We start from the raw sequence: 72,089 nt of genomic DNA, 5'->3' as shown, positions 1-72,089 counted from the left end.
TACAGCAAGTGATTCTACTGAAATTTGGGTTCCAAAAATAGCAGATAGGAGTTAGTTAAGGCAAAAGGCAAACGTTTCTTAAAAGTCAATTGGGTATCATTGCAAAGCGTCCAGCCACTTCCACACTTCAAATAAGCTGTATAATGTCCTGATGATGTGGAAGGCCCTTCATGAAAAATAATGGCTACAGTTACAAATGTTCGTCTAGAAATAGATACTTGAGTAGCCACAAAATTTTTAATTAAAGTTGACAATTTACTCCCATGAGCTCTGCATCGTTGAAACATTAATATTACATATTGTCCATATCTATGGATAAATAAAGTTGATAACATTTCAGACTTACATTGAGAACAGACCATGTTCTGATGCACATCTTTAACTAGTTTATTAAAAGAAACTTCTTTACAGTCTGGTAATGTTAAATATATAAATCTTTCACTGTGTATATCAGTACTACTTGAAAATGAGCAATTATCACAGTTATGTTCCCATTTATAAGAAAGGTCAAAAAGATTATCAATATCTACACCTTCATCTTCCAAAACTGTAAACATATACATAATAAATTCCTGACAATCTTGCTGAATATTCTGTGAAAATTGATTTACTCCTGCACATATGTCTAAAACATTCCTTAGTTCTGAAACACTTCCTACTTCACTTTCACCACTACTACATTTTTCAAATATAGAATTTAAGGAATAGCAAAATGTTTGCTCCTGATTTTCTACAATCTGTTCCCTAACATTTTTTAGAAAAAAAACAACATTAACTACTACATTTGCATAACAGTTGACACCAGACCTGTTTTCAAACTTAAATCCAACAATCTCTTCAATACTAACTGTTTTCTTATGCCTACCAACAACAGCTACATCTTTTTTTCGTCGTTTCTCAACTACTTCAGCACATTTCTCCTCATTTTTCCTTTTCTGACCAACCATACGCCTTTCAATTAAAGGATATTGAGGTAAACTTGGAGCATATTCTCTTCTTAACCTATTATACTCCTTCACACAATTTAAATCTGCACTAATCTTTGTCTCATCATAATCAATTAAATAAAGTCCACATAAAGTTCTAACTCGCGATAAAGCAACATATGCCATACCCTCTTTGAATACAGTGCTTCCAATATTTACCAATGCACAATCTACACTTAAACCTTGAGATTTGTGAATAGTCACTGCATATGCCAAACAAATTGGAAATTGCTTCCGACGGACATATAAGTCTTTCACAAGCAAAAAACGATTTGAACAGCGACTAATTTGCTGAACTTCCTCAATTCCATCAAATTTTATTCTTAAAAATTCAATCTCATCTCTATTTGTATAATTAACAAAACCAACAACATTACCCATTGCTCCATTTACCAATCCTCTTTCTACATGTAAATTTCTCCTTAAAATTATCCGACAATTTAAACATACATACAGATTTTTCTCTAAACCAGCAGTTTTAGATATACTTTTTTGAAGAGAATCCAATTTTAACTTCAACTTTTCAGACAAAACAATAGTACTACCTTCATGCTCTATTCTATCTTTAGCTTCCAGTTTCCTAATTTGTTGATTTTCTAAATTCAACATTTTCTCATTAAAAACTGAACATTCTTTCACAGTTGGCATCAAGCATATCACTGATTTATCTGCTACCTCTTTACTATATATTTTCTCATGTACATTATCTTCATTAGGAAACAGCTTGGAAAGTAATCGTGTTCGTAGAGTGTGTTTCGCATCTTCAGTTAGTTTTCCAATCCTGATATCTTGAAGAATATTTCCATATTTAGTATCCTTTGCCTGTCGCATATTTTGAATCAGTTCAGTATATTTGAAATGTGACCATATATTAACATTTCCAATACTGCCCAGGCACTTTCTAGTCTCCTCATGCGTAACAGTTTCAAATACAGGTTGTCCTTTCACTGGAGTTAGTTGGAGTAGATCTCCAAAAACTATGACATGTTTACCTCCAAATAACACATCATACTCTGTCTTAAGTATCTGTTGCATTCTTAAATGCACAAAAGCAAGCATTAAATTAGATACCATGCTTACTTCATCAATAATAAGAAGTTTCATTTTTTTAAGCACTCTAGAAACTTCAAAACAAGCTTCTCCAGATAGCTTGTGATATTGTAATTTATTTTCATGTTCAACTGGCAGCATCAGTAAACGATGTAAAGTAATACCTTTAATATTATGTGCTGCCAATCCAGTTGGAGCAGTAACAACACACGACAGTGTTGACTGAGTTCTTTGCTGTAAATATGTAGTAATTCCTTTAATTAGGAAACTTTTACCAGTTCCAGCTTCTCCACTTACATATAATCGAATAGGTTCAAATGACATACATGAGCAATCTTATCTCTCATGACGAAAGCCATGCTCAATGTGCTCTGTCACTTCATCATATATCTGTCTTTGCTCAATATTAAATTGCTTCTTTAATTCTTCTAAGTTGATTACTTCCTCTTGACCTTGCTGCATTGCTCTTTCCACCTCATCCATGGCAGTGGCTGCTTCATTTTGGATAATTGGTTGTCCCAGTGGATCTTGACTTAATGAAGCCGAACTTTGACTATCTTGTGAACTATCTCTAGCAATCTCCGCTGCAATTGTCACTTCTTGCTCTATTTCATCATTCAACATTTGCAGATAATTACTAAAAACAGTACATTCAATACTACTTTTAGATGCGTTGAATGAATCTTCATAACTATCAAAGTCCCCAAGTAGTTCCTCTTCTCTACGCCATGGTTTAAAGAGTTGCAAAAGAGCAAAATAGTAAAATTCTCTTTTGTCAGCTGTTTCGCAACTCAGTTTCCGATGATTAATCAAGTGTCCTTTTCTTTGCTTCACCAGACATCCTTCTTGTCCAATTACAGCATATACACCTTTATCAATGTTCTCTGTAACATTCCTTTTAAAAGTGTAGTTTTGAAGTATTTCATACAGACAAATGTTTTCTAGAAGAGTACTTCTATTTGGATAGTATGTATCCAACATATTTGTTTTCAGAATGTCTGTACTGTTTGGTTCTTTCTGGGCTAAATATTCAATTTCTTGCACAGGTTTTAGAACACGGTTTCGTGTTTCTGCAAGACCCAAACTCACCCAGAGAATAGTCCTTGATTTAGCATAAAGACTTGCTGATGATAATCGGTCACAACATTCATATGCTCCAATTTCTCGATAAGACAACATCTTCAAACTGTACGTATACAATTTCTTGCTTAGGCTCTTTTCATGAGAAATGTCCTCCCACATCTCCTTCAGTTCCGTCTTTTCAGATTTTGTGATGTAAGACGTTACATATCGAGCCTCAGCAATAGAGTTGTCTGCAACATATTGTATGTCCATGTTAGCATTCCACATGGACAAAATGACTGGGTTATAGTCATTTATATATTTGGATTCTTCACCTCTTCTTAAATTGTACGTATTTTTAGGTGACCTTCTTCTGATGGTATGTCGCAAAGATGACATCAAATTGTTGACTCTTCCTTTTGAAAGTACCGGTCGTGCAAATCCAAAACGACATTTGGTGTAGAATTTACTCTTTGATTTGAATTTTCGCCGACAATATTTTCCACAACGATGACTTTGAAAGCGTAACACTTTTCCTCTTAAGTCCTTATCAGTTGTACTATTAGGTATGTCACAAGTGGCATACTGTTCAATAAAAGACAGTACAGTCTCATCCGAGTCTCTTCCAAATTTAGGAGCATCCTTGATCCATAACAGCATATGAATATGAGGAGCACCTCTTGCTTGGTATTCTTTTCTCCAAAAGAAATCCAGCACTTCACCAAGAGGCGGATTTTTCTTGTTTGTAAGAAAAGACATCATAGCTTCAAATCTATGATTAAAATATCTGCAAACATTAACCGGATCTAACGAACACAGTTCTCCAGGTGTCTTGTAGTTTATATTTTCTATGTTTGCATTCGCCTCCTGAAGAAATTCAAGTAAATCTTCCCAAGCATACTCTGCACAGCTTAGAGTTAAAAACCATGTTGGTGCTCCTAAGTTTCTAAGCATGCACTTCAAATCTCCATGACGACGGTACCAATACTCATTAGTACCACGCTGACAAGCCATTAAATTAATTAGGTGTGAATCCAAAACACTATCTTTCTGTTGCACTTTATCCATAAATTCCTTTGCTGAAATATTATGCAGATGAACTCCACTTTTTAAGATATGATTTACTGCATAAGAGAGACCAGATAAGTCACTCTCAAACAGAAGATGAAACAAATATGGAATGCATTGGCGAAACCTCGGATCTTCTGCATATAATCTTGTTGTCCGGTATTCAGATGCAGGAATCTGCATAGGTCGATCATCATATCGTGTACCTTCACCTGTAGGGAATAACTGTGGGAAACAACGACCTTCCAAACTTTCTTCCCACACACTAATAGGATTTCCTTTCACCTTTTTCATCTGAAATAATTCAATAGCTTCTTTGGAATGCAGTGGATGAACACTGTAATGTTCATAAATTTCTTCACTTCTGGATAGGTCAACTTTTTCAATTTGTCCAATAGACAAATCACTCTCCTCTTCTTCACTTACATCTTCTTCTTCTACGTATACATCTTTATAGTACTTATTGTTTTGAACTAAATACAACGTTGCCTTTTTGACTTTTCTAACATCCACTAAATCTTGCCAGATTTTCTTACTCTTTGTAGGTACACCATTAACTAGAATAACTAGAGGTTCCTCTTCTACATTTTCAACACCAATTGTTTCCATATTTTTTTTAAAATCAAGTGGCAAATATACAACTCTACCCTTTAATCCTCTTTGTAAATCTGAAGGATTTAATTTACCAGTCTTAGGCTCCATATGAACAATAGCCTCAAAAGGATGTACACATTGGATCAGAATAGTCTCATAAGTATTTAAATCCATCAATTCTGATGGAATATTTATCAACTCTAGATTATTATGAACAGCTCTAGCAGGCATTTTATTTTCATTTAATTTATTATAACAATATTTACAAATACGTTGCTCAAAACCCAAATCAAAATAGTTTTCCACCAACAAATAAGTTGCAAAATCTTTCCATTGACCATTACTTTCATCTTCACTTTTGAAATATAAATCAACTAACCTAGTTTGACTTTTGTAATGAATGCGTCGACAACAGACACAAGAAAAATTTGGTTTCTCACCTGCAATTACCTTAAACTTTATTATTTCCTGTTCAAAATTTTCAATATTAACATGTCCAACATTTTATAACACATTTCCTTCTATAATTATATCAGTTTCTGCATTACCTTCCTCTGGACCAAAATAACTTACCTCAATTTCTGCACAAATCTTCTTAACATCTAATTCACATCCATACAAAAGAGCACTATTTAACTGTTTAAGTTTAAGTGCTGGACTTTTTGCATAATACAACTTTCTCACCAATTTTCTCATTTTAGTATGATGCACTGCTAACATCCTGAAGTGATGAAACACACTCTGGCATATTTTTTTAGAAAGACAAGCCAGAGAATGACCTTGCAGACCTATTTTTTCTCGCACTCTGAAATGATCTAATTCTTGCAACATAACAATTTTTTTTCTAAGACTTTCTTTAGTGTACTTACGTAAGAAATTGCGAAAGAAATCAATTGAATCCTGTCGTACACTACAAATGCTACTACAATTCCAACTGTAAACAGGAACATTAGCACGTCCCCCTGAAGCTTCTCCAGCCATCACCTCTTCTGCATTTCTAACCACAATTTTCTCTTTCTCAATTACACATCCCTCCTTCACCTCGTATCCTCGACCACTAGTGTCAACTGCATGCAACAAATCGTTACTTTGAAAGTAACTCTCTTCATTAAAAAATGGTTCAGACGTTGAAGTATGCATCCACTTCCCAGAAAACACTTTACAAAAATTACTCCTATTTATGTGTCTCTTCCATTTACTTTTAGCTTTTAAAACTCGTATTGCCTTATTAAGCGTATTTATTCTATTAAGTACTAAAATAAATAATTTTCTTTTTGTCTCAAACGCGCGCTCAACAATACCCTCTATATATTGTTTCTTCTTAAGAAAAGCAGATCTTCTTTTAGAAACTTTCTCCTTTTGTAATAAATTCGAAACTACTCTGTTGTAAAACATACGCTTCCTGATTTGGCTAAATTGATTCATCCGAGTTTTACTGTTCAGATTTTCCTGTCTCCTGATTCCAGAAACATTTTTATCTTTGGTTCCATGTCTCCTTCTCGATACTGGTATACTTTTTTCCTTGTGCACTTCAATACTAACATTTTTCCTTCCACATATTGCTCTCAAAAACTTTTTGGTTTGCTTACCAGGAGCACTCTTCTTTTTATCCGTCCTATGTTCTTTTGATACTTCTTCAATTCCTTTCTTCTTCAAATTGTAAGTCCGTTTATAGAGCTTTCTTTTTTCAGTTCTGGTCGGCATCTTAATTTAAGATTTTGATGAAATTCTCAATCTGTAAAACACAAACATAACAAATATTATAGTTGACTACTAGCATATAACGTACAAATTTAAACCACAGATTCATTTTCTAAGTAGAATAAAGAAAATAACAGAAAGTCTCTGAACAGAGTAGGAAATCCTGTAGTGAATGTTGGTTCTTAATTTTATCACACTCCATATCTGTTTTAACATTATAGACAGTTTTTAATTCTAATTTTTAAAGCATACAAACAGTACACTTTTTTCAAGAACTATGGGTCATCGTAGATGTTTTAATGTTTTTTACTACAATCTCTTTTACACTTCATGAGAACATGTCTTATCACTCTCCTAAAGCACATCAACGACGAATAGGACAAGAAAACTGTCTTCAAGAATGCTTTACTATCAAAACATTTTTTATTTATTTAAATCTTCATAATTTTGTAGAACTTCCACCATTATATCATCAGGGACTTCTTCAAGTCCAAAGTCCTCATCTCCTTCTACCATCTCTAAGTAAGCGGAGTCTAAAGACATGTCCATAAAATAATTTTTTTCATCTATTTCCTCTTCAAAGACTGCGTCTAAAATTTCCTCCATCACTTCGTTAATGATTTCAAAATGAATTTATTTCTCTTCTGAGGAATTCTCCATAACTAGACTCAGTTTATTCTTCTGTATCCTTTTAAAAAAATATAGAGACTAAATTATATCTTTTTTCATAAATGTATAACTTAAAAGTACCTTTACTAATTTTTAAACTACATATATTTTTATAATTTCTAACTTATTAACTCTATATATTTTAAGATACCACGTTCCTCTTGTTTTGAAAAGAAATTGGCAATATAACCCTAAACATTAACAGTGATCTGTTTTTTCCATTAAATAATTACTGTTGTTAAAAGACATTTTACTGTAAAATTTCTTTTTAGATTTTCTAGATATCACAAATATTGATAATCTATAGAATTAATTTTTAGAGACCCATTTTTTCAGTTCACCAGTACAAAGAGCTATGTAAACTATATGCACTCTGAAGAGAAGGCTCACACTATACAAACCATAGCATTCACTTAACAGATTACTACTTCCCACAGAGACAGTTCCTTTTATGTTTCAACAGCATACTCACCATGTAAAAGTCATAGCATATACAAAATGCCATACTAAGCATGAAGAACAACCTCATAATAAACCTCTGCATGAATATGTAAAACAATGCCTATACATAGTATAATCACAGATATGCAGGAAAGATACCCATCACACCTAGAACCATATCATAATACCTCTTTGTAAATAAAGGAGAAAAACTGCCAAACATAATGCAACAAGATTTCAAAAATCATGAGCACTTCACAAGATTTAAGTAATGGAAACATGAAAGAATTATACTCCAATGATCCGTAAATCTGAACTCCATCAAAAAGAACACATGCACCAAGCCCATTAAAAGATAATTTCAACTCTCAGTGGAGAATATCTCAAAATACATATCTAGTATAAGCAGATACAACCCATGTGAATAATTCAAGATAAAATCATATTCCAAAATGAAATATTACAAACATTTAAAAAAATCTTCTTCATTATTTTCATGTGCACCCAAAAAAATTGCCTATGCAAAAATACCAACTCACCTGAAAAAAAGAATATAATTCCTCAAATTCTGTAATTCAGAAGGCAGGTTGTTGCTTTTCAGCACCAAACACTGTAAAAAAGAAAATAATAAAATTTAATTAACTTCAATCAATCAATCAATCAGTGACACTTATAGAGCGCGCTACATACCCGTAGGGTCTCAAGGCGCTGGGGGGGGGGGTGCCGCTACTGCTCGAACAGCCAGGTCTTCAGCTTCTTCCTGAAGGAGAGGTGGTCTTGGGTCAGGCGCAGGTCGGGAGGGAGGGAGTTCCAGGTTTTGGCGGCCAGGTAGGAGAAGGACCTTCCTCCTGTTGTCGTCCTTCGGATGCGGGGAACGGCGGCGAGGGCGTGGTTGGCTGATCGGAGGTGGCGTTTGGGAGCGTAGAAGTTGACTCGGCTGTTGAGGTAGCTCGGGCCTTGGTCGTGTAGGGCTTTGTGTGCGTGGGTGAGGAGGCGGAAGGTGATTCTTTTGTTGACGGGGAGCCAGTGAAGGTCTCTCAGATGTCCGGAGATGTGGCTGGTTCGTGGGATGTCGAGGATGAGTCTGGCTGAGGCGTTCTGGATCTGCTGGAGTCTCTTCTGGAGCTTGGCGGTGGTACCGGCGTAGAGGGCGTTGCCGTAGTCCAGTCGGCTGGTGACGAGGGCCTGGGTGACGGTCTTCCTGGTCTCGGTGGGGATCCACCAGAAGATCTTCCGTAGCATGCGTAGGATGTTGAAGCACGCCGAGGAGAAGTTGTTGACTTGCCTGGTCATGGAGAGGGAGGAGTCCAGGATGACGCCCAGGTTGCGTGCATGGTACAGACTTATTTCTTACACAACATAGAGCCATTATAGCAAAGAACAAGCATAACAGATACATTCCCCAAGATTCTCTATCATTACAATAAGATACAAAATGTCTCATTTATGAAACCATTGCGCCACAGATATATCACTTTTTCCCATGTTAAAACTCATACACCAGCGACACAAGGCCTTCATAACTAAAAGCCCATGTGACGGAGAACAAGTGCAGAGACAGAAAATACAGGGCCAACCATGGGCATATGCAAGCAGTACACCTGCACAGGACCACCAAACCCCAGGAGCCACCATATTAATATATATCCTTAATATAATAATCCTCTAAGGATGCATACATATTTGCGTAGCGGACCATGGCAGGAATTTGGCGTGCTCTGCCTCTGTTCCACTTCCAAACACCTTGATCCACCCCCCCTCTTCAGTGGGCTGCACGCTCCGCCCCGCCCAAACCCCCTGTTACAGAGCCCCCTTCCAACGCTCCATGCCCAGGGCTGCCATGACCCTATACCTGCCCCTGGAAAATGTATAAGACACAGCAACAGTAAAAATCAAAGAATTGGCAACATGCAGAAAAACTGCACAGTAGATAAAGAAACGAGGGGCATATTATCAAGAGGGTTTATCTCCGCTTGTTTGGCTTTAAAAGCCAAGAAAGCGGAGATAAAATGATCTCCCTATTACCTAGCTGTCGCTAACACCAGTTAGCGACAGCTAGTAGGAGATAGCGACCATCTTGGGCCCCACTTTGCATGTCAGTGATATTTATCACTAATGACATGCAAAGTGGGCGTGCCAAGATGTTAGCGACTGGAAACAGTCGCTAACATCGCTATCTCCTATTACCAACTTTTGGAGATATTCCTGCTAGGCGCGAATATCTCCAAAAGCTAACACCTGCCCTGAGCAGTTCTTAGCCATGTTATCCAATGGGAGGTGGATAACATGGCTAAGAGCATTAGCTCGGTAATGCATAAATATCGCTGACTTTTCAGCGATATTCATGCATTGCGGCCGTTTTTTATCGCATTTGCGATAAACCTTGGTAATACCAAGGTTTATCTGCGATAAAAATTGCCGCAGCGCAGCTGTACATTTTTGTCTCTAACCAAGCAATAGCGATAATTATCGCTATTGCTTGGTAATATGCCCCAGATAACCCCATTGAAAAACATGTAGTAATTTTTTTAATCTGCCATGCATCTAGCCCTCCACGACCGCTTTGGAAACTCCTGCTCTAAACCTTTACATTTCATTTTTAAAACAAACGCACGTTTTTTTTCAAAGCTGCATATTAAACGCCTAAACATGTATTTAGTCGTCCACATGCAGGCACTTTCAATTACATGACTTATTTAAGTGGAATCCCTGTAATGTTGCATATCTTTCCAAAAATACACCAGTGCCTATTATTATAACAATTTTTTTTCATTCTTCATCAGTGATATTATTTTTTACATATAATGAAAATCACTATGACTTTTTAAACGACAAAGCTTACGCGGTAAAAATCACTCTGCATTTGCTTCCCTTTAAGAATGTAGTTTATCTACCCCACGCATGTGAACCTTGATATTTCCATCTGGCAGCAAATTCCGGCCTTGAATCACAAGACATGAACAACAGCCTTATTGTCACAAAAAGAAGTTAGCGTAGCATCTGTTCGCGAACATATGTTTCACTTAGCTAATATTCACAGACAACACCATTCCTTATAAAAGAGTGGCCTTCCTTTACAATGTACTGAGGCGACTCCCTTAATTTTAAACGCATCCTCCACTTCAAGACAGGCTATTTTTTTTATAACTACTAAGCAATGGTTTAGTGACCGGACTGCCAAACATTATATCAAGTCATTCTGCTACTCTTCACTCCATGCTCTACGACCTATTTCTGTGGACTTCCTGTTGAACTGCCAGTGCTGCGACGTTTGTGTTCCCATCTCGTTTATTTCAAAATGGATGTCCCTCCTGTCTTCGCAAACAAGCCGGAACACTTAGAACTATTTCGCCAAAAGATGCTTGACTACAACGGCATCTTAGCACTCTCGACTCTGAATACTTCATATCGATTATCATTTCGATATTCCTATTTCACCTGTGTGCAGCCTGTATTTCATTGCCTGAGCTGTGATTTCATGTGGGCCCTGGACATATGTCTCTGCAACTTGGTACCTCCTGAAGTGAATTACAATCATCTCATGAATCCTTTAATTGATCATGAACAGTTTTGTTGCAACGGAGTGATTATGGCCTTTGCAGCGATACAAGGAGTTCTGGGTCATTGGGATATATTCGCAGCGGCGCAAGATTTCCTGACAGACAGCTACATTGAAAACCCACCGAGCTGTCCTCTGATGGTACTAGAGGCTCCGGTAATAACAGATCATGAATGCTGCTTTCCTCTTTTCAATTGGATGGCTGACATATTTTCGGATCATAACAGTGACTTCTTGTTAGAAGCAGTTGCTGCCTACTTTGCCTATACAATCCTGGGTTGACTGTTATGCAAGCCATTGACGTCCACATTTCGTTTTGCCTCCCTATATTTTTCACGTTTTCTTGGATATTTTCTTAACATGAACAGACCTATTGGCTTTACTAACAGTGGACATTATGATTTCCTACTGGTTACATTTTGATCTTTTATGTGGACAAAATTTTTTTTCTTCACCTACTCGATTTTGAACTTTATTTTTTATTAAAGTCTAATCTCAACAATTCTATTGTATATCTTATCTTATGTTATTTCAAACGTACTCGAACCAAAACTCGCTAATATATGCTACATGTGCCCTAATTAATGTGTAAATATAGAATACGTTTTTTATAACTGTAAACGCAATTTTGCATTTGAACTGCTTAATTCCGCCTCAGACACCTCTGATCATTTAATTTTCCATAAACTGAAATATTTTGATTACATACATGCACCTCTCGCCATTTTGTCCGTTTTGGCGCGTTTTTTTCCCCTTACACAATAGCATAACAGAAACGTGATAGTGCTTCGCATGCAGAGAGCTGATTGATAAAGACATACAGCCAGATTCATGAAGCTAAATTGCACTCGCAAAGGGCAAGATTCTCAGAATCTTGCCTTTTGCGAGTGCAATTTGGGCATTTGGGATTCACAATCCCAAATGCAAAAATCGCTAATGAAGAATTAGCTAATATGCGAGGATTAGCATTTAAGGAATCTCTATTAGAGATTCCTTAAATGCTATTCATGACACTTTCAAAAATGGCGATTTTGCAAATTTGGGCCGCTATTTACCGAGAGGTCAGACCTCTCGGTAAATAGCAAAAACTTAGAAAAATGCTTTTAAAAACATTTTTCTAAGTTGCATGTTGCACACACTCATGTCCTTTGGACATGTGTGTGCGCAACACCTGTTCAAATGTGCATTTTAGGGGTGCTACAGGGTGTCCTTTGGACACCCCTGGCACCCTTAAAATCGCTATCTTATTTGCGAGTAGTAAATTGCTACTCGCAAATAAGGGATACTCCCCATTCATTCCTATGGGCCTTTTGGCCCATAGGAATGAATGGGGAGTTATTCCTTTTTTTGCGAGTAGCAAATTTCTACTCGCAAATAGAGAACATGTAGGAATCGCTATTTATTTAGCAATTCCTACATGAATACCGTTTTGCGTGTCCTCAATAGCGAGTCGCTATGATTCGCTATTAGGGCCACGCAAAACGGCCCGTACATGAATCAGGCTGTATAATGTCTAACCACTAGCATTTTCATGTATCGTTCCTAAACTGAAAGGCCAGAGACCTTCTTCCATTTATTAAAATATAATATACTTCCTCATAAGAGTGTATAATTAATTTTGCAAAACCATATTCATTTTTCATCAACTATACCGTTTGTATTCTATGTACTACTGACTATACCGATTACTTTGTTTTTTGCAATGTCTCTACTCGTATTAGATTAGAAACTTGCCTTGAAAACAGTGCATTTCTGAATAAACATTTCAAATATACACGTTCTCTCTTTTAATCCATAATCTCAACTAAAATGATTGTATACTGAAACAGTATTCATGTGTTCCATGTAACTTCAGCTGTACTAACTTAATATTTTCTTTTGTCGACCTTATTTACTCATACTAGAACCCACAGGCCTATAACAGCCCGTGAACCCTTTCTTAGTAGGTCGCGCACCATGCACACAGTTGTACCTCTGTAAAAAAATAATTTATTACTCTTCTCAAGCACCGTCGCTTCTACAGACCAGACGCTATGTCGTATTTCACTCCTTATCACGCTTTATTCTCCACAATAACAAACACTTCTCCGCCAGCCACCAGAGAACAGAGTGCAGATGCAGAGGCACTAAGTAGTGAAATACAACATACCCTCTGCTCTATGGAAGCAACCGAGCGGTAATTCTGAAAGAAAACATTCACTAGCGCTTCAAAAAAGCATTTCAATTATATAAATAGTTTTTTAAAAACGTTCCAACTACTTTGATGCGACTATCTGTGTGTGCCTCCACAGCAAAGTTCCTCAGCCCGGACTGAAGGCAGACACAGACAGACACACACACAATAAGATAACACAGGGCAACGGAGACGGAAAACAGAAGGCAGATGAAGATGCAGTCAAACAGCAGGAGTGAGAGAGATATTTTTATACTCCGTTTGGTACCTCAATTTACGAACACATTTACTGCACAAATCTGTGTACAACCTCATGGTCAGAACTTTTCATTTTATTTTACTCGACCACCTCCCCCTCTCACCCCACCAGTACAAGCCGCGGCCATAAACTACAATGTAATTTTGTCGTCTGTCAGAAAGTTTAAGAATTCATTAAGCATTACCACTTTTTCAAGACGGTATCACATGTAATGTACCAACTTTTCATTTTATTTTACTCGACCACCTGCCCTTCTCACCCTACGCCCACCAATTCAGGCCGCGGCCACAAACCGCACTATAATTTTGTCGTCTGACAGAAACTTTAAGAATTCATTAAACATTACCACTTTTTCAAGACGGTATCACATGTAATATACCAACTTTTCATTTTATTTCACTCAACCACCTGCCCCTCTCACCCTACACCCACCGATGCAGGCCGCGTCCAGAAACTGCACTCTAATTTTGTCGTGTGACAGAAAGTTTACGAATTCATTAACCATTAGCATTTTACTTTTCCTTTTATTTTACTCCACCACTTCCCCCTCTCACCCCACCAGTGCAAGCCGCGGCCACAAACTACAATGTAATTTTGTCGTCTGTCAGAAAGTTTAAGAATTCATTAAGCATTACCACTTTTTCAAGACGGTATCACATGTAATGTACCATTTCTCTCTCTATCTGCATTATCTGTCTCTCTGCTAATATCATTTTTTCACTTCATAAACAACTTCTCTCATTATATATAAAGGCTTCAAAATCACACAAATAATTACTCTTTATATTAAACATATTTTATACTTCATATTTCACATTTAAATTAAAAATAGTTTTAGAAATACAACACATAATGACAGCCAAAAATGAGTTTAGTTTCAAACTATGAGGAAAATCAATCATTGTTTGTGAGTAAACCATATTTTACGGTACATGACAAAACAAACAGTTACAGACTTACCTTTACCAATGCTTTGTACGATGTACAACAGTGACAGTCACAAAATAGATATTCGTTTCACGGAAATCTCAATTATGCTGCTATCACTGCAACCAAAATTCAATGGCACAGATATCCAGTCAATACAGACTCATATATGTCTCTTCAGCCAATCATATTTCCTCCCGCAAAATTTTGTATTCAAATTTACATTTCAGTTGGTTGTCCCTCACAATATTTTCAATGTCACATAAAAGTCACCCATCACCCACTGCCATCTCTGACTGTTTCCATGGTAACACCTCATTCTGCACCTGGCTGAAGGCACAGGTCAAAAGTTCATATCTCAACGTTCTACAGCAAACTAACAACACTGTTTTCCCTCCAGAAACACCTGCCTATCCACAGCTCTGTTACATGTCATTTTTTTCACACCCAATACTACTTTTTCTTTTACATAACATTAACATGCAACGTAGTCTTCAATCTTCACGTATTAGAATCAACCAATCATTTTTCGTTTTTCAACCACACCAAGCTTCATCCATTTTTTTATCCTGACTTTCAGCTTCTAACTGCCATTCCACTTCCAGAACCCATCGGAGTACGAGTGCATCTGCCTTGAAAATGAAGGTTTGGCTTTTAGGACACAGCTATATTCACTGGAGTGGAAAATATGCAGCAAGCAGACGAATTTCCAACCTTGATTTACCAAATGTGCAGATAACGTGGATTGGGCAAAGAGGATTAAGATGTCACCAATTAATACCATTGGTGAAAACTTTTATGCATCTCTCAGAACCAGACCTTATAATTGTGCACTGTGGTGGGAATGATCTAGGCACATTGACTGGGGTAGGTCTGGAAATGCTTCTAAAAGACACCTTTCGACAATTGATGACACTTTTTCCTCGAACTGCCTTGGTATGTTCCAATATATGCCAAAGAGAGAAATGGAATTGGTCCAATCAACATTGTGCACAAATTGAGAAAGCAAGGAGACATGTTAATAAATCTGTTTCTGCTTTCCTCAGAGATTATAGCATGGGTTCTATTTACCACAACAACTTGCATTACCACATGCAAGACATCTATAGGACAGATGGTGTTCATTTCACGGATGAGGGAAACAGAATCTTCCTCTGCAACATCAGACTCTGCATCGGTACTTACTTATAAATGCAGAAAAAACTCAATTAACACAAGGGCTCTTTTCAGAGCCACCTTATATCAAAGCACTCAAACTTCTGATTTATCTCCATTTTCACACTCTTGTAAATAGGTGTGCGCGCCCGGGTGCGCGCACCCCGCAACTTTTTTAAAGAAAAAAAATATATAGATTTTCTCATTTAAGGGCCTTACTGCACACCCTGAGAGAACCTACGTAGCAAAACAATCTCTACCTTCTCACCTTTCCATGTTCCAACGCTTTGAAATTACAATATATTTACTCGCAGTGACAAAATGGCGGTCAACACTTCCTGATTTCCATTCGAATCGAACGTTAACAGACGTCACGCAGCAAAAAAACAAATTCCGCTCGCGCGCAGCCGCTTGAGTGCGCGCACTCGTGCGCGCTTATAGATATATAATTGACTTTAACTTTAATTTTCTCAGCAACTACTGAACAGATTTACACCATTCCAAAAAAAGCGTAATCTGCGAGCCGGACTCTACAGTTTTGCCAAATTTCTTATAAATCCATTCAGCCGTTCGACCTTAAGCCGTGTCTAAACGTCCTATGGAAAATAACATGGAGAAAACACGTTTTGGGACCCCCCTTTTATCTCAGCCCCCACTTCACCAATCCCCCCCAAACTTTCAGGGAAGGAGCGCAGCGGACCGAGCCACCTTCTTTGAGAAATTCGCAAAGATTTATCCACCAGGGCCAAAGTTAATCCAAATAGAATGTTGAGGATTTCCTATGGAAACTAGGTCCTAACTATAACTACCTATATATCTCACCATCCAAAGTCTTTTTCCACAGTTAGATAGTGCGCTCTCAGGAAATGAGTAAAATACAATGAGTAAGTTAAACACAGGTTTAATCCACACAACGCGTTTCGCCTTGCAGCTTGTTCACGTGTAGACGTGTCAGAAACCAAACCACACTTATAAAGTTATACATGAACATCAAAGAAGGACCAGTAGTCGCGCTACAATGGCAGCCATCTTAGAGTAGCAAAAAAGTATAGGTGAAATGTAGGAAAAGGAGAAAAATCATGGAGTAACGCAAAGTAAACAAAGTATATCCACATATTAGCTTCCAGGCAGGCAGAGAAGTATATACAATATATTATTGATATTATGACTGCTGCAGTCTGAAGTCAAATAATACGCATTAACCCCTGAAACGTGTGTAACAAAGGTTATAGGCATGTCAACCTTTGAATGCAGTGACCACGCAGGCAAACTGATGGCAAGTGCCCTAGTTCTTCTCCAAAACAATATTCTACCTTATAGGCATCACCAACTATCTAAATGATAGATCTCACACCGCTAGATACAGAACACATTGTGAAATGCACTAAGAGCAAGTGCTCTAGTCCAGAATCAAGCATGTTCAAATCAGTGGGAAAAATCTGTAAATCGTGACATACGTGATCTCTGAATTGAAGTGCAAAGGTTAGGTACGCCCGTGAAAGTGAATGTTTGTGAATGGGCCCCTTCCTTTCCTCCTGCAGAGAAAGAAGAATGAAAAAATAAGAGTTAGAATACGATCATGAAAAACAATATGGTTACAGTTTAGGGTTGTTGTACATAGTAAAAATGGTTCTATCGTCTATTAGTACAGTCTTGTAGAAACTTCTATAAGATAGTCAAGTAAACGTTAAAATTTATGATCCTTCTTTCAAATGTATTGCCAGTTCTTCGTCCACATTCGGACCCCCCAGAATTCGAGTTTGGAAGTCAATTATGTAACGTGATTCTTTTTTTCTAAGAGAAAAAACTCTGTCCCCCCCTCTCGGATTTTTCGGAATGTGTTCTAAGATCATGCAGCTACAGTCTGCTGTGTTGGAGAAATGATGCTGTTCAAAGTGTCTGGCAACAGGGTACTTAAGGTCATGATTCGTTATGGCTCTCAGATGTTCCAAAATACGTTTCTTGGCAGCACAAGTGGTACTACCTATGTACCACAGTCCACACGTACATACAATTACATAAATGACAAAGTTCGTAACACATGTGAGGAATTGCATACGTTTCTTCGTAACCCCATTGTAAGCCACCGTACCTTTGTATTCACTGTTTTTGCAAGCCTTGCAATGGCCACAAGGATAGAAGCCAACTAGCCCATGTTGTGTGTTAGAGGGATAAACAGTAATGTCATTTCTGACCACTAAATCACGTAAGTTCTTATTATGTCTGTACGTGATATTAGGTCTGTTGGCTATGGAATTCCCTAGGATGCCATCAGTTTTTAGGATATCCCAGTTCTTGATGATAATTTTCTTCACTTTCTGTGAATCAGAATTGTAAGTGAGGATCATGCGTGTTACCTCTTTGTCAATGGATGATTCGTCATCCGGTTTGTCACAGAGAGTTACAGTTCTTTCTACACAATCAACTCGTTTGAGTGCTTTAGTGAGGACCCACTGTGGATAACCCCGTTTAAGAAATCTCTCTACGATGGTAAGGCTCTCTTCCTTAAATCTCCGATTGGTATTGCAATTTCTCTTAGCCCTCAACAGCTCACCATAAGGAATACTCCATTTCAGGGATTCCGGGTGGCTGCTGAGGGCATGAAGGACGCTATTGCCCGCTGTGGCTTTGCGAAACAAGGAAGTACACACAGTGTTGTTCACTATCTTAAGTTTTACATCAAGGTACTCTGTCTCAGTGTTACTGATGTTGCCTGTCAAAAGGATATTGTATCTGTTGCTGTTAAGTTTACAAATAAAACTTTCAGCTTCTTCCTTGGTGCCATTCCACACGATGAACAAGTCATCAATGTAGCGTAGCCACATGATACATAAATCATTGAAATTCACTGAAAAAACCATAGGTTTCAGCCACGTTATAGTTAGGAATTAGCATTTAAAAAACCTTTGAAATTCACTGAAAAAACCATAGGTTTCAGCCACGTTATAGTTAGGAATTAGCATTTTAAAAAACTTTGAAATTCAATGAAAAAACCATCGGTTTCACACCAGTTATAGTTAGCTGGTCATTTTACTCATACAAAACCTTTGAAATTCCTACGTTATAGTTACAGTGAATTTCAAAGGTTTTTAAAATGCTAATTCCTAACTATAACGTGTGTGAAACCTATGGTTTTTTCAGTGAATATAGAGCGCCGTTATCCTGCCCGCTATCGGACCGCACCTAGAGACTGCGATATACATATATATATATATATATATCCACAACATTCTATTTGGAATAACTTTGGCGCCGGTGGACGAATCTTCGTGAATCTCCCAACGCGGATTATGACCAGCTGATGAGCCCCTTACTGGTTCATGACGTGCTCTGTTCTGGCGGCGAGGTTAAGGCCTTAGCAGCGACACATGGAATAATGGGACGTTGGAATGTTTTTGCAGCGGCGCTTGAGTTCTTGGCACGCAGTTACATTGAAGATGACCCAAGTTTTTCTCCGATGGTGATAGAGGCTCCGGTCGTTAAGGAACATGCATGTTCATTCCCACTATTGAATTGGATGGCTGAAATGTTTTCAGATGTGAACAATGACTTCCTGTTGGAGGCTGTTGCTACATACTGTGCTTACACGCTGTTGGATTAGGACGCTTTGGTTTTTCTACGTATTCTTTATTATTTATTTACTGCTTTCTATCAAAGAGCGAATAACTTTTTTTTGGTCGGGGGTTTGTGTAGTAAGGTGGGTTTTGGAACACCGTAATTCACTGAGGTCCTAAGTCTTTATGCACAGTTCTGTGTATGAGCAGAATTCCTGGAACAGTAGTTATAGCAAAAAGGCTCGATAAAGGGCTTGCACTTTGAATATGAATATAAAATAGAAGAATAGTTGATAATCACAGCTAAGGAATGCAGCAATTAGATGTGTGTATGTGTGGATGATGTGTAGATTGAGTGGAAGATGAAAAACGTGAAAAATAAGAAAGGTTGGAGAGACGCAAACTACCCACTGCATTGTCAGTGAAGTGGATCTTTGGATTTCCAGGTCATTACACAGATAGGATGTTGGATTCCGCAGTGGGAGCAAGAGAAACTAGTACAACAACTAAGGAAGAAAGCTAGTGCATAAAGTACATACAGTTGGGCAGATTTACAAGGTCGTGGAAAAAATGATGCAAAAGTGGCGCAAGGGGCTTGTAAACCTGTTGCAGTGTGTGGTAGAAAATACGCAAGAAAGGACAGAAGTGTGCAAATTACCCACTGCTATTCACGGGTAGTAGTTACCAAGAAGGCTGAATAAAGGGCCTGCACTTTGAATTTGAATTAAAGAAGAATAATTTCTAAGCTTAGGGGAGACTCTGCTGGACTTTTTGCCTTTCCGTTTGTTTTTCTGATTGTCTGCCCGAGGCTTTGATTTTGGTAACATTGCTGCGCTATTTAAGCGCCAGGAACTCTTCCCTTGCTGCCTCCCGGTCCCCCCGCCGCCGCTCTTCATCACAACTAGCGGCCACCGAGCGGGGGGACTACGGTGTCCATAAGCCCTCGCGCCCTTGTCCCGCCCCACATGAAGATCACCGCGCCCAGAGGCGCATAAATACCACGCGCTCCCTGAGTGGAGTGGGAGACTCTGCTGGACTTTTTGCCTTTCCGTTTGGTTTTCTGATTGCCTGCCTGTCTGCCCGAGGCTTTGATTTTGGTGACATTGCTGTGCTATTTAAGCGCCAGGAACTCTTCCCTTGCTGCCTTCCGGTTCCCCCCCGCCGCCGCTCTTCATCACAACTAGGGGTCGCCGAGCGGGGGGACTACGGTGTCCATAAGCCCTCGCGCCGTTGCCCCGCCCCACACGAAGATCACCACGCCCGGAGGCGCATAAATACCACGCGCTCCCTGAGTGGAGTGGGAGACTCTGCTGGACTTTTTGCCTTTCCGTTTGGTTTTCTGATTGCCTGCCTGTCTGCCCGAGGCTTTGATTTTGGTGACATTGCTGTGCTATTTAAGCGCCAGGAACTCTTCCCTTGCTGCCTCCCGGTTCCCCCCCGCCGCCGCTCTTCATCACAACTAGGGGTCGCCGAGCGGGGGGACTACGGTGTCCATAAGCCCTCGCGCCGTTGCCCCGCCCCACACGAAGATCACCACGCCCGGAGGCGCATAAATACCACGCGCTCCCAGAGTGGAGTGGGAGACTTTGATTTTGCTGACATTGCTGCGCTATTTAAGCGCCAGGAACTCTTCCCTTGCTGCCTCCCGGTCCCCCCCAACGCCGCTCTTCATCACAACTAGCGGCCGCCGAGCGGGGGGACTACGGTGTCCATAAGCCCTCGCGCCCTTGTCCCGCCCCACACGAAGATCACCGTGCCCGGAGGCGCATAAATACCACGCACTCCGCGAAGCCCGGGCAAAGGGCGGGCCGTCTGTGGCTGTCCGGGGCCAGACGAGGCCGGGCTGGGCAACCTCTATTGGTTCCTGTAACAGGACGGTAAATTGCACTTGGACTACCTTCTTTGGTCTCCGCTCTATTTTTTTTGGGTTGTTACTTAGATTTTCTAGCTACTGTCTTACTCTTTGCAGAAATTTTTATTCAAAACCGTAATTTGCTGAGAAACCTTGATATAGATATGTCCAAGGGTCCGACTACAAGTAGGAACTCACTGACGGGAGGGACTGTTAGAGGGACTATCGACCACTTTCTGACGAAAGCTGCAAATAAAATAGACCAAGAGATCGCAGCTGCTGAACAACGTTTGTCATTAGAATCATTTGGCAAAAAAGGTTCATCCCTGGGTTCCCTCAAATCAGCCATCTCCCTGCCCAACTTGTTCACAGTAAACACTACTACAGTCGAACCAGGGATTTCTTTACTTTTTCAAGATACCTTGCCATTAACACAAATTGCAAAGGGGCAATCAATTGTTACGATTAATCTTGATCACTCCCTAGATTCATCCGGGCAGGAGCTACCTCCTCCGTTGACTCTCAGGAAAAAAGCAGGGTCTACCCAACCAAGACCTAATCCGCCGAAAAAAGATCAGGGAGTTTTAGTCTCAGTAAAGAGAAAGAGGGCGGGGGAGCCATATAAAGATAGGCGTGCAAAGATATCCAAGCCCACCATAAGTCCCCCAAAAAAATTAGATATTCTCGGACCACATCTGGCTCAGAAATGTTTACCACCTGTAGGTACTTTAACTGAAGGGGCTTTGGAGAGCATGGAACACCTGGTAAAATCTCTCCTTTTACCACTCATAGAGAGAGTTAAAAGGCTGGGCGACCAATTATCATTATTATTGGAAACCACCCATTCGAAAGCTGAGGCTTTAAAGAAGCTGATTCCACTTGACCCCCCAACTCCAAACCCGTCGTACGGTCGGCCACCGGTATCGACCCATCATAATATGGAATTTCCACCACCATTATTACCAACCTCAGTCATACCGGATGTTGCCAACTAAGAGCCCACACATAAACCAATTAGGGAGATGGGTCCTGAGGGAAGTCTTAACATGTCTAACACTAATAATACAGCACCAAGGAAGGCATCTACTAAAGGTCTGGGCGTAAATTATACTAGGCCTTACATAGACTTACCCCCGGAAGCAGCTCACTATGTCATCATCCTTACCGGGGTTCCAGAGCTGGTAGAAGGGAGCAAAGAAGGTCATTCAAATCTTAAACATAAAGTCATTCATTGGCTAAGCACTAATAGGCCTCTCCCCCCAAACATAAATGGTGATATAGCCTATGTTAGGAGACGAGGTTGGGTGGGGCCACGACCCAAAGACATCAAGGGGGACGTTGTCATCATCAATTTTAGAGATCGAAAAGCTGTCACCCACATAGCTGACTAGTTTTTGGTGAGAGCAGAGGGTGGTATATCTACACGCGTACAGAGCTACTTTTACCTCCAATCCTCACTGGCTCAGTCAAATCCGCAACCTACCAACGATTCCGTGACACTTTCCAAACATATAATCCCCATCCCCGTCCCACAAGATTTGGACCCTATTTTTCCAATTTACCATCATCTGTGCCACGATCGTGTTTAAATAGGCCCCCTCTCTACCACCATAGCATACCCCCACAGACACCTTACCACCCTCAATGGTATATTCCCCTAAGCAATCGCTTTAAACCACTGACGGGTCTGGCTGATCAAGACTGACAGCTGCTGGCTGCTCAGCCAGGGCTGTTGACAAACTTATCTTCTGATCTTCCTGCTTCCCAAGCTGGCCACCAGAACCTCCTATTACCAGTTGGATCACAGAGAGAGATCGTATACAGCAAACTTATTCCTGCAGGGATGGCACAAACTTTAGCTCAGACAGAAACCTATAAACCAGCAATGGATCTTGGAGATCCTCCTGGTCTCAATACATCTATAGTTTCCCGCTTTGCTGGATCAGGGGGAGATAGAGATCTTTCGATCCCTGCCATCTCTGATATTACTAATCCACCCTTTTCTTTTCTCTCTTGGAATATTGCGGGCTTGGCAAACAAGGTTTGTCAGCAGCCTTGGCTGGATTTAGTGGCCAACTATAACATCTTATGTCTCCAGGAAACATGGGCTTCAGACGCTATTCATTTACAGGGGTTCCAGACATTTCATGCACCGGCACTATTTTCCTCCCAGGCCAGAAATAAAGGTGGCTTGTCCACGTATGTCTCCGCTACCAGTAGGCTCAAAGTACTGAGGCACTTGTCGGCTGAACACTACCAGATTTTAATATTTAGATGGGGTAACGCCATCAATATGATTTTAGTTAATTTTTATAATAATGTCCCTACGAATAACCAGGAAACTGTTATAAATAATTTAATGTCCAGTGTCACTTCCTTAAAGAATCAGTCAGGAGGGGTGACCTTCCTGCTTTGGGTGGGTGGGTGACTTCAACTGCAACATGTGTCAAAATGGCCCGAAGGGCATTTGCGGCCTCGGTGACCATCATGACTGTTAGAACTGGCTATTTCTGGTAGGCTAAGGCTGACGCCAAAGTCAGGCAGAAACCACCATTCTAGTCAGGGCGAGGGAGTCACACGCCAAGATAACCCCTGCTCACCCCCTTGGTAGCTTGGCACGAGCAGTGAGGCTAAACTCGGAGGCAATGTGTAAAGCATTTGCGCCAGCGCACAACAGCATCAACATCCTAGGCACACCACAAAAGGAACTCCACACAAGGTTATATGAAAATAACTTTTGTATTGTCAAAACACATCAGATAAAAATCACACATGTACATTGTGCCAACTGGCACGGGCAATATTCACATGGGATTATTTACACAGGACAGGGCCACATGAACCACTGTCCTAATCAACACCTTTAGAAATAGTACTTTGTAGATCATAGAAAATAAGATATAAAACAAAATAACAGTTATGAATCACATCCAGTAACTACTGGGAACAGGTAAGTACCACCTACGCAACCCTAACCACCTTAGGAGAATGTCACGCAGGGGACCAGGACCTCACTAGGACCACCTGTGTTAGAAAGAACAACCACCTAAGAATAAAATACATTTAGGGGTATAAACGAGAACACATTACCCATGATGCATGAAACACATTCAGAGGAGTAATAAAGAAAAACACATGATGCATAAACCTACACATTCAGCGGTGTTAAGAACAAAGCACATGGTGCAATAAAATACATTCAGAGGTACAGCGCAAGAAGACACATGATGCCTAAAACATTCAGAGGTGCAGCGCAGGGAAAGAAAGACACATGATGTATAAAAACATTCAGAGGTGTAAAATCAAGGAAGACACATAATGCATTAAAAACATTCAGAGGTGCCCCAACCCAAATCAATAGGGCAAAAACACACAGTAGACAATTACCATCCTAAACATAGCAGGTAACCACATTGCGCAAAACTTACATACCAGCCCCCATCCAATAAAGGGCCTACAGGGCCCTGTGTCCAGAATGTCAGGGCGCACTGCCATGCAGCGCCAGTCAGGGGTGCGCCAATGGCGCAAAACCTAAACGTTGTAGGTACCCACTACTTGCTGGGCACCTGGGAACCACGCAAGACCTAAACGGTGCAGCTGCCCACTAATTGCTGGGCAGCTGTGAATCAACAAAAACTGCGCATGGGGCTGTCACTAGCCCTTAGGCGCAAACTGTGCCACTGTTGGAGCCACACAGGCTCTGAACAACTTCCTCGCAGGCTGGAGGGGGCGGGCACCGGCAATGTGCCCCGACACCCCCTTTAACTAAAAATGGCCAAACGCTGGAGCCACACAGGCTCTGAAACAAATATGCCCCAAGTCCCCCGGGGGGGGACTCTGAAGATCAATATGGGCCTTGGAGCACCTTGGCTCCTCTCAAAAGCAAGGGGGGCGGGGGGAGCCAATTCAGCTCCCTAAACAAACATGCCCCCGGAGCCCTCTCAGGTAAGGTAAGGTAAGGTAAGGTAAGGTAAGTTTATTATGCATAGTTAATTAAAACCAGTACAAATCATTTCACAGTAAATAAAATATTTTTTTTTTTTTAAAAGAGTAAAAAAGTCTAATAGTTGTAGTCGTCGTTTTTGTAGAGCATGTAATAAAAGACCCAAAATGATTATCTAACAGTCTTTTCCCAGGGCGAGGGCAACATGAGTCCTTGCGACCTGATGGCCGTCTGCTACTTGCCTGTGTGAATAGTCGCCAGTAGTTGGGGTTTTGGCAGTCTTTGCTCTATCTTTGCCAGGAACTTGACGTATCTGCAGTTCAATTTGGTGTATGCAGGGTTCAAGCAGGCGAGTACCGCTTGCCTTCGGGTCCTCGTCCCTATTTGCTTGAACTGTTCCTTTAAGAGCTGTTGGCGGGCTATTCGAAGCTCTTCGCAGAGACAGGTCATGTGCAGTATGTCTCCCTTTCCTTGGTTACACAGTGGACATGCTTCTTGGCTGTTACTTCTGAGCCATGGTGGAAGATGCTCTCTGCTAGGCAGGACCCCTAGTCTGTGTTTCAAGAACTTTAGTTTTGTGGTTTTTGAATAGCCCTGGCTGAAGTATACTTGCGGCGTCAGGGATTTGTATGTGTTTAGTGTCATCCATGCATGATTCCTTTTTGCAAAGGTGGCCTTGTCCTCTAGTAAAGATAGGGATTTGACGTTTTTCCAGACTGGTTTTTTGAATGGATTATGCCCCAGTTGCGTGTCCCAGAGTTCAGTTGCTTTGACGGTCCCCAATGCTGCCTTCAGGTAGGATCGTGCCTGGGATGCGTCCCTGTTTTGTATGTCTTGCCACAACAGTGAGTTAAGTGAGTCAATCGTGGCAGAACGGAGTTTGTGGCAGCAGATAATGTATGCTCCCTGTCTTGTGAGATCTTGTTTTTGCAAGCCAAACTCCAGCCTTAGTTGCGCAGGGGAGGTGTAAGGCGGAAGCGAAAACATTGTTCTGTAGGCTTTTACCTGAATGGTGTCTAAGTTTCCAGAATCTCTTCCTCGTAATGCCTCGCTGCCATAAGAGATTGAGGGGAGTAACTTTGCCTGGATGACTTTCAGGAAGGGTGTCAGGGTTGGCCCTGACAGTTGGTTGGCTAAGTTTTTCAGTGTAGCGGCGATCATAGTCCCTCTTCTTTTTGTTTCCTGCATCTGCTGGATAAATGAACCCTCACAGTCAAAGATGACTCCCAGATATTTGTATTCCCGTGATAGCTCTAGTTTTTGGCCGCCCAGAGTCCAGGACTTATGGTGTTTATTTTTGGTGTTGATGGACATCGTGCGCGTTTTACTCAGATTTATTTTTAAGTTGTTTTCAGTTGCATAACTGTGCATTTCGATGAGTAACTTCTGAAGGCCAGTGTGAGTATGGCTGAGAAGTACGACATCGTCCGCGTATAGTAGGTTGCTTAGAGTTTTACCTCCCAGCCTTGGTGAATGGGAGTTGCATGTGTTGAGTTGGCTTGGTAGATCTGCCCTCTCAGGGCTTTAGACAAAGAAAAGGATGCCGCTCTGAGCCTCCCGGGCCCACAACCACTCAGGCCCTCGCACTGGAGGGGAGGGGGGGCACCGGCAATGTGCCCCGACTGCCCCCTCCCCTTTGCAGGCACTCACCGGGCTTTTGGGGATGCTTCCGCGGTCTGCGGCTCTCTCCTCGGCGATGGCATGGCGGGGCTCTCTCTCCTCATGGGAGCCCCGCCTTCACCAAACGCCCGCTTCGCTGCTCGCCCGGTCCCCCATCTCGGGACCGGGCTTCCACTGGCTCGCGCTCTCCTCCGGGGGCTCACTCTGCAGCTCACGGGAGCCCCGGGCAGCCATTAATCAGCCGGCTTCCTCCCTGTCGGTCTGGCCGGCCGCAACCAATCACAGCGCGGCCTTCGGGAGGCTCAGGGGCGCCTGGGCCAATCCCAGCGCGGCCCTTCTGTCGAGCCTCCCGCAGGGAACCAACGGCGGCCGTGGAAACTCTTCGTTGCTACAGCCAATGGCAGCGCGGCCCTACTGGCGAGCCCCCTGGCTCCGGTCGCGCTGCCGAGGTCGTCGCTGCCATCTCTCCGGTAAAGCACGGGGTGGGCTCCCGCTGCAATTAAATTACTAATTAATCCCGGCAATGCCCCTGGCGGGCTGGGCACCCGTCAGGGGTCAAACAAAGGGGCAAGCCCACGGCAATACGCGGTGTAGGCAGCCGCAAAAGGGAAAGTAAAGCGCTACCAAGCGCTTAGGAGACAATTAAATCGTACCCAGCGCTATAAGTCAACCCCAGAGCTCCCAAGCGCTAGAAGGAAACATAAAGTCCAGAAAAGTCCTTCAGGGAAGGTGAAGCAAAGGGGACCCAGCAAAAGGATCTCCAGAGTCCAGGAAAACAGCGGGAATCCAGGGCAAAGCCAAGTCCCCCCATCAGCCCAGGCAGGGCAGAGGGGTCCCCCAGAAGTCCTCCAGGCATCCAGGGGCTGGGCAGCGCCCGCCCCTGGTAGATTCAAGTCAGAAACAAGAACATTTTGGAAGGGGACACAGCCCCTTCTTATACACAGAAAAGTCTTTGAAGTCTTTGTGCAGGCAGTGTGAGAACCAGCTAGAACTGGTTATAGGGAAGTCCTGTCAGTATCAGGGACAGAGGTGACAGTCGCCCAGTGGGGGGGGTGGAGCCAGCATTGTGGCAGGCAGGCACAGCCTCACTAACTATCAGGTGCGATCTCCACCTACTTCCCTGGCTGCAGATGCTGCCTTTCATCCACGGGCTAACTCAGACAACCTCCTGGGGGCTCTGCAGCCCCTGTCACACTCAGACCAGACAGTCAATCCACAAGCAGGCCCAGGCACTCTGGGCCCGGCTCACCAGCCAATCACACGCCAGGCACAAATTACACAAATATGCCAACTTCTCAAAGTAGCACTTCTAGACTAGACCTAATCATGCCGCATACACCATTTCGCAGCATTCAATCTCACGAGTTCGCACATATCAAACTCGACCCTGCACTCCCCACACATCAGGAACTACCATGGGCATACATATTCCCCATTCATTCCTATGGGAGGGCAGGTCACTCACCATACATACACAGAGAGCTCACGCACTTTACACTGTACCACAGTGAAAAAGTGCGCAAAGGCCTAAAACCATCAACCCTAGGTTCCAGAAACAGGCTAGGAAAAAGCAAAAGGTTTCGGGGTGAACCTGCCAAAAAGGGCCAGGTCCAACAATGACGATAATCTGAGTCACTTCACTCATTCTAATTTGGGCGATCTTCTGAACAATTTGTTGTTCTATTTTAACCTATCCTATATAAATGAGTTATGCCACCCATCCATCCAGTTTCAGCCAACCTTTCACGGTAGAGGGTGCAACTCCATAATTGACTTCACCCTCTTGTCAATATCCCATGCCCACTAAATAACGTCATGGGAAACACTTGAAGTCATTTATGGAGATCACTATCCAATCTCTTTCTGTATAAGAAATATGGAGCAAGAACAGATGCGGGGGATTAAAAGACTCTCTTACCAGTACCCGATCTCTCTGGCTAGTAGTAATGGTTACACCCTTAAATGGGATAAAGTGGACCCAGTGAGACTATTAACTAGCTTAATCTTGACATCTAGAGAGGATATTGTTATTTGTTTGTCTCCCACTGAAGCGCCATCTAAAATTATGGGATCCTTTTTAAAAATACAAGTGACACTAAAACAGCTTCTCACCAGACAGTTTCGCACAGAACCAAATCAGCCTACTGGCTGATTTGACAATAGCTGTTCTAAAGCGCTTAAGGCTTTGAAAAAGGCACTCCATGCCTCCCCAAAATTGGCACTGGAGATCCGCCAAGCAAGGAAGCATTACCATTGAGCAACCAAAAACAGGAAAAAACTCTGTAAAAAGGCTTGGTCGGCTCTGATCACCGCCTCTAAAGCTAAGGACTCGTCTATTTTCTGGAAGACGGTCAATGCACCTTACTTCCAGAATAAAGGCGCAGCAGTGATAGACATTGCCATCAACGGGGAAACATGGGTTAACCACTTCCAACGCCTCTATGACAATGTTAATTTCCAAGACCTTGATATTCCTCCTTTACCCAATACATCCGAGGAGCCTGGTAGCTCTTCCCCGGGTAACTTTTCACTAGGAATTTCCTTTACTTGTGATGAGGTCATCACGGCACTTAGGGATAGCCCATCGGGCAGAGCACCCGGCCCGGACGGCGTCCCAATCGATGTTTTTAAAGCAGAAATTCACTTTTAGGCTCCGCTGCTAACCATTGTCATAAATAGCGCCAATTCCTCAGGGTTCATACCAACCTGGACACAAGCTATAGTGGTCCCCATTTTCAAAAAAGGAGACAGCCAGGATCCCACCTGCTACCGCCCTATTTCTCTTTTAGACGCCCAAATGAAGGTAGCTGGCCGCATTCTTTTAAAACGTATTCAAACATGGGCAGAGGAAGGCAAAAAATGTTCCAGCCTTCAGTATGGGTTTCAACCAGGTAAGGGCACGGTGGAGCAGGGCTTGAACCTCTCACTTGTTATACCTAAGTATACTCAGGCCAAGAAAGGGAATCTTTTCATCACCTTTGTTGACCTGAGTTCAGCCTTCGATTGCATGGACCATTCTAAACTGTGGTCCAAACTTTCTGAATTAGGTATCGACCAACCAATCCTTAATTTTATCAAAGAACTATATAGGGGTGCTGGGGCACGGGTGCGCTTCGGACGACGGGGCGAGTGCTCGTCAAACTTTTTAATTAAGAGGGGAGTGAGACAGGGGTGCATTTTAGCACCCCTACTCTTCACTCTATACATTAACTCTATCGGCGACCATCTTAAAGAGTCACAGTTTGACTACCTGTCGATCAGGGGCAACCCAGTACCACTACTCCTATACGCTGACGATGCGGCTATTGTGTTGCGAACCAGGTTAGGTCTGCAAAGGGCTGTCCAAAAATGTACTACTTATATGACAGAAAAGGGGTTAAAAGTTAATATTGCAAAAACTTATACCATGACCTGTGGGCATGGTACTAATAAAGCCCCCTGCCCTATATTCCTGGAGGGCAAAAGGATAGAAACAACTGACCAATTTTCCTATCTAGGAATAATGTTTGATAGGAAAGGTAATTGGCACTCAGCAGTAAAAGTCAGAAAATTATTTTTTTCTCGGGCGGTAGGAGCTTTAAACAATTTTGTGCCTAAACTTGGGGGAAGACCCGTTAGGGAAGTGATTACCATCTACAAAGCCAAATGTATCTCCACGGCCACATATGGATCGGGTATATGGGGTATAGAAAATGTAACATCGATTCAATTAATTGAAAACCAATACCTCAGATATCTTTTAGGGGTACCCAAATCAACAGCAAATTACCTCACACATATTGAACTAGGCCTACCATACATCTTAGATGCAATTAGAATTGCACCCATATTACTCTGGCATAAGGTCTGGGTCACCCCCAAGACAGTTCTTAACCGCAATCTGATTTCTGACTGTCTCACCCTGGATGGTGTCTCCAATATCAAATGGCTGGCCTATGTGGAAAACATGTTGACTGACATGGGCCATCCTGAGTACTTCTCGAGACCATCTACTCTGGAGGTAGTCGATAGAAAATCACTAAAAAAATTGGCCCTAGACCACCTAGAAAATAAAAGATGGGCCTTAGAAAAACTTAAACCTTCTGTTCTGGCCTTCCAGCACATTACCATCAATCGAGGGCCACAATTGTATTTAACAGGTGACTTGAATTGCTACTCTAGAATGTTATTAAGCCGTTTCAGGTTCGGAACTTTTTTTCGTTTAATAACCTTCCCAGCCTGTAACATTTGGTCGAGGGAGACTCTTATTTGTCCGTGTGATGACACCTCTGCCCAATCGAACATTCACTGTGTCTTTTTCTGTAAATACTACACTGCCCCCAGGGGGGTTTTTATTAAACCAATTTTGAAGGCATGGGGACATCGCTCTTGCCGTATAGCCTTCAATAGATTACAAAATTTAGAAAATAATACTGTGGCTTATGCTGTATCCGTTTTTTTAAAATCTTTGATCAGGTACAGGACATCTATGTAAAATGTATAAAACTATATTTTAAATTTTAATCAACTGGTATTATTATCTTTGAGACCCACCGATTGTAACAACTCTGATTTTTAAATGTACTGAACATGTTTTTGCACAATTGTATGTATGCTTTTATGATTTTATCCATGAAAATCGAATAAAGCTTATTTGATTTGATTTGATTTGATTTGAAAAGCTTAGGCAAGAATGGTAGCAAGTAGGTGTGTGTATTTGTGGTTGTTGTGTTCATTGAGTGGAAGATGACTAAGGTGGAAAATTAGAGAGGTTGCAGAGATGCAAAGTTTCCATTTCTTTGTAAAGGAAGTGGGTGTTTAGTTTTCCAGTGCATATATATATTCACTGAAAAAAACATAGGTTTCAGGCACGTTATAGTTAAGAATTCGCATTTAAAAAACCTTAGAAATTCACTGAAAAAAACATAGGTTTCAGCCACGTTATAGTTAGCTGGACATTTCTCTCATACAAAACCATTGAAATTGCCACGTTATAGTTAGTTCAGCTAACTATAACACGATGACGATGTGATCATCGAATGATTATACGGAACTTTCAACAGTTGCAATAGGAAAAGTTATGAACCAATCAAATCTCTAATTTTAAAGTCACATGGCTTTGCGTACGCTTATGATGCACTTATGCAGCTCTTTCGATACCAGTACGCATTTGAGTAATTGTTTTTAAAAGTAGTATATGATTGTTAAAACTGTAAAAAAAAAATCAAAGTTATCCCAAATAATATCTTCACTTAGTATGTATATTAAATATATATATATATATATATATATATATATATATATATATATATATATATATATATATATATAACTTCTTTATTCGGCATTTTCACAAAGAAAAACCATAAAAGAGACATAAAAGAAAAAGCAAATTACATTTTCTACACAGATATACAGTTTTTAAGAAGATAAGTTCAACAAAGTTCATAAAAAGACATTGTAAAAAAAAAAGGTATAGTTATGTGATGCTTTTTATAGACTTTTCCTGTGCTTCGTAATACATTTAAAAAAAGTTAAGAACAAAATAACAGACAGACTCAGATTCAAGCATTTGGAGTCTAAGAAATGCCGGCCTACATTGTCTAAGGCCCCAACTCCTCAGTGTAGGCAATAGCCAGATTTTCCTATGTACATGATGGAATTTACAGAACATGATAACATGTAGGTTAGACTGGTTTGATTTCTCGTCGCAAGGACAAGGGGGAAAACTTGAAACCCATCCTTTTTTCATAGGGAAAGCAGCCAATCTAAAAAATGTATCCAAGTTGAATCTGGTCAGCAGCATTCTATCGTATGTTGTCACCTGTAATGTTAAATAAGGCTGGATGCTGTACGTTATTTGTACCATATTCGCATGAATAACCGCATGTTTTAGAGATTCCGAAGCCAATCTCAGAGTCTCTAGATGACAGAGAGCTTGTTGTTTTAATGCTCTCTACGGGAGGTCAACTATGGACTCTGGGTGAGAATAATATTTCTCGAGGCCAAGATCTTCAAAAAAGTTTTTAATATAGGAGAGCCATCTTACCTTAGAAGACTTGTCAAGGGCCATTGTATCAGCTACGATGGATTGGGACAAGGCATTTTTCGCAGATGTCCAAATGCGCCGCCACAGCATCAGAGGTTGAATCTTGATCAAGTCTTCCAGGTAAGGAATTCCTAATTCCAGATGTGAGGCATAGGTTGAGGTGCCTTTTGGGGTAGCTAAAAGAATTCTTAGAAAGGCATTTTCTGCTACTTCAATGGAGCTAGTGTCCATGTGTCCCCAGACCCCGGCTCCATAGAGAGCAATGGCCTGACATTTGGCACTGTAGATTTTCAGTAACTCCACTGGAGCCCTTCTCCCCAATCTCTGAGAGAAACTCATCAGTGCCGCTATTGATCTTTTAAATAGGTGGCATCTTGTCTCTACTGCTGGCTTCCATGTCAATCGTTCGTCTATCATGATACCAAGGTACGGATACTGGGGAGTAACCTCGAGTTTCTGATTATCGAGATAGATCTCTTTTACTCCTTTTTTTTTAGCACCTGCTATCATGACAAACGTTTTCTTGACGTTTACCCGTAGGTCCAGACCTCCCATAAATGTCGTATATCTATTCAGGGAGTTCTGTAGCTCGCGCGGAGTACGCACGAAAATGACGGCATCATCCGCGTAGAGCAGAGCGGGAATCATGCGATGTTTTATTCGTGGGAGGTACTGGGCCCCCCTCAGCATCCCCCTCTCCAGACCGTTGGTGTAGAGTGAGAAGAGGAAGGGGGCCAGGACACATCCTTGCCTGACTCCACGCTCCACTCCAAACGCTGCCACCAGCTCGCCATTCTGACCAAAACGTACTCTGGCCGAGGCTCCCGAATAGAGCTCCCTCAAGAAATCTAAAAGAGGGGGTTCCACTCACATATGATTTAAGACCATCCACAGTTTTGAATGCGAGACGCAATCAAAAGCTGCGGATAGGTCTACATAGACCATGTAGATCATGTTCTCTTTAGCCTGTGTGTATTTACCCACTATTGGGCTAAGATTCAGGGCCTGCTCTACTGTTCCAAACCCCTCTCTAAAACCAAATTGGAGGTCAGAGATAATGCCTTTCTCCTCAGCCCATTGCTGAAGTCTCTCTAAGATTACTCTCCCCACGACCTTTCCGAGTGAGTCCAGCAATGAGATGGGGCGAAAGCATTTTACATCTTGGCGGTCCCCTTTTTTAAATATGGGTACCATGATGGACCTAGTCCAAGAATTCAAAACTCCCTTATTGACAGCAGCTGTGCACACTCTTGTAAGAATGGGTGCCCAGAGGTCCAAGTTGTGTTTAAAGAAGTCCACTGGGACCCCATCCGGGCCTGGGGCTTTCCCCGTTTTACTTGTTTCCAAGGCCACTAACAGGTCGGGTATGTCAAAGAGGAGCGGGATGGGGTAATGTACATTTGGAAGCATGTTATCAGGACAATCTGTAATTGAGTCATTTTTAAAAATCTTAGTGAAATGTGCCACCCAGGTTTCTTCATCAATAGCTACTTCAATCTTGGGGATATTATTGTCAGCGAGATAAGGAGCTCTAACCATGCGCCAAAAGGCCTCACTATTTTTTGAGACAACACTCTTGTGCAGATCTTCCCAAAGTTTCTGCTTCAATTCTATAGTTCTTAGCTTACGTTCCCCGATGTATTGACGTCTGAGAAGTTGGATCTGTCCCATATCTCTAGGTTTATTATGTAGGACAAGTTTTAGTTTGGTAAGGGCTATAGTACAATTTTGATTGAACCACCCTTTCTTGCCGGAGTGTTTGGACGTTATCTTGGACGAAAGTAATCCCTTGATTTTCTCAAGAGTCTGCTTGAAGTTATCTAGGACTTCTTCGTAATTTACCGAGAGGTCCAAGCATTTTATTATGTTCGAATAGGCCAGCTTAACCAGTTTTTTGGTGATTTCAGTTGGGCCACGTTATAGTTAGGAATTAGCATTTAAAAAACCTTAGAAATTCACTGAAAAAAACATAGGTTTCACCCATGTTATAGTTAGCTGGACATTTCTCTCATACAAAACCATTGAAATTCCCACGTTATAGTTAGTTCAGCTAACTATAACACGATGACGATGTGATCATCGAATGATTATAATGGGACGGAACTTTCAACAGTTGCAATAGGAAAAGTTATGAACCAATCAAATCTCTCCTTTTAAAGTCACATGGCTTTGCGTACGCTTATAATGCACTTACGCAGCTCTTTCAATACCAGTACGCATGATGTTCTACCGCGATTTGTGTAATTGTTTTTAAAAGTAATATATGATTGTTAAAACTGTAAAAAAAATCAAAGTTATCCCAAATAATATCTTCACTTAGTATGTATATTAAATACATAAATATATGTTTTTAACCATGTAGAAACATTGGCGCCTTTCGCGTTCAGAACGCCGTACATGACGTCACACGCAAGCTTTTATTGCGATGCGTAACGTCAAACCATATTCACACCGTATGCGTGGGTACGCGCTGAGTATGATTAGCAGTACAATGTATATTGCGATCACCGTCTCAGTGACAAATCAGAGCTCAGGGCGCGCTAAAGAGAATGATTAGAAGTGTTCCAAATAAATGTTGTAAGCTCAGACTTCACTACTGACAGTTTTTGTACTAAAACAAGTGTATACACATTTCCAAAATGTAGCACTATGAGGCTATGTATACTGCTCCCTGAATGCTCTATGATTTGATGCAAATAATTGCAGAAGCTTAAAAGCAAGTTTGATATTACTTTCAAAATAAAATGTTCATAAAAAAGAGAAAGAAGGAAAAAAACATTTTGCTAAACTACTATAAAATTTCAGTTACCATTTTTTTGCAGCATCATTTAATAACGTGTTAATCCATGCTAGTATTTCCCAAAAATATTCATTATGGAAAATCTCTGTAACTACTTTCAATAAGATTATGGGAAACACAATTCAGCAAGCATTGGCAAACACAGTAGGTCTGAAATTGATGGTCACCTTTTTACTTTTGTCATTGTGTGACTCGTTTTGGCATCGTGTTTGTAAAACCTTATTGGCATGTAAGCTGCTGGGCCCTCACTATTTTAACAAACTTTGGCAAAAGCAAAAAATATTTTTGGTTTTAAAAATCACAAACTTCCACAGTACTTACTGGCACCAAACAAAACTACTTTGTGTGCCGATATGCTCCTTGTGAAACAGCATAATGCTGTGACTCACAGTGAAGCCATCCGATACAAAGACAGAGAGAGAGAGAGAGAGACAGGAGAGAGAGCAGAGTGGATGAGAGTGGAGGGGAGAGAGAGAGAGAGAGAGAGAGAGAGAGAGAGAGAGAGAGAGAGAGAGAGAGAGAGAGAGAGAGAGAGATGTAGTAAACGCAAAAGGTCACGGTTAATGCCAGACCAAATTAGAGGCCCAATTATTCTAGAAAGTCTCAAAAGTGTTTCCATGGTACATGTCCTAGCATTAAGTGCAGCTATACAGCTTTTGTGAATTCCCAAAAATGTACACAAGTAGGACAAGAAATAGTACTCCTAGAAAATATTTGTGAACTACATTTTAACATGAGCAAATTTGCATGTGTAGATTTGCTCATGCGAAAACCTGAATGTTTACAAATTCACTTTTCCTCCAACACCTTTTTTCACAACTCAGGAAGAAGTTTGATGTCTGCCATTGTCAGGAAGAAATTTCCAACATTCTTCACTATGACAAAATATTCGAGAAGAGTTGTTAAAAACCCTTAAAACATGGAAGTTAGTGGTTTTGCACATACTCAAAAGGCCATTCTGACCCTTGAACTATGTTTACCATGTAAATACATATAACGTTTTTATTTCAAAAAGCTATTCACCTATAAACAATGCAATATTAATTAGAACGTACTTTTCACTTTCTTCTCAACAGGCCCAATGTTTCGAATGCAGCAGATGACTCCAAGCAAATGTAAATCATACTTGCCTTTTACTACCTGTATATGTAAAAAAATGTGTTAATTTTGTTGAGTCTAAACATACCTTTTGGATTAAGAATATGGAATAGTGGTATAAAAATATAATTCATTCTATAGTCTGATATCTACCTTGGTGATAGTGGAATTACCACTAATTTTTAGACAACCATTCAACATTAATGTGTAGAGGAGCGGTGCTGCTTCTTCACCTTCAAAGACGAAGATTTAAATGTATATTTCAACAGGTAAACAAAATAATTACTCAATTTCAAAAAGAAAATTAAGTAGGAATGTTAGACGAAGTCTGCTCCAACTCTAAAAGGATTGTGCAAATCATAACAGGTGAAAAAAAAGTGTGTCTCAACATTACTTTTTTAGATAATTTGGGCACAAGACTAGACTGCAGGAGTGTCCAAATATATAATTAGATATCTTGCATGTGATCATATGTTACTTAAAAACATACTTATACACTTTTTATGCTGGACAGTATTGCTTCTAAACACCCATTCACTGCTTTCTTCCATACCTTCAAAAAATATTTAATGGATTTACATGTATAGTCTTTCAGGTCTGTATATCTCTAATGTACAATAATCGTACTTGTTTTCTCTTATGTCACTGACATATGTAAACTCATCAGTCACTCCTATGATAAGCCTTTACCATCCTGAATGCTGAGTGCTGAATGTTGTGTGAGAGGATGCCCATACATAACAAAGCTAACTTTTCTTTAGCTACATAGAAACATGTAGGTGGAGGTGTAGAGGTGGATGTAGAATTCAACCGTTCTTCATAAAATAGAATTGGATGTCACTTAGTACAACGTATTTCTGTATTATGGAAGCCCTAATGCGTCCCTTAAAGATTTAAGCGAAGTCCAAACACATACTAACTGAAACACACCAACCATTAGTAACCTATAAAATTTGCCAAACAACTCTTTCAAGGTGTGATCAATCCAAAAAATACTCCTTTGGCACATCAAATATAGTACAACACACATAAACAATTTGCATACCAACAACTTTGCTTGAGATGCAACACAGAGATTGCAGGACAACCACTTGCTGCTGCACCAAACACATCAACACCTGCAACACCATCTTTAGCAAACAGTCCATACTCGCATATTGATCTTGACTTTCGTAAACTTAAATTTCTATGCATTTATTGTGATGAACTTTTGTGTTATGCAAACAGTATATCAACCTCATCAAAAACAAGAAACAGAAGCAGTGCTGTCCTCAACATTACTTATTAGACATTTATCAAGCTTTTTTGTTGTAAAAACTATCCCGTCCAAAGGCAGTTGAAAATATGCACAATTGCTACCTTTCTTGGCTGGGGTTATCAATTATTCTTGAATTTCATATTCTGATTCAAACTCGTGGCCCTTTATTGAGCCTTTTTGTTGTACCTACTACCCCGGCCGTAGCCAGTGGTAAATTTGGACACTTGCTGCCTTTCTTGGCAGGGGTTATCAATTATTCTTGAATTTGATATTTTGATTCAGACTCGTGGCCCTTTTATGGAGCCTTTTTGTTGTACCTACTACCCCACCTGAAAGCACTGGGAAATCTGCACACTTGCTGCCTTTCTTGGCTGGGGTTGTCAATTGTCCTTCTTGTAATACAAATTCAAAGTGCAGGCCCTTTATTGAGCCTTCTTGGTAACTATTACTCGTGAAGGGCAGTGGGTAATTTGCGCACTTCCTGCCGTTCATGTATAAACAAAAGCTAAAAAGTCTAACAATATTAAAAAAGAGCCAGTATGGTCTATGGATATCAAATCTTCTGTTTGTTATTGTAATTCAAAGTACAGTCCCTTTATTGAGCCTTCTTGGTAACTACTACCCGTGAATGGCAGTGGGTAATTTGCACCACTTTCTGCCGTTCATGTATTAACAAAAGCTTAAAAGTCTAACAATATTAAGGAAGTGGGAAATGTGCGCACTTACTGCATTTCTTCACAGGGGTTATGAACTATTGTTCAATTTCATATTCCTATTCAAAGTGCAGGCCCCTTATCGAGCCCTTTTTCTTCAATCAACTACCACGGCCGAAGGCAGTGGGAAATTTGAAAACTTGCTGCCTTCCTTGGCCGGAGTTATCAATTATCCTTCTTCTAATGCAAATTCAAAGTGCAGGCCCTTTATTGAGCCTTCTTGGTAACTACTACCCGTGAATGGCAGTAGGTAATTTGCACACTTGCAGCCTTTCCTATTTTTTACATTATTCATCTAACCCTCAATCAACACATCATCTACACGCACACAGACCTACTTGCTGCCTTTCTTGGCTGCGGTTATCAATTATCCTTCTTGTAATACAAATTCAAAGTGCAGGCCCTTTATTCAGCCTTCTTGGTAACTACTACTCGAAAATGGCAGTGGGTAATTTGCACACTTGCATCCTTTCCACCCCACAGTGTGTGTACTTTGTGCACTTGCTTAACTCCTTAGATGAGATACCCGTTTCTCAGGCTCCCACTGCAGAATCAGACTCACAGTCTATAATGGACTGGAAAACCAAACACCCATTTCCTTTACAAGGCATTGGGTTGTTTCCGCATCTGCTACCTTTCTTCCTATTTACCTTATTCTGCATCCACTACCTGAAACACACCTACCTGCTAACTTTCTTGTTGCCTTTGCCAAATATTATTCTAATTCCAAGTAGAGTCCCTGAAATGGGCCCAGTGTTGTAATTTTTCAGCCCTACCTCCCACAGTAGTAACTTAGTGCACTTACATTGCTTCCTTCGATGTGGTAGCCATTTTTCAGGCTCCCACTGCAAAATTTGACGCCCTATCTGTATAATGAGATGGAAATCCAAAGATCCACTTCCCTGACAACGCAGTGAATTGTTTGCGCGTTTGCAGTTTTTCTAATTTTTCACCTTTTTTATCTTCCAATCAATCAACACATCATCTACACGTAACACACACCAACTTGCTACCTTTTTTGGCTCCAGTTATCAATTATTTTTCAATTTCATATTCTGATTGAAACGCGTGGCCCTTTATTGAGCCTTTTTGTTGTAGCTACTACCCCAGTCGAAGGCAGTAGCAAATGTGGACACTTACTGCCTTTCTTGGCTGGGGTTATCAATTGTTCATGAATTTCATATTCTGATACAAACTCGTGGCCCTTTCTTGAGGCTTTTTGTTGTACCTACGACTCCAGACGAAGGCAGTGAAAATTTGCACACTAACTGCCTTTCTTGGCTAGGGGTTATCAATTATTGTTCAATTTAATTTTCTGATTCAAAGTCAAGGACCTTTATCGAACATTTTTATTGTACCTAATACCCCGACCGAATGAAGTAGGATATTTTCACACTTGCTGCTTTTCTTCACTGGGATTGTCAATTATTTTAAAAGTACCTACAAGCTTAACAACAATATTTTCTTTTGGAAACAAATTTCAAACTAATCGTCTCTGTAAAACTTCTTTCACATGTTCAGTCATTTTTCCAATTCTTATTTCTTGTAGAATAGTTCCATATTCAGCATTATTTCCCTATTGCATATTTGTAATAACTTCCTTATATTAAAAATATAACCAAATGTTAACATTACCAATGCTACATTACATCATTTACTTATACTACCTATGGAACATAACAACAAATTACAAAACCACAAGCTATCTGGCGAAGCTTGTTGTGAAGACTCTTGAAGAAAATGAAACTTCTCATTATTGATGACATAAGCATGATATCAAACTTAATGCTTGCCTTTGTGCATTTAAGAATGAAGCAAACTCTTAAAGAGTACGACATATTAGTCTCAATTTATTTAAGGCCCAGACAATTGTACTATGTCCTCAGATTCTGTTAACTGTACAAAATAACATTCATAAATATGTGTGTCGAGTAGCACCTTCAATATACATTGCAGACATCAGGGTTCACAACTTCAATTCAGCTTTCCTTCTATATTAATGACAGCATTGAATCCAGCCTTGCTTTATTTAAGGCAGAGACAATTTTACTCTGTCATCACATTCTGTTAACTGTACAAAATAGCATTCATCAATGTTTGTGTCAATTAGTACCTTCGATATACACTGTGGACAGCCCAGTTCACAACTTGAATTCAGCTTACCTTCTACATTAAGGACAGCATTGTATTCAGCCTTGCTTTCCTTAAGGCAGAGACAATTGTACTGTATCCTCACATTCTGTTAACTGTGACAAAATAGCATTCATCGATCTTTCTGTCAACAACTACCTTCAATCTACACTGCGGACAGCTGGGTTCACAACTTGCATTGACCGATCTTTCTGTCAACAACTACCTTCGATCTACACTGTGGACAGCGGAGTTCACAACTTGAAATCAACTTTCCTTCTACATTAAGGACAGCATTGCATTTAGCCTTGCTTTCCTTAAGGCACACACAATTATACTGTTTCCTGGCATTCTATTATACATCGACCTTTGTGTCAACAGCTTCCTTCAATCTACACTACAGACAGCTCAGTTCACAACTTCAATTGAGCTTTCCTTCTACAATAAGGACAGTATTGTTTTCAGCCTTACTTTCCTTATGACAGAGACAATTATACTGTGTCCTCAGATACTGTTAACTATGACAAAATAGTATTTATCAATCTTTGTGTCAACAACTGCTTTCAATCTACACTGCGGACACCTGCATTCACAACTTCAATTCAGTTTTCCTTCTACATTGAGGACTTGCTTATCTTAAGGCAGAGACAATTATACTATGTCCTCAGATTCTGTTATCTATGAATAAATAGCATTCATCAATCTACACTGGGGACAGCTGTATTCACAACTTCAATTCAGCTTTCCTCCTACATTAAGGACAGCATTGCATTTAGCCTTGCTTTCCTTAAGGCACACACAATTATACTGTATCCTGAGATTCTATTATCTGTGACTAAATGGCATTCATCGACCTATGTGTCAACAACTGCCTTCAATCTACACTGCGGATAGAAGAGTTCACAACTTCAACTCAGCTTTAGAACTAAAATTATCTTCAATATCTGTCCTTACAACAACCTTCAATATATTCTGCGGTCATTAAAAATTAAAACTTCATAGCAAGAGCTCCACTACTACAGAAAACATTGAATTCACCCTCGCTTTATTTTAGGTAGAGACTAATGGATTTTATGTCTTCCGATTTTGTAAAAGAATGTCACAAATAGTATTCATCTATAACTGCTCACTAGAGCTTTCAATCTACACTACGGACAGCTCAGTTCACAACTTCAATTCAGCTTTCCTTCTACATTAAGGACACCATTGTATTGAGCTTTACTTTCCTTAAGACAGACACAATTATACTGCGTCCTCAGATACTGTTAACTTTCCCAAAATAGCATTCATCAATTTTTGTGCCAACAACTGCCCTCAATCTACATTGCAGACAGCTCACTTCACAACTTCAAATCAGCTTTCCTTCTAGATTAAGAACAGCATTATATTCAGCCTTGCTTTCCTTAAAGCACAGACAATTATACTGTGTCCTCAGACTCTGTTAACTAAGATAAAATAGCATTCATCGATCTTTGTGTCAACAACTGCGTTCAATCTACACTGGGGACAGCTGTATTTACAACTTCAATTCAGCTTTCCTTCTACATTAAGGACAGCATTGCAATCAGCCTTGCTTTCCTTAAGGCAGAGACAATTATACTGTGTCCTCCGATTCTCTTAACTGTGACAAAATAGCATTCATTGATCTTTGTGTCAACAACTGCCTTCAATCTACACTGCGGAAAGCTGGGTTCACAACTTGCATTGACCGATCTTTCTGTCAACAACTACCTTCAATCTACACTGGGGACAGCTGGGTTCACAACTTCAATTCAGCTTTCCTTCTACATTAAGGACAGCATTACATTCAACATTCTTTCCCTTAACACACATACAATTCTACTCTGTCCTAAGATTCTGTTAACTATACAAAATACCATTCATCAATATTTGTATCAATTAGTACCTTCGATCTACATTACAGACAGCGGGGTTCACAACTTCTATTCAGCTTTCAATGTAAATTTCTCTTCACTATGTGTCCTGAGAAGTGCTTTCAATCAATTCTCCGCTCAGTACAGTTCACAACTAGATACCAAGAACGCTAGCACTACAGAAAACATTCAATACAATCTTGATTTACTTAAAACACAGACAATTGGTGTAGAAAATGTACAGGATGAACATTTAGTTATTCTTGTCAATGGCGTTCCTACTAAGAGTAGGAAAATCTGGCAAGAATAAGTGGATATTACGAAAGTGAAAAAGGCAACATTGTATCTGCTATAAAAACATTAATATTACAAAAATGTGTATGTGGGACAAGAATAAATAACTGTAGAAGATAGTGACTTGCCATCTAGACAAATTGAAAAACTGGATGTTTCCAGTACTGAAGGAATCTACGAACATTACAGTGTTCATCCACTTCATTCTAAAGAAGTGATGGGGAATACTATAGAGTTATTTCAAATGAAAGAACCAAAGGGAAGTCCCATTACTGTATGGGAAAAAAGCTTGGAAGATCATTGTTTCCCTCAGTTCCTTCCCACAGGAAAAAGAGGACGATATGATGACCGACCTGTGCAGATTCCTGCATCTGAGTACCGGACATCAATATTATATGCAGAAAATCCAAGATTTCGACAATGTATTCCATATTTGTTCCATCTTTTGTTTGAGAGTAATTTGTCAGGGCTTCTTATGCAGAAAACAATATATTGAAAACAGGTGTACATCTGCAAAATGTTTCAGCAAACAAATTTATGCATAAAGTACAGCAGAAAGATAATATTTTGGAATCTCACCTCATTAATATCATGGCATGTCAGCGTGGTAGTAATGAGTACTGGTACCGTCGTCATGGAGAACTAAAATGTATGCTAAGGAACTTAGAAACTCCTACGTAGTTCCTTACTCTTTCTTGATTACATAAATTCAAATATACTAAATTTTCAAAACAAGATACCTGGATAATTGTGCTCTTTGGATCCAGTTAATGTATGCAGGTATTTCAATCACAGATTCGAAACTATGATGCCTTTTTATCACAAATAAAAAAAATCATCCTCTTGGAGAGGTTCTGGAATTCTTTTGGAGAAAGGAGTATCATGCGAGAGGTGCTTCTCACATACATATTCTAATATGGATCAAAGATGCTCCCAAATTTGGAAGTGATTCACATGATACCGACATGTCTTTCATTGAAGAATATGCTACAAGTGATATACCCAAAAGTACACAAGATAAGGACTTAAGACAACAAGTCTTACGATTCGAAAGCTATCGTTGTGGGAAATACTGTCGTCAAAAGTACAAATCTAAGAACAAATTCTACACCAAATGTCATTTTAGATTTCCAACTCCTGTAATATCGAAAGGAAGAGTGAACAGTTTTATGTCATCTTTGCAACATACTATCACAAGAAAGTCTCCAAAAAATACCTACAACTTAAGAAGAAATGAAGAGTCAAAATACATAAGTGACTATAAACCAGTCATTTTGTGCATGTGGAATGCTAATATGGATATTCAATATGATGCAGACAATTCCATTGCTGTTGCTAGATATGTGACATCATACATAACAAAGTCAGAAAAGACGGAATTGAAGGAAATGTGGGAATAGATTTCCCATGAGAAGAGTCTAAGTAACAAATGATACAGTTACAGTTTGAAGATGTTATCTCATCGAGAAATTGGAGTGTATGAATGCTCGGATCGCTTATCATCTTCAAGTCTATACTCCAAATCTAGAAGAATCATTTGGATGAGTCTAGGTCTTACTGCAACACGAAACCAAGTACTTAAATCTGTACAAGAAATTGAATATTTAGCTGAAAAAGAGCCAGAAAGTATATCTATTGTAGTGTATTCCTTCATAACATATCCTACACTAACTGTTGAAAGATCCCTCCCATTCTATTCATTCTACTTTGACTTTCTAATAAGAACCATCTCTTCTGCGAATCCTGCCAAATTGAAGAAAGATCACCATAGTAACAGCAATGGACTAATCTTCCACCTATTCTTCAGAAGAAGATTTCACTCCTGAAGAGCCTCCAAAGAAGAAAGAAGAAAGAAGCTCTAATTTGGAACTTATATACTTTCCCTGAAGGGCAAAAAAAGCTTAACTCTCCATTACTAACCTGTAAAATGGTACTTATGAGCTTTTGTGTTATGTGAAATAGTCTATCAACCTCATAAAAAACACGAAACAGGACCATCCCTATCCTCAACATTAATCAATGAACATTTATCAAGCTTTTTTGTTGTAACAACTACCCCAACCGAAGGCACTGAGAAAATTGCACACTTGCTGCCTTTCTTCGCTGAGGTTATAAATTATTGTTAAATTTCATATTCTGGTTCAAAGTCAAGACCCTTTATCGAGCCTTTTCGTTGTAACTACTTCCCCGGCTAAACTCAGTCGTTAATTTGCACACTTGGAGCCTTTCTTATTTTTTATATTATTCATCTTCCACTCAATGAACACATCATCCACACATACACACATATACTTGCTGCCTTATTTAACAGGAGGTATCAATTAATGTTCAATTTCATGTTCTCATTCAAAGTCAAGGCCCTTTATTGCACCTTTCTGTTGTAGCTACTAGCCCGGCCAAATACAGTGGGAAATTGCACACTTGCTCCCTTTCTTGCCTAAGGTTATCAATTATTCTTCTTGTAATACAAATTGAAAGTGCAGGCCCTTTATTGAGCCTTCTTGATAACTACTTCCCGTGAATAGCAGTGGGTAATTTCCACACTTGCATCCTTTGTTCCAACGCACAGTCTGTTTAATGAGCTGGGAATCCAATGATCTACTTCCCTGATAAGACAGTGGATACTTTGTGCGTCTGCACCCTTTCTTACTTTTTACCTTATTCATCTTCCATTCAATGAACACATCATCAACACATACACACACTTACTTGCTGCCTTTCGTGGCTGAAGTTATCAATTACTCTTGAATTTCATATTCTGATTCAAAATCAAGACCCTTTAACAAGCCTTTTTCATGTAGATACTACCCCGGCAGAAGACAGTTGAAAATTTTGCACTTGCTGCCTTTCTTCGCAGGGGTTATCAATTGTTCTTTAATTTCATATTCTGATTCCAAGTCAAGGCCCTTTACCATGCCTTTTTGTTGTAGCTACTACCTCGCCTAAAGGCAGTAGGTAATTTCCACACTTGCAGCCTTTCATATTTTTTACATTATTCATCTTCCAACCAGTCAACACATCATCTAAACATACACACACCTACTTGCTGCCTTTCCTGGCTGTGTTTATTAACTATTGTTCTATTTCATAGCTGTATTCAAAGTGCAAGCCCTTTATCAAGCCTTTTTGTTGTAACAACAACCCCGGCCAACAGCATGCATTAATTTACAGACTTGCTGCCTTTCTTAGCTGGGATTAACAATTGTTCTTTAATTTCATATTCTCATTCAAAGTTAAGGCCCTTTTTCGAGCCTATTTGTTGTAGCTACGACCCCGGCCGAAGACAGTACAAAATTTTCACAATGGCTGCCTTTCTTAACTGCAGTTATCATTCATTCTTCTTGTTGAACAAATCCAAAGTGCAGAACGTTTATTGAGTCTTCTTGGTAACTACTACCAATGAATGGCAGTGCATAATTTGTACACTTATGTCCTTTATTGCGCCTTTTCAACCACACAGTGTATGTAATTTATACAGTTGCTTCCCTCCTTAGATGTACTGACAGTTTCTCAGGCTCCCACTACGGAATCCGACTCACAGTCTATAATGGCCTGAAAAACAAAACACCCACTTCTTCTACAAGGCAGTGCATAGTTTCAACATCTGCTGCCTTTCTTAATTTTCACCTTTTTCATCTTCCACTCAATCAACACATCATCCACAAATATACACACCTACTTGCTGCCTTTTTTAACTGGAGTTATCAATTATTCCTGAATTTCATATTTTGATTCAAAGTCAATGACCTTTATAGAGCCTTTTTATTATACCTAATACCTCAGCCAAACACAACACAACATAGCAGGACTACAAAAAGCATCTAAATCTACAGCACTAAATGCCAAAAAGAAACACTTACTGTGCAAGTTACATTTTCCACCTGTCAAATATAAGATCTGTTAATAGAAAAGAAACATGTTCTCAGTCAAGTGAAATTAGTTTTTGTGATATATGTATTCTTATAACGCGTGTAGGAAACAGGACCATTCCTGTCCTCCTATATGCAGATGACGCTGTGTTACTAGCTCAAACACTTTTAGGTCTCCAGAGGCTCTTTGAAACATTTGGGACATTTATGAATTCCCTGGATTTGTTGGTAAATATCTCAAAATACCATGCCTTGACCATGGGACAACGTAAGAATACAACTAAAACTTTTTACTGTAACGGGGCAGAGCTCACTAGAGTAAAAGTTCTCACATAATTGTGCATCCTGTTTGATGACAGATGCTCTTGGGCCCCCCAGCTTAAAGCCCAAAAATATGCTCTACTGAGATCGTCATCAGCATTACTAAGCTTTGCACGGCGATTGAGAGCCAAGCCCTGTCAAACTATTCTCGACATCTATTGGTCGAAATCCCTCTCTATTGTCCCTTATGGCGCAACTATTCGTCGATACAAACAATCGGTAGAGGTCCAGAAGGCAGAAAACACATTTTTTTGCTCCCTTCTGTCCATCTCCCAATCCACTCCAATATTTGCTATCCACCAGGAAGTAGGGATGGGATATGGGACCGACCTGGTGAGTTTGGCTCCTTTCGTTTGCTGGATAAAACTTGGCTTAACCCTAAACTTATATTGAACCACCAGATCTTAAGAAATTGCTTTGCCCTAGACAAACTTTAGCAAAATTGAGTGGCTGTCATATGTCAAGACTATGTTTTTTTAAACTCGGGCGCCCAGATATTTACCAAGTTCCAGAAGGAATTAACAAAACTAACCTAAAATAGATTAAATCACAGTATTTGAGTTTACTGGGGCTCGAACGGGAGGTTGAGGAAATAAAAAACAACTGGTTAGGGCTCACTTCTTATTAATCTTATCACCATCACTAAAACCCTATCTAAGAATGGTGACAAAGCCCCTCCATCAATGGCTTTTGACCAGGTTTTGCTTCAACCTGATTAATTTCTCGTTGGGAAATTTTTCAGGATGGTGTAAACCGGAAGACTCAGCCCTGTGTCACTGTGACAGTTTCTCAAATCAAAACACTACGCACTTTACAATGTTCTCTGATTTTTATACTGAAATCAGGAAGAAGACTTTAATTCCGCTTTTGAGAGGCAAGATCTTTCTTCAGGTTAGACCAGCACTAATCTACCTTCAATTGTTAGACAATACCTGGAACACTTTTAACATTGCTAGTTTTCTTGTTGCTCCTGTTCCCGATAGAAAACAAAGATTCCCACTGATTGAACTGTCTATTGCTCCTGAATTTTTAAATACTATGAATTTCCTTTAATTGATATATTCTTCTAGTTTTAAATCATTTATATATTTCTGTGTACTAATGATCTACAGTTTTATTTCGCCTATATCTATTGAATTGTCTTGTGTTTTGCATTTGTACTTTTATGATTTTTATTAATCAAATAAAGCGGTTTGAAGACTGAACAATATAACGTCATAACTGAATAGAGCTTCTAAAATAATTTCATCATTTATTTATTTATATATTTTTGAGATTTATAAAGTGCGAACGTTTGCCCAAGGGCGTCTTGGCGCTGAAGACTCAACTTATGTCTCATACAGTGTAAAACTAAACTAATTTATTGTGTGAATAGCCATGTCTTTAGACTTTTGCGAAACGTATAAAGGGAGTGATTTAATCTGATTGGGAGCGGGAGTGCATTCCACAATCTGGCAGCTGTAACTGAAAAACGTCTGTCACCGTCTGTCATGTATTTCATATTCCTGATTATCAATTTCAAAAGTCATATGATCATACTCGATATCATCTAATGCTTCCACAAAATCAGCATCTAAAGTTTAGTTTAGAAAATCACAGCTGATATCTACAGCATTTATATCTTCCTCTTCATTCTCCCTACTTATAAAAATTATGTTTAGCTCTTCTATGACACTGTTACTAATGTTGAAACAGTCTTTCAAATGTTGTTGGTTTTCCATACTGAATTTCTTATGTTGTAGGTCCTTGTACAAAAACATAAACACTTAATTTTATCTTCACTGTAATATCAGCATATGTGGTGATTCATATGAAATACCTTAAATATTTCTCTTATAATTAGACCAACAATATTTTCTACATGAATGTGTATTGTTTTCAAAATATTCTAAAATTAAATACAATAAATACAGTGTCACTCTGCATTGTCTCAAGTGCTTTATTTATTTATTTATACTACCTACTGTTTTGCAAACTTAAAACAATGACAACAGCACTGCCTTAGTTTGACTCACCCCATTACGTTCTCAATTAGGGTTAAGGGAGGCAAAAGAAAGGAGTAAACTACATGTCTACAAATGTACTCCTATATTCGGAACACTGGATGAAGCACTGAATAAAAAAAGTCAGATTCAAAAAAACATAAACAAAAGAAGGCTGCACAAAAGATACACAAAGGAAAGCTACACAAATAGGACACTGAATCTTGAACACAAACTGGTAAGTCACCAAAAGAACAAAAAGGCTAAGAACACTGCAACGGACACTAAGCTGTGGAACTCATTCTAAAGACAGGTAGAAACATACTGTAAATAAAACGGAATTTTCAAATAAAGAAAAAGTAAAAAAGATACATGGATGACAAAGTCACTAGAGTAATACTCTGTTCCCCAACACAAATTTTTTTTTTTGCAGAAGTTATATGTACGAATGTTTAAGGAGCTGCAAAGGGACCCAATCCCCCGGGACTAAAAAAAATAACATTGGGAACCGTGGGGAGAACGCCAATGCCCCCACGGTCAGAGCTGGCTCCCTGCTTCCTTCAAGAGCCGGCATTGCTTTCTCAGAGAGAGTAGCTTACATGCTGTTCTCCCTAACGAAAAGCAATCTGCTTTCCTACTTAAAAGAGACCGCAGATTAACTTGCTCTCTCTTTCAAATAGTAAACCGGTTTACTGTGCTAAAGTGAGAGCCGCGGCGCTCCCGCCCTACCATAGCAAACAGCCGTGTCCTGGGATAGGCACCCCGAGAACTGCAAAAGCCGACCCTCAGAAATGATGCTCCCCAGGGCCATCAAAGTTTCCAATAAAGGGGCCGTGCGATCCCCTCCCAACATTAAAAACTTCCGAAAAGTGGTAGTCCCCGGAACTGGGAAATCCGTGCCATCACGGACTCCCCTATTTTAAATGTTACTGCCCCACGAACGTTACGGTCCCCGAAGAATGTAGGAGACCGTGAGCCCCCCGCATACTTCAAAATAAACGATGTCTGCCAACACTTCCTGGTTTGGAGTGCTGACAGACAGTTGACAACCAATCAGCATGCACCTCATGCTCGTAATTGTACAGATTTCCGTACGCGTACGCCGCGATTATTTTACAAAATATATATATATATAGCCTAAACATCCATGTATGACCCCCTGAGCAAGCCTATAGGATCAGAATGTTTCTACCCTGCCCCCTTTTTTTATTTCTCAAGTTTATTTGACTGTTTTCTTGTGACTCGGTTCTAGCGACAAACAAAATGACTGCCAACACTTCCTGGTTTGGAGTACTGACAGACAGTTGACAGCCAATCAACATGCAGCTCCTGCTCGTAATTGTACGGATTTCCGTACACGTACGCCACAATTTTTTTTTTCTAAATATATATGGCCTAAACATCCATGTACGACCCCCTGAGCAAACCTATAGGATCAGAATGCTTCTACCCTGCCCCCTTTCCTTATTTCTCAACTTTGTTTTACTGTTTTCTTGTGACTCGGTTCTAGCGACGAACAAGATGGCTGCCAACAGTTCATGGTTTGGAGTGTTGACAGCCAATCAGCATACAGCTTGTGCTCGTAATTGTACAGATTTCCGTACGCGTACGCCGCAATTTTTCTTTAAAAAAAAATGTAGAGGCTAAACATCCATGTTTGACCCCCTGAGCAAGCCTAGAAGGTCAGAATGTTTCTATCCTGCCCCCTTCCCTTATTTCTCAACTTTGTTTTACTGTTTTCTTGTGACTCGGTTCTACCAATGCACAAGATGGACGCCAACACTTCCTGGTTTCGAGTGTTGACAGACAGTTGACAGCCAATCAGCATGCAGCTCACGCTCATAATTGAACGGATCTCCGTACGCGTGTAGAACTCTGTCTCTAGATATCGCTATGACTTTACTTGTAATTTTCTCAGTAACTACTGAATGGATGTACACCATTTAACAAAAAGCACAATCTGCGAACCGAACTCTACCTCTCTGCCAAATTTGGTGTAATTCCGTTCAGCGTTTCGGCTGTAGCCCTGGCTAAAGGTCCCTATGGAAAATTGCATGGGGAAAACACGATTTGGGACCCGCCTTTTTTCTCGGCCCCTCGACCAAATTTGGCATAGAGGTAGAGTTTGGTTCGCAGATTGTGCTGTTTGTTAAATGGTGTAAATCCGTTCATAGTAATATCTATAGACGAAGTACTGTTCGTGTACGGAAATCCTTTCAATTACGAGCACGAGCTGCATGCTGATTGGATGTCAACTGTCTGTGAACACTCGAAACCAGGAAGTGTTGGCGGCCATCTTGTGCCTCGGTAGAACTGAGTCACAAGAAAACAGTAAAACAAAGTTGAAAAATAAGGAAAGGGGACACAGTAGAAAGATCCAGACCCTCTAGGCCTGCTCAGGGGGTCCCACATGGATTTTTAGGCCCAAATTTCTTTTTTTTTTAAATCGCGGGGTACGTGTATCGTACGCGAACGCGGTGGAAAAGGAAAAAAGAAACTAGAAGTCTTTTTTATTCTTAATTAGATCCCGGGGGGCCAAATCCCGGGGGCAATTTTTTTCCATAATGGGGGGCTTGTAAGGTATCCCGGGCCCGGGGAACGGCACTCCCTGGGGTTTTATTTTTAAGTATGCGGTGGGCTTACGGCTGCTCTCCCTGCAGCCCCGGGGACCGCTACCCCCTCGGGGCTTTTTTTTTTTTTTAAAGTATGTTTTCAGCCCCCCCCCCCATGCGTGCAGTAAGTGTACCGAAAAACGTACAATTACGAGCAAGAGCTGCTTGTAGATTGGATGTCAACACTCCAAACCAGGAATTGTTGGCAGCCATATTGTGCCTTGGTAGAACCGAGTCACTAGAAAACAGTAAAACAAAGTTGGAAAATAAGGAAAGGGGGCAGGGTAGAAACATCCTGACCCTCTAGGCCTGCTCTGGGGGTCCTAAATGGATCTTTAGTCCCCACATTTTTTTTTAAATAAGAAATCGCGGGGTACGTGTAGCATAAGCGTACGCGGTGGAAAAGGAAAGAAAAAGTAGAAGTCTGTTTTATTCTTTTTTTGTTAATTTGTTTATTGAGTTTCCACAATATACAATAGGCAGCATATATCACATTACAATTATACATCATATAATATCTCCAGCTGGATGACAGAATTAACAACTAACTTAACAGTCGGTAACGCATTTAACAACCCTGCAGTATGATGATCTTCAGAGGGTGGGGAGATACAAGCACCAATGATATCTCGGACAGCAAGAATCAATAGAGGTCTATTAAAAGTACAACCATGCAGACCGCACGGGTCGGATGACTAGAAAGAATAAGCGAAATAGCACAGCCTCAAGACATATACATCAGCAGGGCCCTGACATATCCAATATAGTGTCACAAGTTCCCGAATCCGGGTCCATAAGGAAACGGGATGGCTATCCAAACCTCCCACGCCTCGTTACTAGACTGATCCATTGGGAGAGTCTTGATGTGCTGAGTCAGTTGGAGTATGTGCCCTGCTACTGGACCACTGTATAAACGGTTCCCATATGTATTTAGGCCGAGAGGTTGGCAGCATCAACTCCCAATACACCCCCAGTTGAGTATGGCCATAGGTGACATCCGACAACCATTCAGTAAAGGTGGGTATTCTCTTCCTGTCCCATTTAAGTGCAATTTGCCTGCGCGCATAGAGCAGTAGGAGAGCATGCAATTTTCGCCGCTGAGGTATAGTCTGTTGCACTAGTCCCAGGAGGCCTAAGTGTGGTGACAGCTCATCATTGCGTTCAATCATCTGATTTACTGCCAAAAATATGTCCGCCCAGTATTTTGCAAGGGACTGACAGTCCCACGCCATATGCAAAAACGAAGCAGGCTCATGCCCGCACCTCCAGCAGCGTTCATCCTCACGCAGCCCCATTCTGTAAAGACTAATAGGGGTTCTATAATAGCGTTGCAAAAATTTGAAGAGCACAAGCCTAAGTTTGTAATTGGGGGATAGTTCCGTCGATTGTTTACAGCAGCATTGCTCCTCTGACGGGGTAGGGTCTAATTCAATGTTCCAAAGTTGTAAGGATTTGGGTTGTGTGATGGGGTTCTGTTCCTGCATGACGGTATGTAACCAAGTAACTAGCTTCTATGGGGAGGCCCTGGCCAGGACGGCTTCCAGTGCGTGCAATGTCGGCGGAGCCTCAGGGGAACCCTCCCATAACGCACGGCAGGCAGCCCTCAATTTATGATAGGCAAACGGCTCAGCAAAGGATGTTCCCTGATCCTCCGTGTTTGCCGATAGCGGCCTGAAGGTGCCAATTGGATATAAATCCGCAAAGGTTAGCAGCTGTGAACCTCCAATTTCCAACACCTTTCCACCCTGCTCCAGGCATGGTAGCATGGGGTTGTCTCGCAACGGTATAGAGGAAGCATACAATATTGGGACATTGGCACACCTCTGGAGTTCCCTCCAGACCCATCTCAACAGGTCAGCAGTATCGACGTCTTGTCGGGACCGTGACGCTTTTTTATAGAGGGCCACTTTCTGAGGGGTGGGTGCAACCGCATCCATCTCCACCGCAACATGTGGCTGATATGGAGTGGGATATACCCAGAAGTGGAGAAATTGAGCCTGAGCACACAATGCATATAGTGGCATGTCCGGAGCTCCGAGGCCACCCTGCCGGAGTGGGAGCATCAAGAGATCCCAGGAGGCCCTAGCTTGCCCACCAGCCCACACCAATGACAACATCTGTGTCCGTAGGGCTTTGTAAAAAATGCTGTGTAAGGAAGATGGGTACATTGGTAAACAAGTACAGGAATTTAGGCAATATTACCATTTTCAACAATGCTATTCTCCCAGTGATGGACAATGGCAGTGCGGACCATATGGCCACTTTAGATTCCAGCCATTCCATAGCCCTTCCAAAATTCAGGTTCCAAATGTCTTGCAGACAGCGACTCAGCCACACTCCCAGGTATTTTACTTCATCAGCTTCCCATCGTAATGGGTATTCCGAAAGTACTTCAGGAGTACCATCAGTAAGCGGGAAAATCACAGATTTCTTCCAATTTATGGTGATACCAGAGATACCCCCGAAGCGAATAAAATCACGGAGCACTGGGTCGAGATTGTCTGATGGGTTAAGGATATACAGTGTGACATCATCGGCGTACATGGAAATCAGAAGGCTTCTAGAGCTGAACCCAATTCCCCAAGCCGTATGATGCTGCCTAATTCTGGCCGTAAGTGGTTCCATCGCAATCGCGAATAAAAGGGGTGAATGGGGACAGCCCTGCCTCGTTCCCCTAGTTATGGGAAAGCAATCAGAAATCAGACCATTCACATGCACACGTGCCTGGGGCTGTTCGTAGAGCAACTTAATGCGAGTGATGAATAAGGGGCTGAATCCCATGCGGACTAGGATTCTAAAGAGGTATGGCCATTCTAGTGAGTCGAACGCTTTTGTAGCGTCTTAGAAAATAGCGGCCGCTTTCGTGCTGGGGTGCAATAATGGAGAACGGAGAATAGCGTTTGCAAGTTGTGCAATGTCGCTCGCCCAGGCATAAACCCGAACTGATCCGGGAGGGCTACCATTGGCAGTAGGGGCTGCAAACGATTGGCAAGGAGCTTGGCATAGATTTTCACGTCCACATTGATCAATGAAAGTGGGCGATATGAATCGAGTTCTTTTTCGTCCTTATCTGTTTTGAGCAAAGTCATTATTAGCTCCTCGCGCATAAAGGGGGGGAGGGTACCAGTTTCCAATGCCTCATTATATACGGCAAGAAAACGGGGGGCAAGTTCCTCGATGTAAGTTTTATAAAAGGACGTTGTCAGGCCGTCAGGACCGGGAGCCTTACTCAGTGGTAGGCTCTGAATCACCTGCTTTACATCTTCAATTGTTATGGGTAAGTCCATATATCGTGTGTGTACGTCATTAAACCAAACAAGCGCTATAGAATCTAGGAATTCCTGCAAGTTTTCGGAATGGACTGATTGGGTGGCAGTGTAAAAAGAAGCGTAGAACACAGCAAATTCCCGTAGGACATCCTCCTGTCCTGTAACTACCTCTCCATCAGGTGTACAAACAGTATGAATGAATGCATTGGAATTGGAGCGTCTGATCATATTGGCAAGTGTGCGCCCTGGCCTGTCACCCTCCCCATAACGTCTAGCTTCAGCGTGCTTCCCCAGGAATTTCAGCTCCCTCTGGGCCTCCTCAGCAAACTCAAGAAGCTTGCTTTTCAGCTCTGCCGCCAGAGCAGGGCTCGACTCCGAACAGAAGCGCCCCTCTAGGTCCTTGATCTGGTGTTCCAGCTGTGTCAGAGTACCTCCCAGTGCCTTTAGGACCCCCGCCTGCCTGGCTATGCATTTCCCTCGAATCACCACCTTAAAGGCATCCCATAAAATTGCCTCTGATGGGACCGTACCGGGATTAAGGTCAAAGTACTCAAGCACATCTTTCCTGATTTCGTCTGTAAATACCTCATCCAACAGCGCCTGAGGGGGCAATCTCCAGCTGAACGTGTGTGTTGGTGCATCAGGTGGCGTCAGTGTAAGTAAACATGGAGCGTGATTGGATAAGGAGCGTGCCAGGTGAGCGGTGTGCTTCACCCAGGGTGCCACGTCAAAGGATACCAGCAAAAAATCTAGGCGCGACCATGCAGCGTGTTGTGTTGTGATACAGGTCCCCTCCCTCTGGACTGGATGCCTATCTCTCCAGATATCCACCAATGCCCCTTCAGAAATCAAGTCTCGCAGAGCTGCTCCCGCTTGGGCATGTAGTGGGTGTGGTGAGCCCTGCCTGTCTAGGTGGTCATTCAGCACTGCGTTGAAATCGCCTCCCCAGATTATCGAGTCACATTGTGTCGCTACAATTCGAGACCAGACATCTCTAAAGAACCCTGGGTAGTCGACATTCGGCCCATATATGGCCACCATAACGACTCATCTGCCTCACAAGAGGCCATGAAGGATTATATACCTCCCTTCCTGATCTATGTGAACCTCTATGTCTTTCCAATCTAGGTTTTTGCGTATCAATATGGCCACCCCACGCGCGTAGTTGGAATAAATAGCAGAGTGTATTGTCGCCCATTGCGCATGCTTGAGTCTAGGTGATGGTGTAACATTCAGGTGCGTTTCCTGTATAATGCATATGTCTATCTTATGCTGTGTCAGGTAAGCATGCATAAGTCTGGCTTTCCTGTTATCATTTAGACCTCTAATGTTCCAAGTTAACACATTAACCCTCACTGGCTGTATGTTAGCAGAAATCCTGTACAAACATCATTTGCATTTCTCCCCAAAGTAACATGGAAGTTCAAGCTTGATACCAGAAGGAGCAGAGGTTGTGCGGACCAGAAAAAAGAAACCCAACTAACCCTACACTACCCCCCACCCACTTCAACCCCTCAAATAGGTTGTGTAGAACCCCCTCCCATGCCCACTATTAACCCCTTCCACACTCATGGCGAGCTGGGCTCGTCATGAGGTAGCCTCCTGCTATGCTCATGACGAGCCCAGCTCGTCATGTAACATGTGTTTTTGTTGATTCCAGCACACAGCGGGAAAATGCATAGCATCGATGTGGTTAAAGCGGGCAAACATGAGCAATGGGAAATTTCCCGTGAGGGCGATGGTACAGCGGCATACTCCCCTGTTTGCACAGGGTGGCTGAGGACTAGATCAATTGCCACCCCCATAGCGGCGCGGCTAGGCCACCCATCGAGATCCAACGTGACAAAAACATTTAACCCATTTCTATGTTAGCACAACACAGGCATCCAAACAGCATATTCAATAAAAGAGAACGGCAGTGAATATAGCATCGTCAGTATAGTTGCGGCAGCATGAGTGAGAGCATCAAATGGTAGTGAAAAGAAAAATGACCATCAGCAAAATAAAACATAGTGCAGCAAATATCGATCAATCATTATCACTAAGATGATCAGCTGGCACTTCTGGCCCGCTTTCATTTCTCTTTGAGTTAGGCCCACATATGTGTTTGGAAAATTTAAGTGCAGATTTAGCTTCCGCAAAGAAGTGGGCCGTACCATCATGGGACACCTTGAGTTTCGCAGGATAGAGTAAAGAGTATGGGACCTGCGCCTGCAGAAACAATCTTTTTGCAGGGAGGAACTCCCGGCGTGCAGCCTGTACTGCGGGTGTAAAATCTGGATAAAATGATATATTGTTCCCTTTGTGGATGATTCGACCGCCCCTTCTCTCGACAATCTTAAAATGGTGTCCTTGTCTTGATAATTCAAGATTTTGGCCAGGATGGGTCTGGGTGTGCCCCAAACGGCGGCTTTGGGCCCAACGCCCTATGCGCCCTCTCCACTGCGAAGACCTGAGAGAGGTGCGGGTCAAAAAGTTCGTGGAGTAGGTCCGCAACAAAGACCTCCATTTTAGGCAGAGCCGTGGTCTCCGGAATTCCCGTGAGTCTAAGGTTGTTCCTCCTTGAGCGCGCTTCAAGGTCATCGTTCTTCACCCTTATGACCGTTAGGAGTTTGTCCATGTTTGGGAGTTGTTCTTTTGCTTCTTGTTGGAATTGTTGACCTACCTCTTTTCCAATCCATCCAGATGCGTTACGTGCGTTGTGACCTGCGTTTTCACCGTTTCTAATTGCGAAGTCAGGGTGTCCAGCTTTGTGTCTATATTCAGTAGACTGGAACGCATGTCAAGCATGAGTGACTGCAGGTCCCCCTCTCCGTCTTCCGATAGGACATCCCCTCCCGCCGCATCTTGAGCACCTGGGTCTTGGTCAGGTTGTCTGTTGATTCTCTTGTTCTCAAATGTAATTTTGGGTTGCTCGATATAACTCCCCAGCTCACTATACGAAAGGCACTGCGCGCCGTGGGACGGGAGTTCTTGGCCCAGGGGTGTCAAACCGCTATCGATGGTTGCAACAGGGGGGTGTCAAACCGCACATGCACTCGTCCGACCCAAGAAGTCAGTGAAGCAGAATCCATCAGCTACTCCCAGACTAGTCCTATCAGCTTTGGTGAGAGCCTCCGAACAACGATGGTGCGGCCAGGTCCTCTAATTCGTGTAACCAGCTGCACATCAACTGTCCTCTCCAAGGGCGCCTCTTCTGCGAGCCGGGGCGCCAATCCGAAACGCTGTAGTCAGCTGCTCATGCGCCCAAAATGGCTGCCACTCGCACTGTAGGCGTGCTTACATACACCTGCCAGCTATTTAATGGGATCCCGGAGGTGGAGATATCTCCTTTGGTATGGAGACAGTTTGGGCTTAGGGTCACAGCAGTAAGTCCTCGCGATCAGCTCCTTTGCAGTGCTCAAGCGCCCCTGTAGCACCTCGTGGCAGTCAGCATGCAGTCCGGCAACTTATCACAGCTCAGTGGCCCAGGGGGAACTCACACGGATTTCACCATTTCCGACATACAGTTCTGCGTGTGTGCCGCCCTGGTGACAAGAATGGTAAAGGGCATGACCTGTTGTGTGAGGCCCCGGCGTTCGTCGCTCCATCTGCCTTTTGCGTGGGACAGGGCCGATCAGCACTCCAAGATGGCCCCTCGCACGGCTTCCCTCTGCTCCGCTCCGTAACAGACCTCCGGGTACAGGTGGAATTAGGACTTTAGGGGGGGGCCGCCACGGCAGTCACTCACCGGCCGCAGCACAGGAACGCAGGATTTCTGAGTATGTCCGGTACGGTGGCTCTCGGTAGTCAGCAGAAGCAAGCTGACGCCGCCACTCAGGGCCTGCCACGCACCGGGCTAATTTTCAGTGCACCCTTGGGGCTCTGGTTCCCACCTTCAGTCCGCTGTCTGTCTCTAGCAATGCTCCCCAAGTCGAATCAGTTTCTGGCCGCTCCCGCCAATTACAGGCACAAAAGTTGGACGCCTGTGTGCGCCAGGGTCTCCACAATTAGCGCAGCCAGCCGCACCTCCACAGGAGCGTTATCAGCAGGATAAATGCAGGATAATGACCTCAGCCAGTGGAGCTCGCTTAAGCAGCGGCCATTTCGCAGCCCTGCTAGCCACGCCCTCAAGTCTGTTTTATTCTTAATTAGCCTCCGGGGGCTATTTTTTCCATAATGGGGGGCTTGTAAGGCCCTCCGAGCCCCGGGGAACGCCACCCCTGGGGTTTTATTTTGAAGTATGCGGGGGTGCTCACGGCACCACCTCGTAGCCCCAGGGACCGCTAGTCCTCCAAGCTTCTCTAGGGGCCTTGTCCTGCCATCGTCCTGTGTAGGCTCCTACCAGCTGCCCACACAGTTTCATGGACCTGACAATTAGTTCCACAGCGTAGCTTCCGTTGCAGTGTTCTCAGCCTTTTTGTTCTTTTGCTGACTTACCAGTTTGTGTTCAAGCTTCGCCGTCTTATTTGTATAGCTTTCCTTTGTGTATCTTTTGTGTATCCTTGTTTGGTGTATCTTCTTTTGTATCTGACTTTGTTTATTCAGTGCTCGATCCAGTGCTCTGAATATCGCAGTACATCTGTAGACATGTAGTTTACTCCTTTCCTTTCCCTCCCTCCACCCTACTTGACAATGTAATAGGGGGAGTCAAAGTAAGGCACTCCTGTCGTCACTGTTTTAAGTTTGCAACACAGAAGGTAGGACACGGGTTAAGAAACCCAGCCTCCACCACTCCTGGACCCTCCTGGCCCTTGTTGCCACCTCGTTTGCTATGTCTTAAGTATTTAATCTTTGCATTTGACCGTGTTCCTCCTACAGTGTTTTCTCATCATAGTCCAAGCACATACAATCCATTATTTTATCTGTTCTTGCCCATTCTGTGTGGTGTTATCGTCAGCACTTATTGCACATTATAGAATTCCTTGAGTGTACCCGTTTTTAAAACGTCTCCACTGGGCATTGTACATGGAGATCTTGGACCACCCTTTTCATCCATTCTTGCATCCTTAGATGTAACTTCTTACCTGTTTTCTTCACCTCTTACTTTACCTTTTTAAATATTCAAATGTTCTCGGAAAGACATTACTAATCCTTATAATCGAAAAAGTAACAAGTTTCTGAAATCATTTTATATGTGAGTTGTGTATGTTTTCCTAATACACAACATTCCAATGAGATGCTTTGTACCATTATGTAATGTGCTTTACTTGCAGTGTTCTATCTTGTTTTGGTTTGTATCATTACAATCAAAGGTAACATATTCATGTATATGCTAAAGAAAGGACTTGACACAATGCATAGTGACACTGTATTTCTTCGAACGTTTTCAAAATAATATACACTCAAGTACAAAATATTGTTGCTTCATTTCCAAGATAAATATTTAATATATTTTATATGAATCACCACATATGCTGATATTACAGTAACGATAAAATGAAGTGTTTATGTTTTTGTATAAGGACCTACAACATAAGAAATACAGTATGGAAAATCAACAAAACAAGTTGGAAGATGGTTTTGAAATTAATAACAGTGTCATAGAAGAGCTGAACATACTTTTTTGTAAGTAGCTAGAATTAAGAGGAAGAAATGCTGCAGATATCAGTTGTGATTTCCTAGAGGAAATCTTGGATGTTGATTTTGTGGAAGCATTAGATGACATAGAGTATGATTATATGACTTTTGAAATTGATAATCAGGAAAATGAAATACATGATGACATTATTTTAGAAGCTGTATTAAATTATGAAATGTTACAAGAATACATTTATTATTTATTATTATTATATAACAATAATGTTTCGAGCCACACAGCACAATGTATCACATTTATTTTCTGTTACCACCTCAAACACTGATATTACAGTAAAGATTTTTTTAGAATAGTTGCAATGTATCCAAAAATGTTTTATGAAAGCAGTTGAAAGACTGATATTATAGTAAACAAGTCTTAAAAATAGTTTCAAGGTATCCCAAAATGTTTTATGTCAGCAGTACAAACATCGATATTACAGTAATGAAGTTGTGAAAATAGTTGCAGTGTAGCTTAAAATATTGAACGTGAGAAGCAAAAAAACACTGTAACAACAAACAACAGTAAAGAAGTTGTGAAAATAGTTTCAATATATCACAAAAAGTAATTTCACTTCACTGAGAACATGTTTCTTTTCTATTGACAGATTTTATATCTTACCGATAGAAACACAGTAAGCATTTCTTTTTGGCATGTAGTGCTGTAGATTTAGATGCTCTTCATAGTCCTGCCATGTCGGGTTGTGTTTGGCCAAGGTAGTAGCTATAACAAAAAGGCTCCTTAAAGGGCCTTGACTTTGAATCATAATGTGAAATTCAAGAATAATTGATAACCCCAGTTAAAAAAAGCAGCAAGTAGGTGTGTGTATGTGTAGATGATGTGTTGATTGAGTGGAAGATGAACAATGTAAAAAATAAGAAAGGCTACAAGTGTGCAAATTACCCACTGCCTTTAGCTGGGGAAGGAGTTTCAACAAAAAGGCTCGATAAAGGGCAATGAGTTTGAAACAGAATATGAAATTGAACAATAATTGATAACACGAGCCAAGAAAGGCAGCAAGTTCACAAATTTTCCACTTCCTTTGGCCGGGGTAGTAGCTACAACAAAAAGGCTCGATAAAGGGTCATGACTTTGAATCAGAATATGATATTGAACTATAATTGATAACACCTGCGAAGAAAGGCAGCAAGTGCGCAAATTTCCCACTGCCTTCTGCCGGCTCAATAAAGGGCTTTGAGTTTGAATCAGAATATGAAATTGAAGAGTAATTGATAACCGCAGCCAAGAAAGGCAGCAAGTAAGTGTGTGTGTGTGGATGATGTGTTCATTGAATGGAAGATGAATAAGGTAAAAAGTTAGAAAGCATGAAGATGCGCAAAGTAACCACTGCCTTATCAGGGAAGTAGATCTTTGGATACCCAGCTCATTAACCAGACTGTGCGTCACAAGAAATGATGCAAGTGTGGAAATTACCCACTGCAATTTACGGGAAGTAGTTACCAAGAGGGCTGAATAAAGGGCCTGCATTTTGAAATTGAATTACTTGAAGAATAATTGATAACCCCAGCCAAGAAAGGCAGCAAGTGTGCAAATTTCCTACTGCCTTCGGCCGGGGTAGTAACTACAACAAAAAGGCTTGATAAAGGGCCTGCACTTTAAATACGGTTATGAAATAGAAGAATAGTTGATAACCATAGCCAAGAAAGGCAGCAAGTAGGTGTGTGTACATGTAGATGATGTGTTGATTGAGTGGAAGATGAATAATGTAAAAATTAAGAAAATCTGCAAGTGCTCAAATTACCCACTACTATTCACGGGTAGTAGTTACCAAGAAGGCTCAATAAAGTGCCTGCACTTTAAGTTAGAATAACAAACAGAAGAATTGATAACCATATCCCATACTGGCTATTTTTTTATATTGGCAGACTTTTGTTAAGCTTTTCATTGTACATGAACGGCAGGAAGTGCACAAATTACCCACTGCCATTCACGGGTAATAGTTACCAAGAAGGCTCAATAAAGGGCCTGCAGTTTGAATTTGTATTACAAGAAGAATAATTGATAACGCCAGCCAAGAAGGGCAGCAAGTGTGCAAATGTCCCACTGCCTTCGGCCGGGGTAGTAGCTACAACAAAAAGTCTCAATAAAGGGCTATGAGTTTGTATCAGAATATGAAATGTTCTGAAGATGATGATTTCTATTTCGATTATAAGTTTCCAATATATTTGTTTTCACAATATCTGTACTTTGTGGCTCTTTTTCTGCTGAATATTAAATTTCTTTAACAAATTTAAGTACTTGATTTCGGGTTGCAGCAAGACCTTGACTCACCCAAATGATTGTTCGAGATTTGGAGATCTACTACAAGTTACTCCTGTAAAAGGACAACCAGTATTTAAAACACGTGTGCATGAAGATACCAGAAACTCTTTGGGTAGAGTTGGAAATGTTAATATTTGGTCATATTTTGAAAATAAGGAACTTATTACAAATATGACACAAGCAAATGATGCTGATTATGGAACTAATCTACAAGATATAAGAATTGGAAAAGTGAATGAATATGGCAAAGAAGCTTACTTACTTGTAGATAATGTGTTGATTGAGTGGAAGATGAATAATGTAAAAAATAAGAAAGGCTGCAAGTGTGCAAATTACCCACTGCCTTCGGCCGGAGTAGTAGCTACAACAAAAAGGCTCGATAAAGGGCCATGACTTTGAATCAGAATATCAAATTGAACAATAATTGATAACCCCATCCAAAAAAGGCAGCAATTAAGTGTGTGTATGTGTGGATGATGTGTTCATTGAATGGAAGATGAATAAGGTAAAAAGTTAGAAAGGGTGTAGACGCGCAAAGTAACCCCTGCCTTATCAGGGAAGAAGATCTTTGGATACCCAGCTCATTACACAGACTGTCCGTCACAAGAAAGGATGCTAGTGTGGAAATTACCCACTGCCATTCACGGGAAGTAGTTACCAAGAAGGCTGAATAAAGGGCCTGCATTTTGAATTTGAATTACTTGAAGAATAATTGATAACCCTAGCCAAGAAAGGCAGCAAGTGTGCACAGGGTAGTAGCTACAACAAAATGGCTCGATAAAGGGGGTTGACTTTGAATCAGAATATGAAATTCAAGAATATTTGATAACCCCAGACAAGAAAGGCAGCAAGTGTGCAAATTTCCCACTGCCTTCGGACGGGGTTGTTCTTACAACAAAAAAGCTTGATAAATGTCTAATGACTAATGTTGAGGACAGCGATGCTCCTGTTTCTTGTTTTTGATGAGGTTGATAGACTGTTCCACATAACACAAAAGTTCATCGCAATAAATGCATAGAAATTTAAGTTTACCAAATTCAAGATCAATATGTGAGTATGGACTGTTTGCTGAAGATGCTGTAGCAGCAGTTGTTGTGCTTGGTGCTGCAGCAAGTGAGTTGTCCTGCAATCTCTGTGTTGCAGCTCAAGCAAAGTTGTTGGGGTGCAAGTTGTTTACGTGTTGCACTATATTTGCAGTGCCAAAGGAGTATTTTTTGGATTGATCACACCTTGAAAGAGTTGTTTGGCAAATTCTACAGATTACTAATGGTTGGTGTGTTTCAGTTAGTATGTGTCTGGTCTTCACTGGAATCTTTAAGGGACACATTAGGGCTTCCATAATACAGAAATACTTTGTACTTAGTGACATCCAATTCTATTTTATGAAGAACGGTTGAATTCTACATCCGCCTTTAGGACTAGTGGGAGGGTAGCATTTCAAAGTGTTTGACAGGTTACACACTATGTGTCAATGTAGCTAAAGAAAACTTAGCATCGTTGTGCATGGGCATCCTCTCACACAAAATCCAGCACTCAGCATTCAGGATTGTAAAAGCTTGCCGTAGGAGTAACTGATGAGTTTATATATGTCAGTGACAAAAGAAAAGAAAACAAGTACGCTTGTTTTACATTAGAGATATACAGACCTGAAAGACTATGCATGTAAATCCATGAAATCTTTTTCGAAGGTATGGAAGAAAGCAGTGAAAGGGTGTTTAGAAGCAATACTGTCCAGCATAAAATGTGCATAATTGTTCTTTTTGTTGACTGCAAACACACCTTTTGGATTATGACCATGAAATAGTGGTGTAACTATATCATAGATTCTATTGTCAGATGTCTACCTTAGTGATAGTGGAATTTGCACTACTTTTTAGACTACCATTGAAGAATAATGTGTGGAGGAGCGGTATTGCTTATTGACCTTCAAAAAGGAGGAAGATTTAAATTTATATTTCAGCACCTTAACAAAATAGTTGCTCAATTTGAAAAAGTAAATAAGTAGGAATGTTAGAATAAGTCTGGTCCAACTCTAAAAGGATTGTGCAAATCGTGACAGCTGAAGGAAGTGTGTCTCAACATTACTTCTTTTGATAATCCGGACACAACACTAGATTGCAGGAGTATGCGAAACATCTAATTAGACATCTTGCATGCGATCACATTTTTACTTTAAAACAAACATTTTGTACATTTGTAACCAGTAAAAGGTAAGCAGGATGCTACATTTGGTTTTATAAATTCAAGGTGGACCCATCTGCTGCATTCAAAACATTGGGCCTGTTGGGAATATAGTGAAAAGTAACTTGTTATTAACATTGCATTGTTTAAAGGTCAATAGCTTTTTGAAATGAAAACTTTATATATATTTACATAGTAAACATAGTGACCTCTCAACACTCAGTGGGAAAGTGGTAATTAATCCATAAGTAGTAAGGGTGCATAGCCAGCTTTCCAACATGGCGGACTTAACTCTGAAAAGACCCTTGCAAATGCCTCAGTTATCTGAGACATACTAATATACACCCTGCATCAGACAAATGTGAACTGGAGACTTAATATGTTCTACACACCCCAAGGACTTATATCACTTAATTTTGATCTTCAGCATCTACAGTCATTGAGGATACTTACCATTAAGTTTTGTATATTAATTGATGAAGTATCTTGGTTGCAGACACCACAATACTTTTCAACAGACTCTAAATGTAAAAAAAGATGTACATTAGCACATCATAACAGCAATGCTAACAATTCAAAACTTATTTTGCAATATATCATGCATGATTCTAGGTGTTTTCAGATCTAAGAATAGAGATAGTCACAACTGTTGCAAACATATTCAAATGGCTTCACTACGCACATTATTGAAAATTCACAACTATAATGACAATATCTTACTATACTATGTTAAAAAGTAATGATATGTCTTTATCTATAAAAGATCTTCTATGAAAAAACAAAATACAGAATAATCCAATGTTCAGGACAACACTAGAGTGTGAGATCTTATTTATCATTGAAATGTTAAAGTCAAACGTGATGACTCCATTAGGTCCATTGCAATTTTCAGTGGATAATTCTACAGAAATATTACATTAGTAAAAATCTGGGCAACTGGCTGCTGAGTTGGGTAGCATTGTGCAAACTGAAAACATAATAACAAATGTATATGTTGAGCAAAAGTCGAACCTGAATGTTAAAGCAATCATAGGTTTCAGAGCAGAGAATTTCAGTACACACATTGATGAGAAATTACTTAAAGATAAGTAACTGTATTAGGAATGAAAATATACATACATTTGCTCTTGAGAAATATATTTTTCTGAGAGGAAGGCATCGATTACCTGTAAAAATATATGAAAGGACATGACCTTCTAAAGAGGAACCAACATGTACATCATACGCTATTAGCCATAGTATACACAATTTACATGTAGTAGAAACTTAGTTTATCAACTATCCATTGGTCCGTTTTAAGTGACCAAAAAGTACTGTCATATATTATAAAGCTCCACACTATTGCTTCCAATTTCTTTTTACTGGTTTCTTCTACACATTAAAAACTTTTTTCAGGAATATAGATTGACTAGATGCTGCAGATGGATAACATAGTGTACCTGATACAGGTGCTGAAGATGGAACAGGTGATGAAGATGGAACAGGTGATGAAGGTGGAACTGGTCCTGAAGATGCAACAGGTCCTGAAGATGGAACAGGTGCTGGTGAATTATCACTCGTCATGCTTCCTGCAAATTAATTTTGAAAAGTTTTGAAAAAGTAACATTTATTAAAGAAGAAATTAGTTTAACAACCTACCAAAAACCTTTCTCAAACACAAAAAGTTAATCAGAAATACCTTTCTTACATTAATGTAGTTTGTAAAATATGTTGTGTGCAGAAAGACATAATCACGTACTGTTTTTCAACCTATTAACTTTTCACCTATATAGGAGAGAATTACACCAGCGAATAGAATATCAATATTCTAGACATAGAAATGATGTGCCAATACTGAAAAACTTATATTACCGTCAACAGAGAATTTTTTAGATAGTCTACGCAATCCATGCTTCTGGAATTTACTGAAACCATCAGGATACACATTACGGCTTATATAATCCAGAAGGTACTTAATGGCATCCATTTCTATGGAAAATGAAGATAAACGGTAAAACACGTTAAAAGAAAAGCATTATAGATGTAAGGAACACATTTTATATGCTCACATTCAAGAATAAAGACATAAATGACTATAAAGGTGTGTGAATATACAATTAGTAAAAGAACTGTCACCCCGTCTTCACAGCTCAATATGCTCACAAAGTTTAAGCGAGAGATACAGATTTCAGTCCATACAAAGACACGGGTAAGGTCTGTCAAATGGATGCAGTTTGAAAATATGACAGTTTAACAAAGGGCGCTCAGGCACTGCAGTGACAGGCTTGACTTTTATATTTAGGGTTACTTGTGTGGATGGCACAATTACTGCTGCAGGCCCACTAGTAGCATTTACATGAGCAGCCCTGGTATACATAGTATACATAACTATCAAGACTAACATTTTAATCATGGACAAACAATTATCATTACACTTTCAAAAAAGGCAGCAATTGCACTTAAAGACTGATCATGAAGTGGTGAAGTGTCCAAAACATCTATTTTGGCGAAAGCATGTCATAAAAAGATGTACGATAGAGGGAAAAATGGTTAGGGAACCTAAGCCAAATAAAGGGCCAGTACCACACCGTAGTGCCAAGGTTATAAATCCAGCAATTATCATCAATTAAAACTATGCTAGCCTGAGGAGGCAAAACTTTCGTAGGCCAACTAGACCACATAAAAAAAACAACTGTAGGTCACATGAGGATGCATGAAATATAAAAGTCAGCGGAGGATTAAAAGCAAGCAATTATGATGATTAGGAGAGAGTACGTACGGTGAAACACAAAGCACATGGCGTAGCACAAAAATGCAACACATATATTCATGAAAGTACAATATTAAGAAAACAGACCTGGGAAGGCCATGTGAGGCAGTAATAAATATTAAAATTCATGGGAGAATTAGGAGGGAGCAAATACGATGAACCAAAAAGCATGTACCCCACAAAAATAAAGCAAAACAGAGCTGGGAGGGCCACGTGACGCAGAAAAAAATACCATCAAGCACATAAAATTTAAAAGAACAGAGATGAAAGCACGTGACACACTTCAAAAATACGACATAGAAATTCACGCACGCACATTTTATTAAAGAAAGGTGTAGGAGGGCCCCGTGACGCAGAAGGAAAAATATATTACGATCAATAAAAATACAGGCCTAGGAAGGCCACGTGAGGCAGTAATAAATATTAAAAGTCATGGGAGGATTAGGAGGGAGCAAATACGATGAAGCATAAAGCATGTACCCCAACAAAATAAAGCAAAACAGAGCTGGGAGGGCCACGTGACGCAGAAAAAAATACCATCAAGTACGTAAAATTTATAAGAATAGAGACGAAAGCACGTGACACACTTCAAAAATACGACCCAGAAATTCATGCACGCATAATTTATTAAAGAAAGGCCTAGGAAGGCCCCGTGACGCAGAAGGAATTAAATATTAGGATCATACAAGTACGATCAATGAGAATAGAGGCTTGAGAAGGCCACGTGAGGCAGTAATAAATATTAAAAGTCATGGGAGAATTAGGAGGGAGCAAATACGATGAACCACAAAGCATGTACCCCACAAAAATGAAGCAAAACAGAGCTGAGAGGGCCACGTGACGCAAACAAAATTACCATCAAGCACGGAAAATTTCTAAGAACAGACACGAAAGCATGTGACACTTCAAAAATATGACACAGAAATTCATGCACGCATAATTTATTAAAGAAAGGCCTAGGAGGGCCCCATGACGCAGAAGGAATTAACTAATATGATCATGCAAGTACGATCAATAAGAATAGAGGTCTGGAAAGTGCACGTGATGCAGTAATAAATATTAAAAGTCATGGGAGAATTAGGAGGGAACAAATACAATGAATCACAAAGCATGTACCCCACGAAAATAAAGCAAAACAGAGCTGGGAGGGCCACATGACACAGAAAAAAATACCATCAAGCACGTAAAATTTATAAGAACAGACCCGAAAGCATGTGACACACTTTATAAATACGACATAGAAATGCATGCATGCATAATTTATTAAAGAAAGTGCACCGCACATGTGCAAGTGTGAGTGTATGCACCAACAATTAACAACAGAGAGAGACGGGGGCGGGGTTATCATGTGCGCAGAGGCAGGCCAAGAATCGGATCTCCAATGAGTGACCACTTCTAATCATTCTCGTTAGCACGCCCTGTGCTCTGATTTGTCACTGAAAGGGTGATCGCACCATACTTTGTACTGCCAATCATACAGTACGAATATGCTTTGCATCAAAGCTTCCGTGTGACGTCATGTACGGCGTCCTGTACGCGAAAGGCGCCAATTTTTCTAGTTGTTTGAAAACATATATTTATGTATCTAATGTACATACTAAGGGAAGACAATATCTGGGATAATTATGAAAATAGTTTTTTTTTTACTTTTAACAATCGTATATTACTTTTAAAAACACAAATCGCGGTGGAACGTCATGCATACTCGTATCGTAAGAGCACCGTAAGCACAACATAAGCGTACACAAAGCCATGTGACTTTAAAAGAAGAGATTTGATTGGTTCATAACACTTCCTATTGCAACTGTTGAAAGTTCCGTCCCATTTTAATTATTCTACTTTGACTTTCTAAGAAGAAGCATCTCTTCTGAGAATCTTGTCAAATAGAAGGAAGATCACCATAATACCAGCAATGGACTCATCTTCCAGCCATTCTTCAGAGGGAGATTTCATTCCTGAAGAACCTCCAAAGAAGAGAAAAGAAGCTTTAATTTAGAAGTTTTTTACTTTTCCAGAAGGGCAAAAAAAAGGTTAATGCTCCAAAAGTAACCTGTAAAATTTGCCAAACAACTCTTTCAAGGGGTGATCCATCTAAAAAATACTCCTTTGGCACAGCAAATATGGTGCAACACATGAAGAACTTGCACCCCAACATCTTTACTCGAGCTGCAAGATGGAGGTTGCAGGACAACCCACCTGCTACTGCACCAAGCACCTCAACTGCTGCAGCAGCATTTTCAGCAAGCAGTCCACACCCACAAATTGATCCTGACTTTGGTGAAGTTAAAATTGTAATCATTTATTGAGATAAACCTTTGTGTTATGGGGAAGTCTATCGACCAGATCGGAGGCAGGAAGTGGGAGCATTGGTGTCCTCGACATCAGTTCTTTTTTTTTCATTCTTTTGTTCCTGTTGGACACTTTTTGGGTTCCAGTTCCATTTTTTTGGTTTAAAAAAAAAACTTGTTGACAAAACACAAAAAAACAGAAAACTAAAAACAAAAAACAAAAAAAAACTGTTCTTTTTAGAACTACCTTCACTGGTCAAAGAAAGAACTATATTTCTATGCTAGGGTATAAAAGTTTCTCAGAATGAATGTGTAGTTCATAAATGCATGACTGAATACATTACTAGTGTATGGAGAATGTAAAAACGGAGAACTATAAGGAAGTGCTACAGCTTAAATCTATGAGATGTTTACTTATAGTATACTGTAGTACTTTCAAAGCACTTGAATGTAACATATGTGCATGAATATGTTAAAGTCTATGCTTCTTTTTGCACTGCTGGTGAAACTGCCTGGGTGAATTTGTAAGTGTTAGGGGCAGATTTACAACCTCCTTCTGCCTCTTTTACACCGCTATTGCATCACTTTTCTTATATATATAATGGTACAATACTACCATCAATATCTATGAGATAATGCAATAATGTATTTAAAACACAATGTATTATCAATTTGATATATAAGGCAGAACTATCCTGTTTACATGATCATAACACACAATATGTAGTGTTTAAAATATTGTAACATTTCATGAAATGTTGCCAAAAATACTCTATAAATACTGCTGAATATTAGGTCGGTACTACAATACCCACAATGCCTCATTATGGGCTGATGAAGGACTTGTACAAATAATTTCAATGTAGAATCATTTACCGTCACAAAGACCACGTTGGGTCAAAAGGCTTATGGTGTAGCAGCATTCCTTGAATTAAGAGAATGTCAAAGGATTTCACTGAGTGTGCCGTTATTTGACCCAAAAACAAATGCTTATGGGCTAGGAGGCTCAGCCCAAACTCCAGCACACACAATTGAGCGTGCTGAATTGAGCCTGTTTTCATGACATCCTCCAGTGACTGTGTTGCTATAAAGTTTTATTTTTTTCATATATATGCCAAGGTGTATTGAAGAATGAGTGGGTGTGTAAGTGTCCGGATGAAGGATTTAGTAGGTGCGTGACTGTATAAGTGAGTGTTTAAATGTGTCTTACTCAATGTATGGGTTAGTGACTAAACCATGTGAATGTCTGTATCAGTGTGTCAGTTGTTGTGTAAGCTTTTGCATGGGTTGGTGAGTAGCTACATGAGTGTCTATATGGGTTATTGATTGTTTGCCTGAGTATCTGTATGAGTGCCTGAGTGTTTGTGTGGGTGGGTGAGGGGTGTGTTACTTTGTACATAGACGTGTGAGTTGGTGAATCACTGGGTGTTTGGGTTCAAGAGTGTGTCTGTGAAGGGTTGTATGGGTGAGTGAGTATGCGTATGGCTATGTTGGTGAGTGAATGGATGTCTCAGTGGTATATGTGTGAGTAACTACATATGTGAAAGGCAGTATATGCGAGTGTTGGAGTATATAAATGACTATACGTAAGAGTGAGTGATAGTGAGAGTGGCTGTATGGATGAGTGTGTACCTGTACCAGTGATTGTATAAGAGAGTAAGTATGCGTTTGTTTTTGTTTGAATAACTGAACAGGTGAGTAAATGGAAGTGTGATTGATTCTTTGCATGACTGACTAGATGTATGAATAACTCTGGATGAGTGGTGGTGTGTGAGTGTCTGTATAGGTGTATGAGTGCATATGATAGTGTTGTATTGATGAGTAAATGCATATATGAGTGATTGTATGGGTGAATGAGTAGATGTGTGTGTAGACCTAGGAATCAGTGAGTGCCTATGTAGTAACTGGTATTGTTGTGTCGATGGTTTCCAAAATGGTAGTCTGTATTTTAGAGTGGGTGTATCAAAGGTTATATTTAGGTGTGAGGAGGTGCATCAGATTTTCACGTGGATGATGTCATCAGTGATGTCATTTGAGATGTCATCAGTGATGTCACTGATCATGTAATGAATTATGTAATATGTGACATCATCCATCAGCAGTGCATTGCGTGGCACGAATTATAGTTAGCTGAACTAACTATAAGAGCGAAATTGTGTACAAAATATGT

This window comes from Lissotriton helveticus, chromosome 9 (genome assembly GCF_964261635.1).
Source record: "Lissotriton helveticus chromosome 9, aLisHel1.1, whole genome shotgun sequence".
NCBI lineage: Eukaryota > Metazoa > Chordata > Amphibia > Caudata > Salamandridae > Lissotriton > Lissotriton helveticus.
Note: the sequence above shows the minus strand (reverse complement) of the source record.